General features: G+C 43.4%; 1 protein-coding gene across 1 annotated transcript; it reads left to right on the top strand.

Annotated features, from left to right (window-relative positions):
- The first annotated feature begins 30,555 nt into the window (after positions 1-30,555).
- On the top strand, positions 30,556-68,522 carry VIT (vitrin). Its single transcript, XM_009953158.2, has 18 exons — positions 30,556-30,586; positions 32,480-32,545; positions 33,567-33,723; positions 36,725-36,858; positions 41,189-41,266; positions 43,515-43,595; positions 45,398-45,598; positions 46,249-46,299; positions 50,465-50,503; positions 50,596-50,652; positions 51,288-51,350; positions 55,763-55,810; positions 61,265-61,327; positions 64,027-64,174; positions 64,369-64,472; positions 64,967-65,193; positions 67,237-67,750; positions 68,344-68,522. Exons 1-18 carry the CDS (start codon positions 30,556-30,558, stop codon positions 68,520-68,522), a joined length of 2,241 nt encoding a protein of 746 aa, XP_009951460.1.
- Positions 68,523-72,089: the final 3,567 nt, after the last annotated feature.

Raw genomic sequence — 72,089 nt, 5'->3', positions numbered from 1 at the left:
AGAAATTAATTTAACAGTGTTACTATAATTGCCACAATCTATACCTGGGATGATACTTCCAGCCTCATAAAATGATATTCTCCAAATAAGACCCACTCAGTGAATCTGCTCAATAACCTAAAGACTTTTCCCTAATGCCTCCATCTGCAAAAATCTGGAATTGTGCTTTACCCAGCAAGTAACTATCCTAACCTACAGCTGATAATAGGAAGTCCCCATATTGGACTGACCATTTTCATTCCTTGGGATAAAGGCAACACAGTAAAGCAAGCTTCCCCAGACTTCTCACAAGAAAAACAGTTCATCCCCATTGGTCTGTAAATCCCAGTACTAGCCCACTAAACAAACAGAGGATGAAAGACCATTGGGCAGCAAGGGGGAACACTCCTAGCCTCTGACTGCCATTCAAGCCCTTCCTTGACACCTGGATAAACCCAGCAGGGATTAAGTATGCTCAGCAGGGCCAGGAAACTAGCCTTTTCTGTGTGTCTGGTCTACCCTTTCAGCACTGCTTTGACTTAGTCACAATTATTTCAGGGTTTGTTAACCAGGCATGGGTCGATTTGACTCTCAGCAACAAGCTTAAAAAAAAAAAAATCAAATTAATGAAAGAAGCAGAGTGTAAAAGTGTTTGGAAAGGGTTGGGAGAGCCAGGAGTAGCAGCGGGCACATCCCTAGTGGGACGTGTCCCTCCAAAAAAGGGCTCAGAGAGGCCCCTTGTTTACTCGGTAGGGACAGCAACGTGGCTGCTCTTTGAACCCTGCAGTCCTCGGCACCATGGCATTTCACTGAGACTCAGGAAACCAAGGCTGGGGGGACAAATCCCCGTACACCACACAGACATTCAGGCTTACAGATGAATAAACTCCAGAAACAAATCCTAACATTTGCAACTGCTGCCCACTTTTGCTACTACAATAACATCTCAGCAAGGACTTATATAAAGCTTCCCTCTATGCCATCAACCCAGCCTTCATTAGGCAACAACAAAGAAATGTCAGAAGTGATTTAAGAGTGTATCTTTAGCCCCGAAATGAGTGTTTGTGCTTAGGCTGAGGGGGAAAGAGGGGAGCGGGAAGAAGAAGATTGAGGAACATTTACAATTATTCATATTGCAGCCATGGAATATATGTGTAGGGCTATTCATTCAAAATGTTGTAATTGCTAATGGCATTCAGCTGCAGAAATCCCTAAATATCATTGAAAGAGAGAGGCAACTCCTCTGCCTTCCTGGAGCAAAGAAAATTCAGGGCTTTGGCTTAAATTCCTCATACCACTGCTCTAGTCCTGACCCTCTCTGTGTAAAATCTTGTGATTAAGAAGCTGTGTGACTGCAACAAACCCCATCATTGATGCTTTCCTTCAGAAAGGATCATTACAAACATTGTCCCTTGCAAATCCAGGGTGAAATGCCCCCAGCCTTGAGTAATGGCTCCACTTTGGTGTTTATGGCCACAGCAGTTTTGAGACATAAACAGGTCTGTAAGATCAGCTGTTGAGGCGCTGAGGAAAACCCAAGGTCTTCCCAACAGCTACATTTGTTCCCGAGAGACCCAAGCAGCCAGAATCATGCCTACATGCTCCCTACACCTTCTCCCCACAGTGCTGAGGGAAGAAGAAACGGAGGGCCTCAGAGGGGAAATATCCCCTCCCCCTTCTCCATCGTGCTCTTTCTTAAGTGTGTATGTCTGCCCCTTGGAGCAGAGGCAGAAAGGTCATCCCTTTTTATCCTAGGGGTATAGGACAGAAATCCTACTTCCTTACAAGCAACAGCAAACTGATTAATTGTAACTTGCAAAGATTTCATCTGCAGCATCTCAAGGTGAGTCCAAGTCACAGAACAAGCGAAATGTATAGAGACAGGACAACACCATGGCTAAGTGCTTGGGCATTATGGGATAAGGTTAGTCCATCTTATCAAAGTTCTTGTGCATAAAACTATTCTCAGACTTTCTGAAGTTTTGTAAATTAGAAACAATAGCCACCCTGAGAGCAGTAAATTAAATACTCTCCAACAACCATTTATGGGATAGAAATTCTACATTTAGCCTGTACCTAGAGCTAAACTATAACAGTTGCTCTATCTAGTAGTTGCTCTATCACCTGACAACCCCTCACCAGCCAGGAAGGGAAATCAGGAAAAAGTAGAGCAGACCCCTGGGCAGAAGTAAAACAGACTTAATGAAATACCAGCAATACCAACAGGGATATACTTAGCCAAATGAATATCCAGTTGTCATAATTAACCAGAAAGCAGATCTCAGGAGGAACCCTACAGGAACTCTCCTTCCTCAGCAAAGCTTACACCTTTTTAATGACCATGACACTATGGTGTGGGCTACACCTGTAGCTAACTCAGGTCAGTTGCCCTGGCTGGCTTGAAACTGCCAGCAGCCTGCCTAGTGTGGCTGGGCTGTGATTCTGTCCTGGCCAAACCAGGACAGAAACTCATGAAATATACATATGCCCCCTCTGCTATGCCACCAATGTCGTCCCTGGGACTCCTCTTGGTCTAACCTATCGATTTCCACTCCATACAACAGTTGATGGCAGAAGTGACAATGCTGCAAATCCCTTCTGAAATACCAGTCCAAGCACTAACATCTAGCTCCTAGGAACCATCTTTTTCATAGCAACTGACTCCATGGAGATTTGCTTGCGCTATCACAGTTTCCTACAGATGAAACACGAAAGGCATCATGGAATGTCTTCAAAATCTCTTAAAAAAAAAAAAAAAAGAAAAAGAGGTAAATGAAATGTAACATTTATACCACTTTCCTCAGTTACAGGTGCTGCTAAGTTCTTGATCATTTTCCGAACACTGCTTGTTTGCACATCATCGTGCGTGTGCACCACTCTTGTAGAAAAGCAGACATGATGATGGAAAAAGCTGGTGTGCAGAGGGCCATACTCAGTTTTCTTTTGAAGTCCATTTATCTGTTGTCTTTCATTTCTTGGATGTCTTAGCAGGCATCAGCCTGATTTTATGACCCTGACTCTGTGACCTTTGGAAAGTGTAGTCTTGGAAATGTGAAATTAAACAGAGAGTTTACTCAAAACTTCCCATAAGTAGGCAGAGTTGTTTGGCAAACTGCATCACTCACAGTAACACCAATTCCTTTCCATTCCATTCTGCATGTGAAAAGAAACAGAGAGCAACAGACTAAAAGTAAACAATTACTTACCACAAATTAGCCCAATTTATTGCATGCAAATCAGTACTTGTTTCAAATTTCTTACTTATTCTTACAAATTGACTTTTTACTAGATGTTGAAAGGTATTCACTTACCAAAAGAAAATAAAAAAAAAAGGAAAGTTGTAAAGCATTAATTTTGTGTTGACCAAAGAAATTAATTTTAGAGCAGCAGAAGATTTAAAATGTAATTTCCCCACAAATCACTGTCTGCTTAGCTGGGCAAGAAACAATTATGGATAACACTTGCAGGTTTTGTTACCAGCTGTCCCATGCAATGCCACAAAGGGGAAAAAGTGAGCTTCTGACGGCATCCCATCAGGAGGTATCTCAGCCCCTTTAAGCATTGATGCAGAGTATATATACAAGCTATCCCAATTCATGGCAAAGACAGTTTGATGGTGGAAAGCCTGTGAAGAGGACTCGGTGAGAGGGGTGCTCAGCAAACGCAACAGGGGCTGAATGCAAAACCACTGTGCAATGCACCAGGGGCCTCAACAGCTACTATTTACAGCTCGTCTGGGCTGTCAGCAGCAGCTCCACCACTCCTCACACCACAGCAAACAGCCAAGGCAATCAGTGAGCTGTAACACAGGGTAGCATGTAATATTCAACATCACAGCTAACACAGCTTGGTTATGTACTCTATTACCTCACTCAGGAGGGAAAGATGTCATTTTATGCAGCTCTGCAGGCCTGACATCTTCTCTTACACTGGCGTGAATCAGGATCACCTCCTCTCTTCTCCCTGCAAGCACCTTGTGCAAGCTGGACACACTTCTCAGTGATCATAGATGTCTTTCACTGATGGTGAAAGACACTTTATGTCTACCACTTTATGGTAAGAGACCCACAGAAACTCCCATCAGCACTGCACAGCCTAAGATAAACTCACCTTGGAGAGTTTAAAGCAGCTTTGGGCTGTGCTGCCTCAGTGAGCTGTCAGTGGAGAGGCAGAAACTGAACCAGGATCCAGACATACCAAGGTGTGGCAGTAGCTGTAACTCACCAAAATTAACACAGCAGATGCCTTGCTTAGCCTTCCTCTGGCCTTAGCTATTACCTGGCCTTCTCCCAGGGACTCCCAAACCCCTACCGGCATGCCACAGAAACCATTAGGATTTTGCAAACCAAAGTCCAAGCACTGACTACAGCATATGACGCAGTATTGCAGTGCTGTGGGTGCAGCAGCAGGAAACGTTTCCCTTTTGCCTGGTCCTGAGCAACTTGTTTCTCAGCACACGCAACTTCACAGCATGTATTTGCAGAGCCCTGGATGTCTCTGGGAAACATGAGGACCGTGGGCATGGGGTTCACAGGGCTGGGAAACCTGGAACCTGTCTGCAACATCTTATTTTTAGTTGCTGGATTAAAAAAGGGCAATTGCCTCATACATCCCTGCCTCTTTTCATAAACGCTACCAGTTTTCAAAGCTGCTTGTTGAGCTATTTGCAGAAGACCTCCCTACTACCATCACTCCAAATGAAGCAGGCCAGGTTAGAGGACATGTTCGGGAAGGCAAGGGCTGGCGAGGCCAGCTGCGGGGTGGTAATTGGCAGCCGGAGACGGCAGCAAGCAGCTTCGGGGGGCAACAACATCTTAGATGACTTTTGTGGAGCCAGCCCTGGGAGACAGTCTCCTTGTCTTTCTACAGGTGTCCTCCTCTGTATCTTCAGTAACCCAAGCACCTTTTCAAACTTGGTTCTGTAAGCTCTGTGCTTCTCAGCTTTCTTTTCTGCAAAAGCTGCTTGGCTTTCTTTTCTTCTAACACTTTATAAGAATATGCATGTAATTTAATTTTCTCTCTCCCAAAAACTATTTTTCACTTTCTTTCATTTTTTGACCTTCTTTGAAAAGGACTTTGAGAACCTAAGGTGGAAAATGTCAATTATTAAAGTAGTTTCAAAACATTTACAGTATTTTCCATTGCATAAAACACTCTGAGGAGTTAGCAAGCATAAAATGTAGAGGTTTTCATCTTACTGTTCTTATGGAGACTTAATGCCAGTAATTATAGGAATGCAAATAGTATGTCCAGCTTAACTGTGCTTGTGACTAAGCAATTTATTAGAAGTCATTTACTTAATTTGGGCATCAAAATGCAGAGCTCACCTTATAATATATGGTTGTGGCACCGGAGGCAAGGAACAGAGGATAGAGCCTATTCAGAGAGATTTATTTTTCTAATTAGATTTGAAGACTTCTTTTTTTTCTTTTAAATGTAATAAAAAAAAAAATCAGCCTTTCTTCTCAAGGCTTGATTTCAGAGAAGGATTTAAAATTGCTTTGGGTCTTTCTGTGGCCCTTAAAGGCATTGTAGAAGAAAGATGTCTCTCCTTTGCTACTCTATTTCTACATTACTGAGCTTATAGTTAATTGAAGTGCTACAGTGTGGAGTGATGTTTATGCATGCTGTCTGTTTTCTGCCTTTTTAAGTGGAAAAGAATCGTGAGAAATTACAAAAAGTATAGATACAGGCTACTACATTGCAGAAAATTGTGTCTACATCTTTTGTCCCTTAGGGTACATCTCATTGCTCTGTATGTCTGGAAATGCCCCAAACAACTTGATGCTTGGATAAAATGGTGGAAATCGGCAGCAAAAAGGGTCATAGCAGTTCTTCACGGCCTGCACTCCCCAACCCTGACCCATTTGCACATATATTACAATAAAAGCTTGGTCGCAAATATCCAGAGCAGGAGGAAGAGGTGTGAGTTTCCTGCTTGCAGCCCTGCCCCACAGCCCCCTGTCATGGCAGAGCTGCTGCCAGCTCCACTGCCCTGGGAAGACAACAGTGTTTCCAATGTCAGGCTGGTTCACACACAGCAGGGTAATTTTTTGAATGTGTTTGAGTGACTGCCAATAGTCTAGAGCTTCAATACCTTCCCACGGCACTGAACACCTTGGTGGTGACCAGTTAAAGAAACACCAGAAGCACCATCTCTCCCATCCTGCTGAAAGTGAAAGGAGCAGAGGCACTGTTTCCCTATTACTTTCCCCCACTCCGCCAGCCCCCAGAGCCAGGACCCTGCAATCTCTCTCCTTTCCTTCCCAACGAAATTCAACCTTGCTGAAACACGGGCCAGTCTGTCTCCACAGTTCCCCAACGAAGGCGTTGCTAGCACCTGGATCCACACAAAGAGGAGTTTATTTGGGTGCAGCATCACACAGGAGTTGAGGGGACCCTATGTGTTCTCACCCTGTGCTGAGATCTCCCATTCCTACACAGGCACATGGGAATGCAACCCCATTCCCCTCCTCCACTAGCTGGATCCCCCCGGATGTTTTGCCTCCCTGGTGGCAAATGGGTCTCTACAAAACAGTGGGCAAGGAGACCCTAGAGGTGGGCCAAGCCACCGCCACTCGACTGGGAAAGAGCAATGTAAGCCCTTACACCGTGAGCCTGTTCACAGGGGCACACGCAGAGGGGCTTTTATGAACTCTGGGAAATACTTGTCTTGAAAGATACATACCAGTAAAGAAAATACATCAATCCACCCATTAAACACACTGGCAGTTCTGGCCCCGCTGCATGTTTGGACACTTCTTCTTGCCAGAGCAGCACTCTGATTTCTGCCTGTTGCCTCCAGAAACAACCTGCATTTTGAATAGTCTTCAGTGCCAAGAGCCAAAGCTGGAGAAGACAAGGATAAGGGCACCACAGAGGGGATGCATTCACTTGCTGGGCGTCAGCCACGATGTCTTTACTGTGAAGTGGCTTTTACTGGCATCACCTACTTGCTCTGACACCTGATGCCCTACAGAGCATAAACAGAAAACACATCAGGAAAATAGTCAGGAAGAACAGACAGAAGTCTGTTACTGGGTTTACATTTTCCAGGCCTGATTTGCAGTGAAGAGTCAAGCTTACCTGCCAAGGTAAGGGGCACTGGGATCCAGAGTAAGACCTGGTATTCTTGGCAAACTGAATTAACATTGACAGTGATAGCACATGGCTTGCACTGGAAGTATGCAGATAGGGAAAGCACGCTGAAAAAGCCATTTGTATTTTCTGAGAGCTGTGGTCCTCAACTGCGTGTTTTAGCACCGAAACCAGCACTGCTGAAACTTGATTAACAAAGAGCACTCTCCTAAACAGATGAATTTATTCATACAAGGAGTTTTATGCTGATGAATCAGGTTTTATATGTGATAGTAGAGCAATGAAATACATCCCACTTACCCTGGGAAGACTCAATCCTCACCTACATTGGATTCAACATGAACAAAATCCGTATGTTGCACTTCCTACAGAGCCAGTTCTGTTTAGTCACCATACATTTTTTGTTCGCACTAACTGCAAGTTCTGGTAAAAATGGTTCTTAAAATTGATTTCCATTGTGGCAGCCTCTTGGTTTCTGAGAGCAGACTGGCAAGATACAAACACACAGTCCACCTCCATAACATCATAGCTTTTAAAGCTGGTTACACCCCTGCAGATCCAAAGGCCTGTAGCCACAACCAGGGCAAACTCCTCCCAAGCAGCCACCCTTGGCATTTCCTGATCCCAAGTGTGATGGGGGCTGTTCCAGCCCTGGCATTTACTGTTCCCTTTATTTTTGCTTCAACACAGCAGTTGTGATAGCCTCTGTTCTAAATCTGGCATTGAGAATATGGGGCAGAGGAAGTATGGCTAGATTCAGCTGCATGGCAAAAATAATGAAGATTTCTGGATGTCCATTACAGCTCCCTGTTGTATTACCAGTGCAAGTGCATGCTCCATCTGTTTTCTCATTTCCTGCAGAGATATATCTTGAAATAATTAAAGGAGAGAAATATCTGAACATTGTTTCTTTCTGCTACAGTCCAAAATCCATAAGCAAACCCAGCTGACTTGTTGGTCCTAACTAGTATTGTCTGCATGCCCACGACACATTAATCTCTTTTAGAGTATACAAACACTCTTTACAAAGAGTGGTAACTTCTGAGTTTGCTCCTTCGAAGCCCAAGTTCACTTCTCTTTATGTCTCTTGATTATTATATAGGCAGATGAGGTCAAAATTTCCAAAAGTGACTGCTGAGAACTTAAAAAAACAATTCAAATCCACGACAGTTAAAATGGTCATTGCTCAACTAGAAAGGCTCAAGTGCTCCATGTATCAGTCACAGAAAAGGGTCTCTTTCCCATTTCCCACTATGAACCCTCATTTTTTGAGCCTGCCAGTTGGGACGGCAGGCTCCAGGCAGGCCCAGTTCCCAAGCCATACACTGGAGGAGATCAACGGCATGGAGCTTATCAGCTCTTGTGTGAACATTGCCTCCTGGCAAACATGAAAAGGCTGATTTTGTCACTTTTTGTCCCTCCCTTCCCTGTGGGGTGAACAAATGAACTTAGGACTTGGGTCTTACTGACAGAGCCCAGCTTCTTTACAGTTTGAGGAAATACGGCCGCTACCATCTTCACTGAGAAACACTCAGTGGGTCAAATTTACGTAGTATAAGTTTGGTATCCATCCATTTAAGCCAAGCATGCCAACATTATGCATTCATTTGGTCCATGAGGTCTCCTCATTCATAAAAAGAAAAAACAGATGCCTGGCTACCCAATTGCTCTAATTATTTAAAGAAGTTTCTGGTGCTGGCAACGGCTACAGCATACGTAATTCAGCCTCCGTACCTCTCTCAAACACAAGACAAACACATCAGTGTATTTCATATAAGCCTTCTAGGACATTGATTATTTTATTTACCTGAGGTCGATTTAGATGTGAGTGCTTTAAGCAGCTAAAGTCAAACAATGTTAACCCCTTAGTTACCTTGCCAACCCCTTAGTTACCTTGCCATCCCAATTATACTTTTAAATTTCTACTTTGTTCTCCCCATGCTTTGTTCATGTATAAATGGTTTTCAAGCACAGATTACCTTAAGCGTAATAATGCATATGTTAATATTTTATTTCAGAGTTTGAGAAATGTAGAAAAACTGAAGAATTTGAACTCCGTTGCCACTTGTTAGGACTTAACACTAATATGTGCAACCACACTGACTTGGAAAAGAACCAGCACTGCCAGGCTGTGCATGACATCTTGGGGTGTTATAACTTGAAGAAGATTCTGCTTTCTGATTCCTGTGGTAATATTTGGTGGAAAAGGCTTGAAGGTAATAGTTTGACCGCAGAAAACTTGTTTCTTTTTCTTGGATGGGATTAGATGTGACATAGCTATGCATGATCTTGCAGAAATCATTTAATTTGTCTGTGCTTTCTGTCCTTATATGCAAAGTCAGGACTTTATAGTACTGGCTTACTAAGCCTGCAGTGGTCAGCTGAGAAGACAACATTCAACAGTTGCTGTGTAATGATCACAGGCCAGTTAGCTCAGCCCTGGGTCACTTGGATTCCTTATACACCTCCTACTTGCAACATGGAGAGAAAATGATCTCATGGTTTTAAAAGTGTGGCCCATAGCCCCGCATCAGAATAGCAGCGTGCACCTTGGGTCCTACAAATGGAACAAAGACCTGGTGTGTGTATGAGACTTTGCAGTTTTCCCCTAAAAAATTCCCAGCCAAAGTTCAGATTTTTCTAAAACTTTTGCAGACATATCTTGTTCTGTAACATAGATGAAGACGATTCTCTTTACCAATGCCTACACTGGTGGAGCCAGGAGTCCCTCCCGAGTGTTGAGGAGATGAGCAGGATGGGTTGTGCTGCAGCACACACATGCTCCACGGGATGCGTATACCCATCATGAGCTTGCACAGACCTCTTGAAAGCAATTTATGGTCCTTGAAGCCACCATCCGATGCTCTGGCTTAGATGTTGACCTGCTATGTGAACCTACTATACAGTAAAAGCTTTCTCTCTTTATCTTTCTACAAAAGTTTGACCTGTTCATGTAAATTACTACAGAAAGGCCAGCTATGATCAAAAGACTATGGGCCAAGTCAGTAATGAACTCAGGCTGAATTTAGACACCTGAGTGCTAAACTACACCTGTTTCTGATGGTGCTTTAACAGCTGAGCTGTATATGGTTGCATCGTTGCTAGCCCTCAGCTCAGGGGCCATACCAGTTGGTGAGCGTCAAACCCAGAACATGTGAATTTATTTGCCATTTCCAAATAGGTGAGGTTTCCCCTATTTGATTTACCTGTGCATCACTGCATGAAGAGGGAGGAAAACATGAGAGATCTCACATTTTTGTGTTGGCTGAAATATGTGAGCCCAGTAGTTACATTATAAACAAATCTTTGTTAAAAAAATGTTCAAGTCAGATTTGTAATGAGGCTTAGATTATGTGTAGTGAGCTTCCCTTCAGTGAAGTCAGATTTTCAGCTGTTACCCAGCATGGTCTTTACCCAGCTGTTACCCAAAGCAATGTTTTTTATACAAAAACTGTGTGCCTTGAAAATTCTGCATGACGTATGAGCTCAAAATTAAGATTTATTTAAGGGTCTGTGACTTGGATCCATCAGCTGGTGTCTGGTCTTCCAGGTCTGCTGTTAACTCTGTTTTAAAACACCAAAGCCCCTTACTGGGTCTTGGCCAGATTACCTCCTCTGTCTGCATTGACATTGCTTACACATATCACATCGCTCCCTTTCTGCTGTTTTGTCTTCCAGAGTGCAGGTGATATCTGAGTAGATCATAACTCACTGCGGGCACTAAATTTTCTTCAAAAATTAAGAACCTTCTCAAACTCTGTTTGAAACCAAAGTATTTCGACTCTCTGGTCTTGTTCCTCAGCTGCTCGTTAAGCCTTCCAGGGGACAGGTTAGAGGTCTGTGTTCCTTTGCTTAGGAACAGCGGAAGCAAAGCTACTCTACGTGTCGGTGCTGCCCACTTGGAAATGACTAGAGCAGTGATTTTGCTAAAATATTTTACTAAATGGTGTTCCTGAGCTGCTGCTGCTGTGGTGGTGTGAGGCTGTACTATGCATCAGCCTTACTAACTAGGTACATAGGTATATGTGCATATCTATGTTACGCAGTAGTGAAGGCTACATTCCCTGAAATTTGTCACCTGGCCTAAGTGTGCATTCATTCATTTAATAACATTTTCAATGGATCCTGCTAAATCCTACTTTAACTAACAAGCAAATGAAAATACAGTATAGTAAAACTTAAGAACTACCACCACAAAAAGTACTACCAGTTAGCAGAAAACTCAAGTGGAGGCCCCTGACTAGAAGCAATGGTGGGAGAAATGAACACATACAGATATGGTGCATTGGTCTATCCCCTAGATTATCGTGTTCAATACCTACTGTCTTCAAACTAGTGGCTTCCTGACTGCACAGTCACCTCTTTTGCAAACAGATCTTTCCCTGTGGCAAATCCCAGAACCGAAGTGGAGCCATACAATGGGGTTCACCTCTTGCTCCTGCACTTTGTGTTCCCAGCTCTTGGGTGGCTGCAAATTGCTTCTGTCAGGAAAGAGCACAGGCGGTGGCACTCGGAAATGTTGTGATAAAAAGAGACAGCCAGTGCCTTCCTCAGTGTTTTGTTTTGATATTCTTCAGCTCTCCATTACCTACGATAATGAGAGGCTGAATACCCTAGATAATGGCAACCCTAGATAGTTGTTCTTTTTCTGCCCACTCAGTGTTTCCGCTCTGTGGTTCCCGTGATGCTCATTTCCAGGATGCTGAGTTAACTCATAGGCAGTGATGCAGAAATGTGCCAGCTCACTGACAGCATCCTTGACCCCAAGCCCTGAGCAGAGCCGGCCAGGCTGGGAGAGCTCAGGTGGGTGCAGTGTGGACAGGGCTGCACCACTGCTGGGTTTCTGGAGGAAATAGAGCTGTGTTCATACACGACTGCATTTGAGCTAAGTCTTGCCAGGTCCATGCTGGCTCTTTGCCCTTGATACAGTTCACCCACAAATTAGATAATGAGCCCATGGAAAATGAGAAATGGATCTATCAGCTGTTTCTTTTGTAAAACTACCACCCTGCAGCAGCAATAATGAAGCATGACCTTGGTGTAGGCACTGTCACTGTTGCTTTGACACCGTGTGGACCACGTTCTGCATTTTGCCTGTGCCGGTTATCCCAATAATCCACTGCTGCTGACATCTCTGCTCCAGCATTCAGCGCTAGTCCAGCTATTTCTATACAGTCCTGGCGTGTGCTCTGCAGGCACAGCCTGGGCCTTTGCTGTCCAACCATGTCTTAGCTTGTCAGAAGCTCACTCTTCAGTACTCGCACTGGTTTGAGATCAAGAGGCTTGTTTGATAAGCCACTGACCTGAGACTTTAAAGCCATACAGGTAACTCAACATGCACATAGATGCCTGTGGATTTCTGAAAATAATCTACCTGAGTGGCTAAATACCAGTGAAAGTCTATGCCCAAAAATTTCTGTCACCATCTGCAGGTAAGGAATTGTTGTGGGGACTTCAGCCTTCCACTAGCACTGGGAAATGCCACATAGCCACTTAGCTGCAAAACCCCTATATTTAGATATTTGCACCCTGACACCTATGTACCTCTAAACTTCCAGTCCTAAGTTCTCAGTGCTTTTGCCCATGATTACCTGAATAAATAAACTTCACAAACCCTTATGAAAACGGTGATGATATTCTGAAAGTGTTAACTTGAATTAGTAAGATTTTTCAGGGGTTTTTTTCGTAGATCTTCTAGGTAGATCCGCTAACAGGTTTGCTGTCTGAAGAGGCTTTCTGCCAGGCCACTGAATTCTGCCTCACAAGGTATTACCATGGCAAGCCTGAACTTCTGTATCGAGAGAATCAAATGAATTATGGATCATTATATCTTAGTAACACAGTTGTGACTTCCTGATAAACTTTTGATATTGTACTGTTTATAGATATGTTGAGCTGTTGCAGAGTTTCCATAAGTACTGGAGTAGAGATTCAAAAGCAACAGGTAATCACTTCACTTTCGCTTAAACCCAGGTAATCACCTTCCCTTAAACGAAACACATTTATGGGATTATTAGATCAGAAGTAGCCAGGAACTACATGTCTTTCCAATGTGTCTTTTGAGCTTGATCTCCTCTTTTTATTCTAGATTTTTTTTTTTTTTCACCCATAATGATCTTAGATAAAACATAGTGCACATTCACGCATATATGTTATCTATACCCTTCTGAATAGCTAGATGGAATTATAGATTATAGTTTGCATTCCAGCATCCTGGAATATGATACCAGCCCTTTCTGTCATAATCTTATAAATGCTGTGATCTTGATTGTCTCAATAAAATTTTCTCCTTGAAGTTACCCAAAAGTTTTAGGAGATCAGTGTATAGATACTTTAAAAAAATCAGTTATTTTGTGTAACATCTCATTTGGTCAGGTCACACTTAATGAGTGCTGGTTTAGAAGTCTTTGAGTGAACTTTATTAAACTCCCACACCCAACTTCATCGGAAAGAAGCCCATGCTAACCGTCACATCATACTTCTCTCTGTGCCCAGACTCACAGACTTGCCTGTCACTGATCCTCTGACTTCAGGGAAACTGTTGAGGGAATATGATGCTATTCACATGAGTAAAGACATCACAGCCTGTCTCTTCAAAAGCTATTTTTCCTCTTTAAATCTGGCTTGTGCCTAACTAATCTGGTATTTGTAATATTTAGAGCTGTGTTATTTACTCCCAGCTACTAGTTGCAGTCCTTTTACTACAATGCTGATCTGCACGGGGAGACTGAAAGAAATTCAGCCAAAACACCAGTCAAGTAAAGCTTCCCTTCCCAAAAAAGAAAAACTTGACAAATCTGACAGGCTAGTGGAAAAGGAGCACAGAAATCCCTACCAAAAATATGTGGGAGGGAACATATATTTAAAATAGGACTGCCTAATTCAGCTGCTAAATCAGTGTAAGGAGCTCTGTGTGTCTGTGTGTGCGGGAGGGAGAGGGAGAGACAGAGGGAGGGAGAGACAGAGAGGGATAGGGGAGCAGAGGGAGGGAGGAAGGGAGGGAGTGCAATGTGCCTTTCACAGAGCTTGGAGCTTGATGGGAATGTTTGATTAGCTCCTCTCTGAAAGAGTAAAGGTGTCCAGGCCACCCTCCGCTACCTGCCTCTTCTTCCGTAGAATAATGCTCGCTGGAGTTCAGGGTATAGAAAAGCTTGGAAAACGTAGCACTTTCATACTGTGTGGAGAAAAGGAATAAAAAGTTGCACACCTCAAGCAAGGTAATTCTGACATCATTTCTCTGCTATATTTATTTGTGGGGAGAGGGGGGAGTTGCTTTTTTGCCTGTTGATAATAATTAAATATTTTCACTTTTAAGAAACTCTAGGGATGTAATTTTTTTTTTAGCATTCCAGCTGTGTGCACAAGATCAAAGACCTAAGAAGATGAAGACATAGATGTGGAATGAAACTGTACTTTAAATTATATATGTACTTCATTAAGTATTTATAAAAGCGTTAAATGCCTACTGCTAAAGTGGACACATATACTCACTGCCTGAACAGAAAGGGCTTAACCATTTGATAAAAAAATGCTGTATATGTCACACACCAACAGACATACATATGCCTACTGTTCAAATAGTGTGTAACAGGTAATGCAACTTGTTCCCTAAGTTTACAACGGTTTTGCTTTCAAGACTTTTTCTTTGTCTCGTTGATCAATAGGAAGGTGTGTATTGTACCATTAATTAGCACTACCTGACACGAGAGAACACTAATCTCCAAGATATAGAATGAAAACTGGTATTGTTCCAGTGATATGTATTTATATGGTGTGAAATCCCTTGCTAGATGGATAGATACAGATGTATGAACAGTACAGTAGCCTAGATGCTATATATCCTTTTGTGCTGACTGCTTGTTTTGCCGGTGAGGCTCCAAAAATGAATAGCATTATCAAGCCTGCCACAGCCATTCAGCTCTCTGCACAGAGATTAGAGTCTCAATAAGCCTCTTCAAAATGCAGTTTCTCTCAGACCAGTAGGAACACGAACCAAATGCCCCAAGCAAACTTTCAACTCTAGTTAATATTTTGTTCCTAGAGTTTGTGGGAACTACGCCACATCCAGATCAAAACAAGTATTGCAGATTACAGAGGCAGACCCTCCTTGGAGCACACTCCTTTTCCTCTAACCTCTCCAAAATTCAAATAAAACACAAAAAACAAGCAAGTACACACAGAGAAAAAATAGTTTAGATGGCTTTTAAAATACATTTGACTGAGAACAGCAATGGAATCATACGTGTTTATAGCTTGTATTTTACCATATACTTCCTAAAGTTAAAAACACCTTGCATTTGACTACGCTCAAAGAATATCTATGGTTTTCTGTATCTGTAGTACCATGTTCTTCAGGCTTTATGCAGTTCATCACTTGAATGGCAGTCACGGCTATAAGACGTCCCTTTCAGAGATGCAAGGAGATCTCAAGCAAAAATAACTGCATTACACATGCGTATTACTTTTGGAATATTAAATTAGTATCTCATTTTAAGCAGAATTATTTTGCTTGCATATTTTATCTAATCCTTTGAGTTGCTGGGTTGTTCTCACTGGGATGACAGATAAGACTTCCTGTGTTTATGTTATTCAAGACATAAGAAATTTTTTTTAAAAAAAGAAATCTTGACTGTCCTGCCAATATAACTGAATAGTGCTTTGTGTTTCCATCTGTAGTAGGAATGTTATGTTCTTAACTTGCTCACTACTTTAAGTAAGACACTTCTTTCCCTAGTATGACTTACCACTGGCTGGTTGAATCAAGTAGTTTTACTAGCTAAACCAAGTTTCCTCAAGCTTGGGGTGCGAGAAATATACCCCATGTGGATTCTCTTGTGCCTAATAAGAATGAGATCCTATCAAAGTCTTTCATTTAATGGAGACATAACAAGGTGTTCTGTCTTTTTCACCCAGCTACTTACTTACTTTCACAGAAGTAGTAGGAAATCTATATTTACACTCCCTTTTGTCAAACTTGATTAATTAGAATATTTCTAAAAGTGAACTGCCACAGAAGCTGAACACAGAAGCTGGGAAAACAGGCTAATTACTCTATGTGAAACAACAGAATTATTTATTATTTCTGGCCATTAGTTTTTAGAAAACATTCCTAAAAATAAACCTGAAGTTTACATAACAGTGACATCAAAGACTTGACTGTACCTGGTCTGCCTGGATAATTTTTAACTTTTTCCTTTTCACCTCTGAGTCACAAATAAAGCTCTAGACAGAAAATAGTGCCCAGTAGCTTTCCATGCTAACCCCAAGGCTCAGGACATGCATGTTCTAGTCTCCATTTTACCTAAAGTCTCCTAAATGATGATAGGTAAGTCGTTTTAGGCACCTGACTGAAATGAGCAATAAAAGTGATAGCTCACTTTACTGTCTGCAGCCATGACTGTATCCATCCTCCAATGTCTTGAGGCTAAACACATAGAAAAAAAATGCTGTGGCACTCATAGATATGAACTCCCTGTGTAGAGGGACTGGCATGGGCAGGTGCCAGAGCAGTGAGGTGCCTGTTGACACATTGCAATGGGGTGGGAAGGTACTGTCTTTTCTGGATGAATGGTGAAAAGCAATAGTCCAGGATTTCCTGATGGATGTTCTGGCCCCCTGAAACTCAGAGTCCACAAGGACTCCTCCAGTGCGCTGCAGCATCAGCAGCTGAGGTTTAGACCTCCCATTCCAGGCTCAGAAAGTGAACACTGAATGATGGCATGTCCTTCCTTCTGAAAGCCCATCCACCATACGAGTCTTATTGGTCTCTACTGGAAAACAGAAACACAAAATAAAACAGAAGCAAAATTGAAGTTTTGGTTTTTTTTTTTAAGGAGAGAAAAATAATAGTCATAGTACGTGTTGTACGTAAAACCAGGGAGCATGCAGCTACAGCAGTCACAGATCTGCCCTCCTCACCTTTCTCCTGTGGAGTAGATTTTTAAGGCCAGAGTCAGAGAGAGAAATAGGTGCTTAATACCTACTTAAAGCACTTGAATTCCTCTTTTGAACTTGCTAGGGCACAAGGAGTCCCCTTGTCCCAGCCCTGGCCTGGGGTGCCTGTTGTAGAGCTCAGCTGGGACCTGGGACAATGCGGCCCCTGTTCTGGGCCCGACTGTCGCACAGAGACTATAATTATCTTTCTTCTAATGATCAGCCAGGCAAGATAACAGTTTTTATGCTATGTTTAGAAAACAATGTCTTACTACAAATTGATGGTTCATTTGCCTGTAAAAGAGCTTCTCTAACAGTCCCGGAGCAGCTGCCATTCTTTTGCAACCCGGTTCCTTTATTTGTTGCACATTTCACACTTGGAAAACTTGTGTGAATGCTCTGCACAGGCAGCGCAGCCTCCTCCTGTCACAGAAAAGGCTCGGAGAGGTGCAGAAGTGCCCAGAAAATCTGTATCCCTGTAGATTGTATCTCTATTAGTAAATTAAACTCTGACCGTCTGGCTCACAACAGCCTGCATTGCCCTTGTGAACTCTTTTAGCCTCCAACCCAGAGGAGCTGCAGGCACTGCAGCAAGTGCTGCGGAGGGGAGCGGTAAGATTGCCTTTTACTGACCCCTGATAATGCCTTGCAGAAAGCAAGCTGCTGCAAAAAGTAAGCTGCTGCAAAAAGTGGGATGTGAAAGGATTTGCTGCAGATAAAACAGGAGCATGTATTACTGACGAGCTTTACTTCCAGTGCTGTGGCCCACAAACAAGTCAGGGATCTATTTAAATCATGCAGGCTCCTAAGGCATGTATGGGGTAGCTATACTAGCCAGCTGAGATTGCAGCCTGTGTCGATGTATCTGACCCTCGTGTGCGGAAAATCCTGGCACCAGTGGTCAGTGTTCACAAAGGAGACAGAGAAGTCCTGTAAAATAAACTTTATTCGAATAAAGGGAGAGTCCACTGGGCATATCCCATGGGGTCTCTCAAAGTTGCTGGGGTCGCAGCCCCCTTTTTATCCTAATTTCCCAGCTGCATAGGACCCTCTCTCATTCCCCACTGGCTAAGGTACTAGGAAGGCACAGGCTTCCCGATCCGCCTACTACATATACTACATTTTTACCCCTTAACGTGTACCCCCCCTTTGCATCATGCATCGTATGTTTCATTATCATGTCATTATGCATCTCCTGGGTGGAGAAGTTAATATTAATAAGTTTATTAAGCCTGTGCACTGTTTTCTAAAGTCGAAAATTTCAAACTTCCCTTGAATATTTTCGAGGAAAATACTTTTTTTAAAATGTTTTTTCTCTTGCAAGTCATCTTATCTAACAGAGCATTGTAGTCTGGTCCTTGGTTTCTGTTGAGATTCACTAACTGCTGAGATATATGGCACCTTTTGTTTTACGAGGCCTGCTGATTACTTAATAAACACATGACTCCTCTGGATAAACAGTGCCATGTACTTGCAAAAACACTCTCCTCCTTATCTATTCATTGTTTAGGTCTGTGGTATCTTGCACCAGCCTGGGTAAATGGTACTATATTTTTGTAAAGACACTCTCATAATCCTATCACTTGCAAATACTGAGAGGTATCAGAAGTGGGCAGTCCTGACAGCATGGCACTCATGGGTTAGCTACTTGAGTATTTGCTCTGGGCTCTGCAAACATTTTGCATCAAATTCTGTGCTGGGGCAGCTGGACGTTTAGGGGTGTCTTGAGGGCTGCTCCCATATCATATGCCGGTGCCCTGCCAGCAGAGGAGCAGAGCCCATTCCCTCTTTCTGCAGCAGCTCACCCTCACCTCTCCTGCCACTTTCTCTGAGCTGGCATCTCTGCTATAGTTTGCAGCAGGACATGGCTGGGTCACCTTGGGCTGCCTTTCCTATTCAGACATGTTTTCTAGCAAATGAGCACTGGGAAAAAAAAAAAAAAAAAAAAACAAAAAAAAACCACAAAAAACCCCAGAAAGTGTTGATAAGAAAGTGTATTTCCCAATAACTTGGAACCAGCAATAGTTCTCATGAACATGTATTTTAATTAAAAAAAAAAAACAAACCAAAAAAAAAACCAACCCACCGCCTGCTCATTTTGCTTTCCTTTCTGAAACAGAGCTCCCAAATCTACAGCTCATATCCCAAACTGGAAACACATTTGCATTCAGAAGAGTATTTATAACCACCTCTACTTCATTTAAATCATCTAGGTTTAAGCAGTTCTTAACCTGACAAGTCTTACTGTCATGACTGACCTGGCTTTCTAGCACTCGTTAAGTACATCCTACATTTGCTTTATCTCCAGAGCTTCAGAGTGCATTAAGAGGTCAATGGTAACTTAAGCACACAATCTGTGTCAGTTATCCTTAATGTGTCTCATTCTACAGGACATCCCAAAGACACAGATATGAAAAATACTTTCAAGATCAACTTGCATTTGCAAACTGTTTTTCAGCTTGTCACCTTATAAAATAGCTTTGTAAATGTAACACATGTAACACAGCAGCCAACAATTTCTCAGCTAGCAGCTGGTCTCACATGAAAAAAACACATAATTGCCAAGTGCCAGTTTTACATGTGCTGAAACTTCTGGGAAAATTCTGAATGGTTTTGTGTAGCTTCATGCAGTCCTTTAATGTCCCCACCAGGATGAGTTGGGGATTTTCAGCACCTCCAGGCTTGTCCATAAAACCGTGGAAATTTTTACTTATTTTACAGGGAAATTTGGATGTGGCCACCTCTGTGCCTCTTGATTTCCCTGCCAGGTTCCTGTAGGGATTCAGAAGGCTCCATTCTTTTTATTTCACCCAAACACATAGTTTACCCGTGAGTCTGTAGAACAAGGGTAAGACATAGAGGAAAGCTGGCAGCAGCACTGTATATCCTGGCCCTGGTCACCTTCAGTGAGTCAGAGTTACAAAAGGCTCAAAAAGTTACAAAAGACAGAGTTACAGCTCTGTCACTAGAGGGGCTATTTTTGCAGCTGCCAGCCAGTGGAGAATGATGGGAGGCCATCCTTCTCACCTTGATGGGAGTCCATCTTTCTCGCCTCTCTGCAAAGCAGTTGCAGCATTCCAACATTTTGCTCTCCTGGACTTGGTGGAAGAAGGTTTTGGACATGATGCATATGAAGAAAGACAGGCTGTTTGGAAATGAGGCTAAATGGGAAGGAGTGTCCAGACAAGGGAGGGGAAAGGTTAGAGAGTAGTTGCAATGACTTGGTACAAGTGGGATTGTTTGCAAGGTCAAATACAGACATCACACAAGTCTTCTTTCACCTTTCTTTCGGGACTGTCTTTCTACCAAACTGCATCTCAAAATATGTGGTAATTTGAGACTTAAAGTCTCAGGCTTCCATGGTCTACATCTATTCTCAATGGTGAAATCTGTGATTAGAAAGAAATACATAATTTAGGCAGTAATTAGATTTGAAGGTCATGTGATAAAATGTCCTAAAGCCAAAGTTCAGAAGAAACTTCCTGAGCATGGAAGTGGATTATGCAATATTGAGGTCTGCAGGCTCACTTTTGTTTTAGAAACAAAAGACCATAAATCACAAGTTCCTGCCCCTAGTCCATGCGATAAGCACAGTTCTCCTTTTTGATCTCGGGCTTTCAGAAACAGAATCCCGTGATTCATCTCTATGTCAAAACAGCAGATTTTTAAAACTTCTAATATGCAAAATTAATCAATCAGTGTCGGCCTAGTCCTGAGACACATTTCTCAACAATTTCTGTCTGCGCCTATACTGTCAGAGTATCCAAGCTGGGTTCTGGAGGCCAGTTTCTGCACCACCATATTTTCTATCTCTTCAAGTCCCCTCCAGGGTGCTCAGATATTGAGGGATGTAGTTTTGGAAGCATGGCTGTCCCTCATGTTGTCTGCACAACACTTAAGCTAGAGAGCCCACTCTTGCCAGTTGCCAAGGGCTGCCAACACACATGTCATAAGGCTGAACAGCTTGGCCCACACTATGTCAGGTCTCCCACCAACACCTCCACCAACAGGATGTCTTCAGAAACCCAGCACTACCCATAATAGCCTCATTTATAATGCTGGCACCCATGCAAACCCATAGCTCACTTCCACCACAAAAGCAGCAGGGAGTTCCAAGTTGTCTTCTGTAGTCATTAAAACATGGAAACAGTATTCACAAGTCCACAGTTTTCAAATGGGTCTCTACAACGGCCATGTCTGGTGAGAGATCTCGGCTTGAATGTGCCTGTTGTGTTACAGGTGGGCTGTAGACAACAACCAGGTGGGAGAGATACAAGTGAAACAGACGTTTAGCAAAGCCAAAGCAGCAATGACCACTAGCTGGGGAGGTCAGCCTGCCGCAGTAACAAAGCATAAGGCTCCATCCTCACTACAGCCTTTCACCATGAGAGCTTGAGGAGCAGGACTTACCTCTGAACCAGGAGGAGGAGACAGGACAGACTTCCTAATCCAACTCTCTAGAGGTGACAGCAGAGAAACATCCAGCTTATCCACAGAAGTATTGGTAGACTCTGCCTAAAGACTAGACTAGACTAACATTTGATGTTCTCCAAGAGAAGTATGAGAAAGCACAGATCTAGTATGTTGCCTTAGGAGTCCCTGATGACTCAGACCAGCAAGACATGAATGCCACCTCCAGAAGGAGATCCAGATGACCCTTTTGCACCTGGTTACCACAACAGCTCATGCATAGACTCTGAGCATCCAGGTGGCACCTCTATATGCAATGCCTAAGAAAGGGGGGAGCCTGGGTTCCACCTGGAGGGCATGGGGTAGGGTGGCCATGTACAATGCCCTGGGATGTGGGGTCAGGCATCCTGACCCTGCAAGGAGGCAAAGGATTTGGAGGTCCCAGCAAGGCAACACTAGAAGATGACTGAGGGCCATAAGGCGTTTTGGAGTTGTTTTCTGATTTGCCTTTCGTAGCAACCTCCTTTGTAGCACAGGTTGATGTTTTCTAAACTAAAGGTATCAGAGAGATATCTGAGAGAGAGTGAGGAAAATGTTCCCAAGCAGGAATAATACAGTTAGTCAGGAAGAAACAATTTTTTTAAAAAATACAAAATATATAAGTGGAAAATGTTAAGCAGTGCAAGGAGCATGAGATTGTCGTTCTTACAGGGAGCTATAACACAAAATCGAAACTACTTTCTTAAATTTGTTTGCTAGTTTCCGCCACAGAAGCAGATTTCAGCTTAGCTTTTCAAAATGCTTTCTACAGCTTCCCCAGTGCTTCCTGATTTGCTGAAGATACTTTGTGTAAGGTGCTTCTTTGATCAAGTCATCATTACTAAACATCGATAAATTTCACCACTTACTGCCTCATTTCAAACCAGTGCCACATGCCAAGGTACTTCTAGATATTTTTTAAATGACATATAGTTTCTGAATCCTTATCCAACCAGTTCATGGCTTTGGCATGAGGCATCAGCAGTCACACTGATTGCAGGAGATGCTGAATTGATAAAGGTTTTCTGCGAGATGTTGTATAAATTTATTAGCATGCTTAAGGATCAGTTTTGGTTTTGACCTAGATATATAACTCACTTTTGTAGTAAAGGGATACTTTTAGCTTTAACAAGCAGAGCATAAACATCCTAAAGTGTCTCTAAATCTGTGCTTCTAAGTTTCTACCAAAAAAAAAAAAAAAGTCAAGTTTTGTTTGAACATGTTACAGAAATTCCAAAAGCCATCCCCACGGTGATGTGCAGTTTCTTCAGTGCCTTTAACACAAATTCTTCACTTTTAGATCAAATATATACCTTCAGGGGAATTCCAACGCACTACAATAATTCTTAGTTCACAAGCAGCACAATAGTATGACTAGTCAGCGCTCTTTTCATTGTGCGTCCAACCTGAGAAACCACGTATCGCACTTTAAAAAGTCACTTTGACTTGTTAAAACCATTTGTTGGAAATAGAAAATGGTGCATTTTCTAAAAAGTGAAAGAAATGTGGCCACGAATCTCATGCCACAAAGCTAGCCCAGGCCTTGGGCAGTGCTGAATTGCAGGTACTTCCCTTTACCCTCAGTATCTTGGGGAAATGCTAGTGCCAGGGATTGATGGTACCTTGCTGGAGTCCGGCTGCAGAAGCAGTTAAAAGAGAAAAGGGACAGAAATTCTCTGCAGCAGGCAACAAGCTCCAGTGGACAGGGTGAGCATGAGTTCAAGCCTGGGAGCGAGGCGGGGCAGATGCATGAGCAGACAAGAGCCGTGGTGGGGAGGAGGACAGAGGGAGAGAGCTGTCTGGACAGGGATTCACAGGTTTGAGCTAACAGCAATTCCCTATGTGCCACAAAAGCTGTGCATCAAAATGAAAAAAAAAAAATGCATAATACATTAACAGAAACCATTGTAATGTACAGTGTAATGACCCTCATAGAAATCATCATCTGGATAGGCCAAATTGTATTTTCTCTGTGAGTGGGTGACATATTCTAAATGTTTCTCTTCCTTTGCTGGAAGGGGCAGGTCAGACCAACATAATTGATGGTTATCTTGCTGGCACAGATGAAAAAGTATAATCATTGTAGTTTTATTTAGGCTCTGAGAAAGATCTGGCAAGTTAAACCACATTGTAGTTTTAAATAAATTACCTTCTTTTGAAAGCACTCGATGGAAAGAAGAGAAATCATTCATCACTGTTACTTCTCCCTTATGTTGGTTTAATTTCAGGGCATTGCATGAACACAAAATGAGTAGTCCAGGGCTGCTTCGGTGTTTTTATTTGGCTCTGAATTGCTGGGTATAGCATCTCTTCATTATACCTACCTGAATGTTGCTTTTTTGGACTAAATTCTTGCAAATCTGCATATAAACATTTCTTAAAACAGCTCTGAAAAAGGGACTCCTGTGCCCAAAGTGCAACTTATGTAGAATTTAGACCTCTGAATCCACCCATATCTCACTTCAATGACTTGAGAGTGACTTGACAGGCACCCTGCAAGAGTTACTGGATAGCAATAGTCCCCCTAGCCCTCCTGGAGTGGAGCAGGCACCATTTAAAACATGATACGGCAGCCACAACAATCAAAGCTTTTGTAATAAGAAGCAAATGGTGAGAATCCTTAATCAGGAATAACTGCATCAGGGCTCTCCGTGGCCTCAGAGAGTTTGAATCTTCATCACCAAAGATGATTATCACACTCATTCTCTGCAATGAAGCAGGATCCCTGTGCAACCAGGAATGCCAAACATGGGGTCAGAAAGAAAGCAAGTGAGAAGGGGTCTGACTCGCTGCTTGCCTGGGAGCAGGGCAGAGCCAGAATCTCTGACTTTGCTCCTGGAAGGAGCATGCATTTCACAGTAGCTCACTGCTGCATAAAAAGTAGAGTGAGTACAGTGAGAGGGAAGGTGCTAGGACCCTACATCCTCTTCCCATCTGAATGTCCAAACCACAGGGCTGCAGCAAGGTTCCGTGGGCTTCTTCACAGCTCTTAGGATCCCAGACAAACAGTGTCTAGTTTCAGTAGACAGGGGAGAACATGCCCAGGCATCGTCGGTACCCTTGGGGATAGCACCCTTGCTCTCAAAAAATCTCTTCAATTGCTTTGTAGAGGGCCTGCAAGAGGGGAGGCCTCTGCTCTCTCTAGGGTCATATTGAACACCTGGGTCTTCTCCAAGCAGAGGCTATAACCTCTGACCACCGTGAGCTAACACTGCTGTCCATGGGTAGCCACGGTCTTTCAGACCACATGGGGAAACTTTCCATGTTTTGTTTGTCAGGGGCAATAGGCCTACACTCGTTTTAGGCAGCTCACAGACCACCCTGTAGGCTAAACAGCCCAACCTGCCTGTAGTTACCGCACGCTGGAACCAGTAAGCCAAGCCAATCAGCTATATTCTTTGAGAAACAGAGCTGAGAGCTACCTCTGTACAGCAGTAGAGTGTAAACCAGCATGTGTTCAAGAAACAGAGCAGCATCCGAGGCCTCAGCACCCATCTCCAAAGAAAAAGACCTAAAACACAACGAAAACCTGCAGCAGCCATCCCCCTGCTGTCGAAGGGGTCACTACTGTGCAGGTGGAGGACCATAGCTGACCGAGTGTGGGATTTGTGTGGTCACAGAAAGCAGCTGGCAAATAGTCGGTAGCTACTGCTTAGGTGGTAAAGTAAACTATTCAAAATAAATAGCCTTGATTGTAATCCTAATGCTAGCTATGTATGTTAATTCAAAGACTCTTTATGACAAAAGCACCAGCTGTCCCCAGGCTCAGAAACTCATTTAGCAGTGGTTTGGTTGTTCTTTTTAGTAAACACCTAATGTGCAGCATCTGATTCTTCTTACAACTCCTTCACCACAAGGGAAAGACCTGCAGCCATAAAAGCCTGAGTTTCCTTGTCAGCTCTTTCTGAGGTGCTGGATAATGAAGCAGAGTGCACCATGGCACTCTAAAGCCCAGCACCACCTCCAGGAAGAATTTTTGGGTTCTCGGTCCTAGTTCCACCTGCCTCTGGCTGTTTGGCCAAGGTGTGGGGTTTGCAATCACAGCAGAGGCTCCTCTGAAAGATGAAGAATACACACGGTACAGGAAACCTTGAGTTTCTTATTGACGCTTCCCACAAATGGTATGGATAATTAATTTCTTCCCTTTGGTACGATAAAGTATACCATGTCCTGTCTTCATAGATGGTGCCAGTACAGATACTTGCTTTCCGTTGCTTCAATTACAGCAAGCCCTTTGCAATTTCCTTCATATACGAAAGAAAACAGGTGAACATTCATTCACCTGTTTTATAGTATAAGGTGATGGGGTCTGTGATATTTTTTAATTCCTGGATGCATATATTCTATTTCAGAACTACTCAAAGTGTAAAGTCCAGCATCCCATGAAACAAGCTGACCCTTGCAAAATAGCACCTTGGATCTTACCTTTTGTGACCTGGCCTGGGACACCTACAGGGCAATCTAAGCCTCTGAAATGAAATAGTTATCAACTCTGCTTGTCTGGCTCAGCAGAACTCATTACCTGCCTTCTTAAAATAAACAACCACTTGGATATTTTGGATATATTTTTTCTATGTGCAGACTTTCCGAGCAACACAGTGCACTGAGGGTACATCATTCCTTCCCTCTGACAAGAAAGGGGGTGAAACTAAATTGCGTGTGACAACTGTTAGCCACATTACCTAGTGTGCACCAAAATGAACAGCAATTGTACTGCCAAGCAAGGTACAGTACCATGGTGACAGAGTATGAGCACGAAATGAAGAAAGGGTTAAACAATTTTTTAAAAAGACACAAAAGAAAACAAATCTAAAATGTTTTATTCTAGAAGATGACAATCAGCTCTTGTTTATCCAAACCAGTTTACTTACACCTACACCAAGCCCACTTGATTTTCCTGTAAAGGGCACATATTTAACTCAACCCACAGTGCCTAGAGATCATGTTGTTAATTCCATGCTACTTGCTCAAATAGCTTTCAAACAAAGTCCACTTCTGTTTTTTTATGGTGCCAGTGCTGCTGCAATATTACAACCCCTTGAGAAAGGGAACAATAATGCACACTATTGTGGTACAAAGACAGTACACAAATTAATTTCTCCAGCACAGAAGATTACAGGAAATAAACTGCTTACTCCTGCAGAGACAAAGCACATGACATCAGCAAAGAATTTCAGTTTGCACATGGAACAGACAGTGGTGCCTGACACCAAAAATCAAGGACTGAAAACATACACTTTCATCAGAAATTGTTATAGTTCGCCATACAGTGACAATATATATGGATTTAAACTATCTGTTTGTAGCATGTAGCAGCTCTCTCAGCTCTTTATAAAAGTCAGGCTGTTAATAAAAGGTCAGTATAAACATCTTTATACGCAGAAAGAATAGTTTGCTAACTCTACCTCTTCCCTAATATTCAAGCTTTTTCAAGTCTTTGTGGTAGGGAAAAAGTAATCAATGTTCTTTCAAACAGAAATTTGATTTTAAAAGGTAAACACTGAAGGAGGTGCTTCTAACTACATTTGCACCTGACTTAGCTGGGATTTAAGCACATGTTGATGTAATGCATATACTTAACCTCTTTCCTGGCATAATGGTAACTTCTATTATGGCAGTCTGAAGGATACAGATGGGAAAATGTACTCTGATGAACAAAGATCCAGCATACAGTTCAGGAGATTTAATACTGACTTGTCACTAGTCATCAGTACTGACTGGGACTGCAAATACTCTATTAACGGAAATCTGATAAGGAGAAATCTCAGCAAAACTAGCCCATACTAACCCAAAGTAGAAACTTTTGGTTTTGTTTTAATGGGATCTATTAATTTGGTAAAAGAACAAAGGAACCATAACTTTGTGTTTACTAGCAAAGCGTCATTCTCAACCTACAGATAAAACATCCCCAACCTCCCAGTGGATCTACACAGACTAAAAAGCCTGTCATATGCATGGTTTGAAGCTCTGCTTTCCCTTTCCTTCCCAGAGAAACAAAAAACACCACTGTTTTATTCCAGGCTGTTGCTCCCTTTACCAGTTTGAAGCAGTGAATGCCATGCTAGTGCACAGTATAGGAGATCTTGTATGGCTTAAATCAAGTGACTCCCTAGGCCCCAAATACACTGAATGCACACAGACTTCCCACAATGGAAAGCTTGGAGCCTCTAAGCCGGACACTTAATTGTCGTTAGTGTAAATCCTCGTATGCTTTCCCTCATGTGACAGTCCAAGGTCTGAAGGCCAGGACCCCCCTTGAGAGTGTTGCCACCACAGCTGTGTCACAGAATGCCTATGCATTTTTCCAGGCATGCCAGTTCCTAATGTGTAAATTAATATACTGGCAAAAATAAGTTTCTTTACTATTATAGTTCATTTCCATCGGGATACTAGCACAAGTACCAGCAAAAGTACAGAGTCCACAATAAGATGCTTTTGTGTGTAGCTATGACAACAAATCTGTCAAGTAAATCTAACAGCCTAGTCTGAATACTTCTGTTAACTCTTTTATTCATAAAATATCTGTTATTTTAGGCTAAGGGGTCTGCTGAATTCATGTGACCCCAACAGGCTTTACATATGAAGCCCTTTTAGATTTCTTGGCCTCTTTCTACAGGGAATTCATAATATTTTAGGTAAAAAAGCCCACTTTCTGTTGCCTTGAAAAGCAATGCCACCAGCAGACTAGGTAGAGATTGCAATTGTAGCCAAGCCTGGGGCAGTGCCACCCAAGAGAACTGCGATAGCTCCTGGGACAGCTGGCCCTAGCCTCAGGACAGCAGGGCTTGGGGACAGCAGGGCTTGGGGACAGCAGGGCTTTCAGAAACGTGGTGATACATGAGAAGTCTTGCACAGCACTGGTTGTACAGGTGATTATATAGTTTCTGAGACAGGAATAGTTAAATAGCATTGGACTCTCTCCACAAAGCACAGAGCAACACACCCATGAAGCTAACTTTTATATGGATCCCTTATCATCTCAGACCTTCTCTAGTCTAATTAAACTGAGACAAAAATACCTCAGCACCAAGCCAAATGCCATCAGGACAAATTCTCACAGCTCTCTTTGACTTCAAATAAAGATGCCCCTGCTGAATTAGTTCCTTACAGATTTTGGGAATGCTCATATTAAGATGCCTTTTCCAAAGACTAAATCAGTGCCGGCATAGTCTTTAATGGTGCATGGTAGTTATGCAAATGACTTGCAACTCTTATTCTGCCTCTTCTTTTTCTGGGACTAACCTGAGGTGAGAACTTATTGCAAAGGGGCAATTTTTGATACCTCTGACATGGCAATGCTTGAGACATATAAGTGAAAAGCATCTAAGTTCCTCTGAACTCTCTTCTACAGCTTGTTACTATTTCCTTTAGCAGCTTCACAGTGGAAATACACCGCAATAAATGCTTAGAATGGATTTTTCTTCCAGGAGATGGGCAAGGTTTTTTCAAAGAAACTAACAGTGGCAGCAGAGTGTTACCACATAACTGCTCTCACTGCTGTGGCTTGTATAGTCTGGGGTCACCCCAACTGCACTGTCCACCATTTTGCAGTAAGACACAGTCGCCGTGTTGAGCCACTTCCCACACCCCCAGGATGCAGTTTGGTGTCTTCTGAGCAACCTCTGTTGCTTTCAGCTTTAGCAGCCTAGCAGGACTGTTTTAGGGAGATTGTTAAGAAAAGATATAGTACTATTAGGAAGTGATACTTTTAGCATGTCCTGGCACTTGATGTTCTCTGACTGTAGCACAGGAGCAGAAATCAGAGATGCATCTGGTCAATGTAGAAAGGGTTATAAATTATACAGGCCTAGAAGTGGCTGAACTCAGTTTAGTCTAGCATACCATTGTAGTCATCCTCACTCAAGAAACATGTGGCTTTCTTGAAAAGATCAATTAAAATAAAAAATGTGGAAACACTGTATGTGATAACAGATTGCAGATTTTTTTCTCTCTCTCCTGTATCTGCCTTGTCAGTCTAAATTTCTTTCTGGGGCAGCTGAAGCCCTGGTTCTGAGTACACAAATTGCTATGTGAAATTTGCCACTGCTATTTTTCCAGGAGGCAGATATCTTGCTTTTCCTGATCATCTGCAGCTTTAACATTCCATGTATTTTCTTTCTTTATAGCAAGCTGATTTTTGTTTTAGTATGAATCTTTCCATTTTAAGCATGTAATCAGTTTCTTTGAAGACCAAATTCATTTTGATCCTTGAGTTTTTCCTGTACAACACACAAATATTTTCTCCCTATCAGACTTTTTGCTCTGGTATTTGTCAAGTATATTGTAATATTTTAATGACTGAGATTAATTATGAGCGCCTAACCCAGGATTCCCTCAACAACCACCAAATAACCACAAAAGCAGCATGGGAGGTGATGTTCAGAAGGAGCTGAGAGGGGTTATCTCTGATAAGCTTGTGTTCTTGTAGCCTAGCCAAGAGCTTTAGGGATGGCAGGGGTCAGAAGCCACATATGCAGATCCGGAAAAAAAATCCAGATGTTCTGACAGAGTCCTCTTTATCAACAGTGCTCACATTCACGTGCACACACACATCCTCAGAAAAAGAAAGAAACCAGTAATTTGGCTCACGAGCGATGGTAGAATTGCAAGATACTTTATGCAACATCCTTCAGGAGTTATGTTCCCTGTACCTTTATGAGATTACATGGTGTGGTTTGATGTGCAGACAATATGTTTCTGTGATCATGCCTTCGAAGAACAGTGAATGAACTTGAATAGCTGTCAGAGCATGTCCATACCTGTCATGCCTTCTCCTGCCACTGGCTTCATATGTATGTATATGGAATGAAATCTTGGTTTCCTGAGGCAAAAGGCAAATCTTGCACGGAAGTAAAAAATTAGTCTATGGGAGTGCCACAGCCCAAAGACTACCTCCTCTGGGGACATCAGCTGCTCTACAAACCATCAGAAGAGGATGCAGCATGTGAGGACAGTGAAAGGTTGAAGAAGTATGCACAGTCCCTCTTCCCCCATCATTCCAGTGTCATCTGTGATACCTCCCAATGCAGTCTGATGTACCCTTCTTTTCCTTTTCAGTTCTACTTACTGACATATCCAGATTTTGCTTTACTCATCATGAAGGCCACAGTCATCGCAACTTTCTTTGGTAAGTACAGTTGATGTGCTGCAATTAGTAGTTTGTGGGTTTGTACTCTCCTGTCCTGGCTGACCAGTGGCTGCTAGCTTCTTTTCTTCCCTTTGGACTCCACGGCTGATGAAGCTCTCAGTGGCAGATGGAGAAAGTCTTGGCACAGCTTTTCAGAAACAGGCCACTCAAACTTCTTGACTTTGGCATAGAAACAATATTAATTACTTGCAGACATCTCTAAGTACGTGGCCAGCTGCATGCAGTTCATAGCAGATGACACAACTGGGCCTGAAAAATGCCTGTAATATAAAGATTCCCTCCAAATAAAAATCAGCTGTTTCATATGTGGGAGCATTCCTTCCTAATTTTTCTCTTACTCCTTCCATGAACAAGAAGGTACCAAAGGAAAAAGGCTATAATTGTGTCTTACTTTCTTTTCCCTGTCCATCAGACAGGATCTTGCTTTTTGGAAACATATAGAGACTCCAGAATCTGCAATTCATCTTACATGAAAACTCTGGTTGATCAAGAATGATTTCTTAGTGTACTTTACTTACATGTCTCCCTTTGATGAGATGCAGCCACCACATAGCCTAATGCTGCTGTATGACTTTAATTGTGATATTCCCAGGTAATCTTCCCTCTAGTTGGGATCCTCAGGTCTGGCAGGATAGATATTCTTAGTTCAAATTCATAGCTATCTATGCAGTTCTTCTGTCTTTACTAAGAGACCAAATTAATTTATCCACATTAAATTACGCTCTAACATTACATGTAGTTGGGACTTTGCACTTTATTTTCCACTGGTTCACTCCATTTTTTTCTAACTATAGCTTTGCCTTAGTTACACAACTGCACCAGTGACAAAAGGCCCAAATACTACATCTACACACTGTCACTTCAGACACCGTGAGATTGATTTTTCTTTTGAGCAAGTTCTAGGATTAAGTCTGCAAACTCTCTGCAACCAGTCTAGGAGGAGAACAGTATAAAAGAAAGAAATAAGACTGCTGTTGCATATTGTAGAAAGATTAACTTAACAAATGATGGGAGGATTAGCCAAGACATATCATAGAGTTTCAATTCCCTCTGAAATCTCAGAGAAGGGAAAGGTGGATAGGAAAGTCAAGATATTTTTAATGAAGTGATTAAATACTCACAATACAGTGCTTATAAAACAAGCACAGAGAATGAAGAGTTATTGTATGTCATGCACCGAGCAAGCAAACCTAATGAGATAAGCTACATGCATATATTGTTTTAATGCATGTTTTAACACAACAGTGTATGTCTCTTTTACTATTGCACTTTTGAAATCATAATTCTACCTACTTAAGAAAATTGGAAAACTGGTGCCCTTGCTGGGGTAGGAAACTGGGACACACCACATTAGAACCTCATACAGTCCATAATGCTGCCCAGTATCCCATACCCACTACCACCAGTGCGTGAAATGCCACAATGCACAATTACAGGATAACTTACCTGCCGGGCTATTAAGAGGAATCTTTCTCTCCCTAACTTCCTAGCTGCTCTAGGCACAGAGCATGTTGTTTCACTGACATCTGTATCACGCCGATAACAAAGAATTGCCCCTGCTTGTGGAAATACTGAGGCCTTTCATGATTTTCTAGACCACATGGACTCAATGGCATCTTTTGACTGTGAGTTCCACAGATGAATGTGTGAGCTGCACTGATCTTTAATCCCCTTCAAAAAACTGCTCCACAGTAGATGTCACCTTGACTGCAAAGTTAACCAACAAGTAGAAACCTAGCTGTGGCTGAGAATATTCTCATTTCATTTTTTCAACTTGTTGATTCAAATTTGGGAAATCTCAAGCACAGGAGCTTGTGGTGACTGATGTTGATAGTCCTCCTTTTTCCTGATACTGTGTTTTCTTCATTTTAGGTGTATTTCTTATATGTGCATATGCAGCTAAGGAAGCCACAAAGAAGATGAAAAAGGCTAAGCTATGTAAGTGGTCCCAGTAGTATCTTGGCTGCTTTACAGCAGGCATGTCTGATGCATTAAAAAAGTGCAAAGTGAGGTTATATTCTGATAATTCTTAACAACCATCTGCAAGTCAAGGTGAGCATATGTTAACTAACAGATTCTTTCGTTGAAATCAAATCACTAAGTAAAGTGTGTGCTACTGAACATGTGTAAAGGGGAAATTGTGTACTTCACTACTAAAATGTGTCTTCATAGGTCATTAGGTAGCACACAAGTATTTAAGCAAGCACTAAGGTTTTCACAGACAGAGACACATAAATACGTGAAATGGACCTGCTGTAACACAAACCATATGTAGCTGATTAGCATGAGACAAGTGATGCATGTCCTTTGCACTAGGGTGTATGACTTTCAGCTATACTGCTGTAAGAGCATTTCTATCCATATTATTTTGCTTATTTAGTTGACAAACAAGCCTGCTGCGAGGTTGTAAACTCTCACTTAAATTCCTTGTTCAAAGTAAATTGTACCCAGCAAACAGTTTTTAAAATAAAGAACAAGATAATGTGCTGTGGCTGCAGCCTCATGTTATAGATGGCACGGAGCTACATAAGCACAGCAGGAGGCTTGAGAAACATCCTGCCTCGTGTGTGCACAGTCCTTCCTCGTCCTGACTCACAGCCACCTCTTCCCTACCCCCTTCTTCCCACATGTTAACCACAGCCTGGGTGACTTCATTTCTTTCTCTCTCCAGCAAAGTGTCATAACAGATATTTCCTTCAGAGAAGCACACATCGAAGGTCAGAAATATCCTCAGGCTTCTTTGTTCTATCCTTAGTCAAAGCCAAATCCCTCGGTATAGGGGTTATTATCTATTGTATTGTAGATGCAGAACACATAGACATGTCTTGTATCCCAAAACCATTGATACGAAGGCATAAGAGAAGGGCATCCCTGTCATTCATTTACTCACTGTTTCATGACAAGATCACTCAGCTATGAAAACATTCAATCTGACTTTACCAAGATTTTGCACTCACAGATGTACCCCAGATCGATTGTGATGTCAAGGCGGGGAAGATAATCAATCCAGAATTCATTGCAAAATGCCCCCCTGGATGTCAAGATGTAAAATACCGCGTTTATGGCACAGATATTTATGCTTCCTTTTCCAGTGTGTGCAATGCTGCAATTCACAGGTGAGTGAGTTTAAATGAGCAAGGCACTCAGACAAAACCATCATTTCAGTGCAGTGAGCTCTTGGCTTTTCAAACCCTTTAAAGTTCCTACGGCCTTGTAGGTTTGATCTCAGGCTGCTGTTTTAGTAGAAAATCTGTGAGAAAGACCATGTGTGTTGAAATGGATTCAATATTATAAAGTGCTATTAATCCTGTATTCCTATTGAAATCAGTCGTGTTTCTCAGCCTTTGGAGAAGTACCTTGAGATTTGCAGATCTCACATTCAGGCATAGCAAATTACTATTGTACTATTATGATTGAAGTGGAAGTTAGGGATGGAGCTGCTGCTACTAATAAATCTTCAGAAAAAAAATGGCACATCACCAGTGTATCACTATGAATACATAGAAGTCTCATACTTCTGGGATTGGTTTTGGTTCTCCACATTTGAATTTAACTGTCCTTGACATCAAAGGCTGAGTAATGTGTTTTCCTGCCACAGAAAAGGACACTGGATGAGAAAACATACAATATAAATTTTATAGCACAAATTTGGCCAAGTTTTATTAGCCATTCAAAAATATGCATAAAATTTTAATAGAGAATAACTTCACAACCAAAACACATCATAACTGTAGGCAGGATGCAGAGGCAGGATGCATTCAGCTGAAAATGCTGTAAGAACTTATAAAGCCTGATCAACAACTTAACTTCATTCAGTTATTTGAGCTATTGCAGTGCTCCCAATTCTGTGAAACAGCTGGCATCTTGAGTAAAGTTGAATAGCTAAGGCTTTGGAACTTTATACCTTGCTTCCGCACTAAGCAGAGCACAGGCTGACGTGCCTGTGTACATAGGATTGCCACCTCCTGGCTGCAGCTCTGCCTGTTCAGCCCCTTGCTGGGGAGCTGACTGCCTTCAAACAAGTCCTTCCTTCAGCAATACTGCAGAACAGAAATTGTTTGTCACTGCACATAGAGCTTGTCCCAAAGTGACTTTACAAAATGCTGATAGCGACTGCAATGTCTCCCACAGTCCAAATGCTGGCTGCCTGTATTGTTGCAGTGAGGGTTTCAGTGTTCCTCGTTTGCCAGCTGTGTTTGGCTTTGTTAGCTTCTATGTTGCATTTCCACAGACAGTGAATTTCCTTTCCTTACAGTTATTTTACCAGCAGCTTCTTGCAATCATCACAGAAAGCTACAGCTCTAACATGTTCTTCACCTTTGTTTGCTGCCTGCTACTTATTTTCCTGCACAGTATCATTCCTGCCAGTCCTACCACCCCTCTAGAGTCAGTCACTCCCTGGTTTGCCGGCTTTCCTAATGATGCCACAGCAGGCTGCATACACTGAATGTCTTCTATTTGTCTTGAATCATAGAATCATAGAACAGTTTCAGTTGGAAGAGACCTTCAAGATCATTGAGTCCAACCTTTGTCCTAGCTCTACCAACACCACTAAACCATGTCCCTAAGTCCAGCATCTACCCATCTCTTAAACAACTCCAGGGATGGTGACTCCACCACCTCCCTGGGCAGGCTGTTCCAATGCCTGACTACCCTTTCAGTAAAGAGATTCTTCCCAATACCCAGCCTCAACCTCCCCTGGTGCAGCTTAAGGCCATTTCCCCTTGTTCTATCGCTTGTTACTAGGGAGAAGAGACCAACCCCACCTTGCTACAACCTCCTTTCAGGTAGTTGTAGAGAGTGATAAGGTCTCCCCTCAGCCTTCTCTTCTCCAGGCTAAACAGCCCCAGAACCCTCAGCCATTCCTCATATGAGACATGCTCCAAATCCTTTACTAGCTTGGTAGCCCACCTCTGTACACTCTCCAGCACCTCAATGTCCTTCTTGTAGAGAGGGGCCCAAAACTGCACACAGTGCTCGAGGCATGGCCTCATCAAAGCAAGTACAGGGGCACGATCACCTCCCTACTACTGCTGACAACACTACTTCTGATACAGGCCAGGATGCTGTTGGCCTTCTTGGCCACCTGGGCACACTGCTGGCTCATGTTCAGCTGGCTGTTGACCAGCACCCCCAGGCCTTTTTCCACCAAGCAGCTCCCCAGCCACTCCTCCCCAAGCCTGTAGCGCTGCTGGGAGTTGTTGTGGCCGAAGTGCAAGACCCAGCACTTGGCCTTGTTGAAACTCATACAATTGGCCTTGGCCCAATGATCCAGCCTATCTAGATCCCTCGGTAGAGCTTCCCTACCCTCAAGCAGATCAACAATTCCACCCAGCTTGGTGTCATGTGCAAAGTTACTAAGGGTGCACTCCATCCCTTCGTCCAATGATAAAGATACTAAATGGGAGTGGCCCCAGTACTGAGCCCTGAGGGACACCACTTATGACCGGCTGCCAATTGGATTTAACTCCTTTGACCACAACTCTCTGGACTTGGCCATCCAACCAGTTTTTCACCCAGCAAAGTGTATGTCCATCCAAGCCAAGAGCAGTCAATATCTCTAGGAGAACGCTGTGGGAAACAGTATCAAATGCCTTAAGTCATAGGTCAAACATTATTTAATATGCATGGAGCCTGCAAGGTTTTCTACAGCTTCCAGCAATATTGTGTTCAGTTTATGCCAGTCTGAGCTCAGAAGCAGGCTTAGTTTTGCAGATAACACATAGGGGAACACAAAGAAAATACTGATTTTTTACAAAAGAAAAAGTAAAGAGAGTGGGAAGTTTGCCTCAAATTTGTATTTCTGTCATATGATTGGCCCCAAAACTCCTCTAAGTACCTCTCCTCGTATCTTTAGTCATTCAGTCAAGCTTGCAGGAATTTTAACACAGGATCAGTGGAAAGAGAAAACAGATCCTGACAGCACTTTGTGCAAACTGCTCTTCTCTATGTGGAAGAAGCACAAATATTTCTTAGCAGCAGACTTAGTGGTCACAGCTCCACTACAGCCCCTGGTATAAAGGTAAAAGTGAATGCTTCATACCTCTTGCATTGTTGAACAGTTTCTAAGTTTTGGGGGTAATTTCTGCCTTCATACACCATGTTTTCCCCTTGTAGTGGTATAATCGACAATGCAGGTGGGAAGATCCTCGTCCAGAAGGTCGCTGGCCACTCTGGTTACCGCGGGAGCTTCTCCAATGGAGTCCGATCCTTGTCGCTGCCGCGCTGGAGGGAGTCCTTCCTCGTGTCAGGTACTGCGGTGGAGCTCTGGAGCCACCTGCCCTCCCCAGCTGCTCCCCACTGTCCGACAAGCCACGAAGCAATGGGAGGAAAGGGAAGCAACCTTCTCATTTTAAAGACCTGTTTATCACCCAGGCCCACCCCACCTAGCTTTAGCATGAATAATGCACTTGAGACAGTTTTTATTCTGGGCTTCCTGTATAGCCCACAAAGAGACATCTCAGTTCAGACCAGTGTGGGTCTGAGCCCACACTGTGGGAGGTGACTGGCAGTCTGGGCTGACTCTCTGAGGGCACCTTAACTCCTGCTATTGATGTGTAAAACCCGAGCCTTGGTAGTGACAGGGAAAACTTCTTATTGCACTTGCTCCTCACCCTAGTAAGCAGTGCTGCTAAGGACACTAAAGGGCCTTTGAGCCTTTTAAAGCATCCTCAGCCTCAGCGTTTTCTGAGGCAACTTCTGACTTCTGTCAACCCATCTCAAGCCACATATAGCCACACTGTATTAATGCCAGCCCTATATTAAGCAATTCTATCAGTGCATCCCAAGTATGTCATGAATTCTTCCCACCTCTGTTAGCCAAACGGTTTTGATATCTACACAGTGCAGGGAAATCCATCTTAATTTAACGCTCATTCCTTTTTTCTCCCCATAGCAGGTAATTTGCATTCAAATTCAAAATTTTTTTTTTATAAATTAGATCTCCTTTACACCAGCTCCAGATTATGTTAAACCTACTTGTATTCACTCTATCTGTGTGAAAGAAGGGTCTAATTTACATTGTTTTACATACAATTTCTAAATCTAACTTCTTGCTGCATCCATACAGTGGATCAGTGCTCGCTGGTCCTCACTTTTGGAGGTTTAGGATAGGTACAACAAATCGATATTAGTTAACTACATCATTCCTGGAAAAATCAACAGCTCAAGCAACTGAACAGCCACTAAAACTAAAGAAATGTTCTTTTCATGTGAAAATTTGTGGACAGCAAAGGAGGTCTCAGAAACTGACTAGAATGAACTGTCGTCTGGAGTTTGCATTAATATATTTGGATGCACTTTTTACAGCATTCTGCCATGGGCACACCACATTATGAGAAGGATTTATTCTGGATGAGTAAGAATTTCCTGGAATAGCTGAACTGCTACTTGTACTTGTTGCTTCTTTTTCCCCAACAAACAGCACATGGTAATTCTGGTACATAAATGGGAAATAACATTTTTTAACCTCAGCCGCTGCTCAGTGGTTATCCCATAAAACTGTAGGAATTTTTGATTTATAGTAATAAATCTTTATTCTTAATTAATGAGACACTATAAAAGAAGATATAAGAGAAAGTTACAAGCACATGTAAGAGGAAATGAGGAGAAATCTGGGTATGTGTAGGCACGATGAGATTTGTCCCTCATGCACTTAATTTTATGCACGCTGAGTTCTCTCACTGAAGTTAGTGGATCTACTTTGTTTATAAACTAGCTCAAGCATAAAGCTAACACAATATATCAAATAACATATATCATATTGAGCTTTGTATAGAAATAGGAAGAAAACTCTCACTATACCGACTGAAAAAGTGCGAATTTTAGAGAGAAATTTGGAAAACTAAAACCCCAGGAAGGCTGTGCTATTCATCTCAGAAGCCTGAGGCTGAATGCAGACAGATCTCACTCTCAAAAAGAGATAAGTTGGGGGTTTTTTTACAATTATGAGTCATAAAAAGGCAGAGTTGCATAAAGCATTCCCAAATAAAAATGCAGTGTCATCTACGGCATTAATTTCAGGACAGCTTTAGAGCTTGAAGTGAGTCCCCTGTTCTCCAGCCAAATTCCCTTCCAGCAGGCCAGATCCGTATGCAATACTGTACCCTGGAAATGTGCCAACAGTTTACTCCCAGTTAAGATATTGTCACCAAGAGTTTGTGATGTTTAAATTGTGAATGAGCATCCATACAAAAGAGCACAGAAGAGGAATCCTCGGAGGACACAGGCGATGAAGTGGCATGATTTAAGGGCAGTGGGAAATGAGTCTGTCCTCTGGGATTAAAGCAGTCAGCACACCAGGAGATATGCAAATGCGATGGTATTTGCTTTCAAGCACTGAAATGCTTTGGCACTCAGCTGAGATTCCATTCAGTTGAGTGGGAGTCTTGCAGCTAGTGGGTTAAGAAAAGAGAGTCCTAAACCTCTGGGTTTGCTAGTCATAAATAAGCATGAGAGGGTGAGCAGCCACCACCTCATAGCTTGTACTTCAATGGCCAGAAGTTGAGGTTTTCAGTCCATATGCAAACGCATTTTCAAGTACATTAAGCAAACTCCAACCTAGATGTAACTTTTTTCAGACAGTGAAAAAGACATATGACCATTGCTCCTGAGAGTAGGGCCACATTCAGGCCAGGCCTTAGACGTACCTCTTGGTTACATATGGGATGCAAGTTTCTGATGATCAAAAACCTCAGAGTCCAGGAGCAGTAAGCCTCCCCACACTAGTAAGTTTATTTGCATAGCAGTGGGCTTCAGGTTTGCATTAGGAAACAGATTAGCACAGAAATATTCTAAATTAAGATCAGATTATTACGCCATTGCTGCATCCATGTACCAGCCACTCATACCTGACATCCCTGCCTCTGTTGGGGATAAAGAAATGCATTTAGAAATCATCTGCAATCCTATAACGTTTCCATTCTTCTACCAAATTGGCAGAAGAGCTCCCTAGTCCTGCTTGGCTCCTGATCTCAGTTTTAGCTGGGGGGAAGTGATTTCTGATTTCCCTCAGAATCCATCGAGGGAATAAAGGAAAGCAAACCTAGCATCACCATCATGACTCAGGTTTTGCAGGAGGTGGAGGTAGCTCTCACCTAAGGTGGTCCAGATGCATGACACAGCACAGCACCTTGTAGAGACAGTCACCAGGGTCCAGGATGTGAAGACCTGCTGCTCTTCACTTAGGCCAGCTTCTGCGAGAGACCCAAGGGCAAGAAGGAAACTCTTTCCAGCTTGTCCTTGCATGCTAACTTGCCAGCTCTGGTCTTTGGTAGATCTGTATTGACTTCAGTGGAGCTGCTCTTAGTTTATACCACTGTAAACGAGAAATGGAATAGCTCCTTACATCCTTGCCTCATTAGTAACTCAAGCTAACTTCTTCATCTAGGGTTTTCTAATGACATCTGAAATCTTAGAGATGAGTAAAACAAAGGAGATAGAGACATGAAAAAGGAAAAAGGAGAGTGCCTCTCCAGCTCCGTGGCCATACCTGCACATAGGGGACCAGTTCCTCTAGAGTATACTCTTCATTGTGTGCCATCAGAGGGGAAACAGGCCCAGTCCACAAGAGTGGCTCAGTCTGTAGCAGATAATTTTATTCAGTGCTGTTGGTCTCTGGATTAACCACCCAGAATGACAACTGACATGCTGGCAGTGCCATATACACCTTCTTAAAGAATCCACAGAGGGAATAAAGGAAAGCAAACCTAGCATCACCATCATGACTCAGGTTTTGCAGGAAGTGGAGGTAGCTCTCACCTAAGGTGGTCCAGCACCTTGTAGAGACAGTCACCAGGGTCCAGAAGTCCTACGTCCACCAACTCCTAGAGGCCAGAACAGTCTTCCCTACACTGGGCTTCTCTGCAACACTTTTTATTCAGTGGTATAAGGGAAAATAAAAACCATCCCAAGAGATGGAGTTATATGGCCACATGTACTGATAGAGACAGCGTCTGCTGTGGCACTAAAAAGATTTGTGGTTTAAAGCTTAACTGGGAAATGTACCTCATTGTTTTAAGACAGGACCCTCATTTTAGATCTAAATTCAGGTACCATATGTTTCTTCACACAAGCTCAGCCTTCTTTCACTGCTATTACTGCAAAAGACTGTTGCCAGAAATAGTACCTTGCAAAGGTGAGGTCAGAGAAAAATGCTGTATGCATGATGAAATGAATACCACATCAAACATGCTTTCTAAATCAACTGCATAGTCAGGCAGTGGAAAAGGCTGCCTAGGGAAGCTGTGGGTTTAAGTACAGGTTATACAAATGTCCTTCAGGAACGGATCCCTTATGCTTAACACCATTTGAGAGCAAAGGAATGAATTAACTGACCTCTTCAAATCCTTCCCAGGACTGTGTTTTCATGCTTGCTAACTTTTTTTTATGATGCTGGATTTAGGCATTGGTATTTTTAGTGGCATGGCTTTGAGAGTCTGCCATCAGATGAAAGAATCTTCAAGAAAATTAGTCGGGCAGTAAAGAAGCAGGGTCCAATTCTGAATGCATATGTCAGATGAGAATTTTATTGCAAGAAAACATAGAACATTTTGTGATGCTTTCTAATGATTTTTCTTGTAGAGGGTAAGCCAAGAAAAGGTGTGACATATCCATCAACTCTTGAATATTCTTCTTCAAAAAGCACAGCTGTTAAATCAGGCAAGTAATTGTGACTGGCTTTCCCTTACGTAGTTTCACAACTATCTGTTGTAGCGTCTCAGTTGTGTAATACAAATATATGATAATTATTCACAGTCAGAAGTTCATACATCCCTTAGCATCTCATCCATATCCCTCATGGTGGTTTTTTAATGTTAAGCATTTGGAAATTATCCCAAATGATTTCTATTTTTTGGTCATACTATGTTTCACAGACTTCTGTTTCCAAGTGCTTTTCTTCTTGCTTTAAATCTGTTAGTGAGTATGATGTTGTACTGATTATATGAAAGCATTCGAGGTTATACACGTTGACTTTCTCTATCGTTATTCATCTGAAAGCTGCAGATGTTCAACCTGAATATGCATCACTAAAAACCATGCCTTTAGTTTGCAATACCTTTGCATTTAAAATCAAATAGGTACAGATTTGTACGTATCTTGACCAGGTAAACAGAAATTACTGAGCTAAATATTATGCACTGCTAGAAGCGAGGCAACTTCTTAGAAGTCTTGGCTTTTCCTAAGAAGCACTTACTGAAACTGTATTTCATCATTTCCAAATGTACTTACACTTGAACTATCAGCCCAAGCCTTTCACAACAGACCAGGAACAATCGCAGCCAGGGTAGAGCTCCGCAGGCTGCAAGCAACAATTTCTTCCGCCAGTGCTAAAACATGTATTAGGTGAGAGTCAGTGTAGAAATTGGGAGCATCATCAAGTTGCATCTCTAGTCACACGAACAAAATACCAGGAGCCTAACAGCCTGCAGCAAACTGAAGATGCAAGCAGCTTCCTTCACTTTTTTCTTGAATGAGTGTGAATGAAAATGTTAGGGTCCTAGGATCAAAGACTGTGCATTCACTTAGAGAAAACCCAGGATGATCAAAGGAGCAAATAACTGTTATATCAAACCCAGTGTTTGAGGATGCCACTGTCTTGCTTTGCCCAGCCCTGTCCCACAGGCAGCAAGGAGATTTGATGGTCACAATCCATCTTCCCCAAGCCTCACTTGGCCCCATCAGCCCTCCTTAGCCTGCCACCTCGACCCAGCCATCTCAGCTGTTAGAAACAGATTGCTCTCAAGGTAAAAAAAATCTCTGTAATATGGTGTTGGGGCCATCTTGTGATAGAGGATTTCCTACTTATTTTTTATTTTAAAAAAGCTATGTTTTTCTTCTGATTTAAATTATAGAGACCACATTGTTCACCTGGATACTTAAATCCATTATCTGTGGGAGGTAAAGGCAGTCCTTTGAGGATCTCACTCACTTACTGCCAGATTAGTGAAAAATCCTGCTTCACACTTGATCAGCAGTCAGAGACGCAATTTTGGTCCTCATCCCAGGGACACTGGAGATTCAGAGTGCCTGACATTTCTTTAATTGCTGCTGGCGGTTACAGTGCTTCACGAATTCTGGGCACAGCAAGAAACACCTTTTCAAAAATCTAACTATTCACAGCTGGTAAATATAATCAAAAGATGTTGTTTTAAAAAACAATACATTTGAGGGGGGAACCATTAACCCTGGAGTAATTTCTCCAATAGGTCAATGCTGCCAAAATAGCTAGAGAAGGGAAAAAATGGAAGATCAAAATCCTCCAGTACTGAGTCAGACATAAAAGCAGAGGCAAATTCTTTTGCAGGGTAGCAGTAAACAAACTGTGTAAGTGTTCCAAGTACTTTTGATGATTTTGGGTCTTCGAAAAAAAAAAGGACAAAAAAAATCTCCCTTCTCTCTCTAAGCCAGTCTGTGGCATTCAGGATTTGGCCCTATGATGATCTGACAATGTCAGGCAAGAAAAAACTACATCTGAACATGAACTAGTGACTGAAATATTGCATGTTAATTGGTATTCCCCAAACATCCTACACACACCACCCTGATTCTCAGGACACGCTGATACTCAGAGCAAAAATCAACAACACGATGCATTAATCTCATGAGTATTAGTTTATCAGTGGTAAAATCCCATATTTATTGCTACTTTAGAAATTCTATTGACATTGGCAGGAGCTTTTGGGCAGTATAAATGCCTAAATTTGGCACCAGAAATATGGGGTGACTACTCTCCAGAGGCACCCAGCCATCACTTTTTCTCTTTGGTGAGAAACCACCAGTCAGACTGACTGACCTACCTAATGCCAGGTTATGGGATGCGTTCATTTGGGGACTGGTAGTGTCTAAATAAGAGACTTAAAATCTTCTTCCAGAGCTGCTTGTCTTAATGTGCTTAATTTTGCTTCAGAGCCTAAAAAGCCAGAGCAAGATCTAAAAGCTACAAAGAGTGCAGACACCGCTAATGCATCAGAAAAAGCATTGGAACAAGGTATGGGTTGGGGATCTTGGTGCTCTTTTACAGTATACGTCCCAATCTAAACTGCCTGTGGACACTTATAGGCAGCAGTTTGACACTAGTAACCCATACAGCCTTACCTCCCCCGTCCAACCTCCTCTCTACAGCCTCTTTCCCACTGAACCAGCCCCATTACATGAGCAGCTACAATGGTGCTTGAGGGACATGTGCCAATTCAGAGAAGAGAGGGCAAGAGAGTGCACCCTCTCAGTTTAATTTCTCTCTGTGTTTTGGGTGAGTTCAGGTGTTGTGAACTTCAAAAGCTTGTATTACAGCTCTTGGCAATTTCGTATGCAGGGCACGTGCCCTGGAAACCCTTTGAAGGTATCGTGAGGGAGATGGGCACCCTGCCCGCAGGAGCACTGGGAACCGCTAGCCCTCGAGAGCCCTCCTTGTGTATTAAAGGCTCCACCAAAAACCCAGCCAACATGCACCAAGGCAACGTCTTTTCTCTGCGCTTACTATGCTGCTTCCTTAGTTTTTCTGCTAATACTGTTAGCTCCCAGCTTTCTTGCTCCTTGCAGCCTCGGGCATAAAGCTGGCCGATGTGCCTGCTCCCCACTCCAGCAGCACCAGATCACAGGAGAAGACTTACTTTACCCCCTCTCTTCTTTCTTTTAGTGCAGCAGAGTGGAGCAGGGCACCATTCAGCCCAAAGAGAGCCATTCATACTGTTTTTTTCAGCTGGGTTGTTTTGTTTTTCTTCTGAGTTGTCTTTCAGCATTATCCTATTAAAACTGTCTGAGCCCTGAGTTTTTCACTGGCTAGCATTAGATGGTAATTAATCCACCAGACAGTCTCATGATGAAATTTTCCAAAAGGAGAACATCCAGCAATAAAATACAAGCTTGTGCTGTGCAGCAATTAATAGACTGCGCACCATTCCCTTTTCACTGTACACAGTGTGTCAGGCCATCCCCAGGGCTATGTGCAGGGAGGAGAGGAACAAGACTGAGGTGAATTTTAGGGCAGTTTTTTGTAGATAGACAGAGAAGATAACGACGAAGTGTCTTTTTTGGGATGATGACTTGCAAGAACTGTAAGCATGTTAACAATTTCATATAAGGATATTTAGGATGCAAATTTTGCAACTAGAATTGTCTCTTTTCTCACAACAGATGACACATTTTAAAAGTGTAGCAAATGTGAGATGAGTCGCAGTGAGATGAAATTGGCACATCCCAGGTGATACATCCCCCCACTCCCCTCAGCCAAAGCCCTGATGCTCCCTGCTCCGGCTCTGACCCACTCCCTGAATCACTGTTACCTAAAAGTTGTCTTTCTGCAAAATTAATTCAGTGCTGTGGTAGGCAATGCGTATCTTATTCTGGTCTATGACTCAGAATGGCCATCTTTTATTACCTGATGCCAGTTGTTTTCCATTTATATGGACTTATTAACTGCTTAATTACACTGAGGAAGATGATGGCAAAACAGGAGCTTCAACTGGCTGGTTGAACAATTTCATAGGTCTGAGACATCTGTCAGGTTGACAGGTGTTTCTGGCCAAAGCAGAAAAGTGGAGGTGAAACACTAGGGCTGCAACTGACTGTTATCAGCACCTTCCAGAGAGCAGTGTAATACTGTGTCACACAGGCACATATGCTACACATCCACACAGTGACGAAGGCACTAATGGCTCCACAGATGAGGATGCTTGTAGACATCCTGAGGAGAACCCAGTGTCTGGGTTGCCTTAAACAGCGAGTGCTGTTAATGGTGCTTCCATGCACATCACACGTCCAGCTGCAGTGATCCTGTCAATGTTCCTGCAGGGGACACAGTCCGCAAAGAGTATCAGACATCTCCGGTGCTGACACCAGCTACAGAAATGGCCACCACAACCCCAACACCACCAACAACGCATCCTTCCACCACAACGCTAAAGCCAACCACAACACCTGCAACAACCAGAACCACAACACTTGCAGCTGCAGCCAAGACTAGATCTGGACTGCATAGGGTCAGGGATACAGGTCAGTAGCATGGATGTTTGCATTGCTTTCCTCCTTATCTACAGCTTTCCTAAAATTTAAGAGTAAGACATGCAGCTGACTATACAATGATTTAGTGGATCATAAATTCAGTAATTCAATGTAGAAATATTAGGAGCAGTTAAAAAAAAAATAATTCCAGGAGATGGGCTGGAATTAGAGTTGAGTCTTTGAGATACATACAAAATTAGTGTGTCTCACATAAACACAAACATGTCTAGGTTCTCTGAGATGAGAGTTCATTTGCAGTAAAATTATGGCTAGTCTTTATCTTTACATATCATATACTGGCATATAAACTGATTCATGCAGGAGAAAGCTCTACACCCCCAACTGCTATCATGATTTTCAGGTATAGGAGTCAACAAACAGTTCTTTAATTCATGTGTCTGGACTGAAAGTTCAACAAATAGGTCAAGACTTATTTTAGAATTAATTTTGTGACAATTTTCTATAAATGAAACTTGTAACATTTTTTGTAACAGCTTTTGGATATTAAAGATTAAAACACTGTGAAGGAACTCTCATATGATATTGCATGCCTGATTTTCCTTTCCTTCTCTGTTTATTCTTATTCATTAACATTGGGGTTTTTGGTTCAATAGCTGAAAATTAAAATCTTTTATTTTTAGGTTCCAGAAGCGTCCACCCAGCATACTCACCTGTGGCAGCTGCAGCATCAAGTAAGTATGGTTAAGTATGCCACAAGGCACACAGTACAGCGTATTTTAAGGCAGCAATGATTCAATAACCTTTCAAGCCTCAGCAAACTCAACGACTGGATCCAAATCTGGATTTAAATTGATAAACAGACACTCGGCCTGAATGTCAGAGACGCTGCCCACCTACAGCTCTTGGGAAGCCTTTCTGGTGAATATCTGTGCATTTCAGCCATGAGAAATGCTGGGTTTTGCAAGACTTGAGACAAAGCTCATGCCATTTGAATCTTGTTTTCCCATTGTTTCCTTCTGTCTTACTTTCTCAAAGGGAGACTTGATTTAGTCATAAGACACATGATGCAGAGGGCTGCACAGCCATTTAAACTTAGGGCTGAGAGCTCCGAAATGCCAACTTAGGTTAAACCAATGTTCTTTCGAAAACCTCAGGCTGTAGTTCTGAGCCTGGCATAAATGTTATGTTATTCCTGGCATCCCAATCACATCATTGACAGGAGAGTGGCTGCTGCTCAGAGTTCTGCATCTCGATCCAGAAGCCTGCTCCTTTTCCAGCCCACAGCCTGCAATGGAAGTATTTAGAGGTGTTTTCCCATACAATTTATAATTGCTCAGCTGTGCAGTCAAGTAAAGGAAAATATTTTCAACTGTTCACAAGCTTCTGAGCCTGGGGATAAGACTGCTTTTGAGTGAAAAGGGAGCTGGGCCATCATCAAGTTTTGTGCTCTGTTGCCATTTCTGCGTGCTTTGAGCTCACCTTTGCTCTCACATACATCACTGCGGGCATCCCTTCTACCAATTCAAAGCATAACTAATAATAATAAAGAGCCACATCCATGGCAGGGTAGGTATCTTTTGTTAAGTCAAATTTCGCTGCAAGCCTAGAATAAAGGCAGGGGCTGGAGGGGTTAATCTTAGCAAGTCAAATGTGCAGGTATGTGCATGGCAGGATTTACAAAAGTGTCAACACAATTCAAAGGGGTTTAAATTCCGTGGGAATCTGCATCATTTGGTATCTAACATGCCTGTAAACCTGGTCCTGCTTGTTGCTTTCTTTTCTATGTCCTATTCACACAGGCTGAGCACAGAAGAGGCCATTTATGTCTTTACTAGCAATTAGGAAACCCTGTTTGAGCTTCCTCAGTCAGCGAGAGATGCGTGTTGAGGGTAAAATTCTGGCAACACTGAAATCAGTGGGAAGGTTGTATTTGTCTTGAATAGGACCAAACCCTTAGTCAAAAAATGAAAAAGCAATAATGAAAAAGCAAAAATAAAAAAGCACCACTTTTTCAAGTCTTTCACTGGTCACTGCAATTTGGATCCATCTTTCTTCACAATTGTCTTTACTGAAGTTCTAAACATAAAATAACTCCCAAAAGATTAATGTGATCAGACTTCAGGACACATTATTGTGAGCTGGAGAAGTGGTGGAGACTTACTTCTGATTTCACAGACTTCATTTCTAGGACCATGTCCAGCCTGTCTGTACTCAGTATCTGGCTTCCTGAATTCTCCTTTTCTCTTCTTGATTCTAAAAGAGAAGAACTGGCTAAAAAAATCCCACAGAAAGTACAAATACAGTTTTGAAGCTGTGACTGTACACAAAGTAGTTTATTAGTTTTCTCTGTCTGAGGAGCCTTTAGGACTCACTCCTATTATTCAGGCTAGAGCTTCTGATGATGCTGTTGACCTTAACCAGAGTTTGGCTTGACCAGACAGAATCAATAGTCTCCTGTCCATCTTGGCTCACAGGGACTCACAGATCTACATTGGTAGTTTGGCTGCAAAAGACGACTCTAAAGTAAATAGCCTTGAAATAGGGCACAGTCAGAATGAGCACGGCTGTGGCTGCTGTTAGCTCTGGCATTTCCATTTCCAGCCACCGGTACTGGCAAAAGTTGCCAGGGGCAAATGAAAAGCAGGACTTGCAGATTAGAGCATCAGAGCAGGGGCAAAATTCCTCCATCCTAGCTCTTCCTGTTCTTTCCCTTTTATCTTCCGTTTGTCAAAGATACAGAAACAGGAGAAATATCTGAGACACTGCTCCACTGCAGGACCCCTGCTTTAAAGACTTGATGTGGCAAAACTGCTACATGAAAAACCACTGATGTGACTAGCATGACATTTGACAGCTTACTCTTATCTGCCTCACTAGCAAGTGCAGCACCTGACCAGTGCAATATGCAGTAAAGGACCATCCTGAGGGGGAAGCGGCAGTGGGCTTTGAAAGTGGATGCAAACTGTCTCCTGCTCTGGCCACAACTCTAAGTTCAGCCACACTCTGGTACAATGATGGATTCTGCCTCTTTCCAACAGCAGTTAACCAAACACACTCCCAAGGGCCACAAACTCACTTGCCTTCCCAACCCAGCTCTTCAAGCAACACTTTCTTGCACAGCTGCTTGGATCCTAAATGACGATTTGGGAATAATAATAAATAAGATGAATGGGAATAAATCCAATTTTTCTGTGAACACTGCAGTCATAAGCCATGTCACAATCTTCAGTGCCACAGTGAGACAGTGAGCTGGTAACCAAGCATCTGGCAGTCAGTGCCTCAGCATCCTCAGGCAGACCGTGGAAGTGTGATTCCAACCTTTCCCCTTCTACCACCACCATGTTTGCTTCAGCTAGCAAAACTGTGGTAGAAACAAGCTCACTGCAGGGATGGTGGTAACACACCTTTGGGAAGCACAGCAAGAGGGAGCAGCCCCAAGGCCCAGCACAGTCAAAAGCAGCATGGAGAGAAATCCATGTTGCTAACATGGGCGTGGAGGGTAGAGTTAATCCAATAAAAGTGGCATAAAGTACTTCTGATACTGAGCTAATCTCTCTCTTAGTCTCTTGTACCCTGTTTCTACTGACCTTGTAAAGAGTGTTATATACACATTCTGGCTCAGTTGTGGCAAACCTGAAACAAGGAGAGCTGTCAGGCTCAGAGTCAATTTTCTTCCGGCTCTTTGGCATATACCGATCTCCTGCATGGAAAGCATGCCCTTCACAATCTCACACAACACTGCTGCACAGACAGACTTTTCCCTCCACAGCCTGAAAATTCAGCCTGGGCTAGCTGTGGTCCATCTGGAGCCAGAGCTACAAGCTTACAGGGTTTAAAAGCCTTGTCAGTTTTGGCAGATGAGCCTGTTATTCCCTTTAAACAGGATCTCGTTGGCATCTGGAGTTTACAAGGTCTCTCAGGACAGCTCCTAGAAATCCTATCAAAGGGCTTCCAGTGGCCTGTGAAGGTTCAAGTTTGGGTCAAACACAAGCTATTTGCTGTCACCTAATTTTGCAATATCGAGTTCCCAAGGAGCTACAGTTCCTGTTTTGAGACAAGCATTCAAAATGGTCTCATTTATGATATCTTATTGATAAAAATACCTCACAGACCCCTGTCCAGTGTTCACAGGAGTCAGCTAGAACATTCCCACTGATTTCACTAGACTTTGGACCTAATCTTTCTGGGAAAACTACTGAATAAAGGCTTATTAAAGGATAAGTTTGTTAACAAGCTTCTCAAGAATAATCAATGAAATGAAAGGCACGATTAGCCGTGGTTTTCAGCTGCAAATGCTTTGAGCCTTTAGTATTTTTGAACAATGGGAATATAACCACCCAAACACCTTAAAAAAAGCCTTTTGTGTAGACAGTGGTGAAGACATTTCAGACACATGAAGCCTCCCACATTATTTTTGTCATTGTCTCATTATTTACAGTCTGCCTGCTTGCTTGTAACCAGTCGCTCTCTGCAGAAAGGGTAGTATCTGATCTGGGGAGTTGCCTTGAGTTTGGGATTTTTTTTTAAGCTTCCCCACACAATCAGCACAATTGGACAGTACTGAAATAGAAATAAACACAGACAACCAATGTGAGTGAAAGAAGGAAAGTTATAAGGGAAAGCAAATCACACCAGTAACTACAAACCAGAGACCTGTACAAGTAACACTCATAACTGAAAGGAATGTAAACTAGGCTAATCTATATGACAGATAGAACAAGGCAATCCTTTTTCAAGCAGCCTCAAATATATAGTTAACATCTGAGAAAGTATATTAATGAAAACTCTGTATACATGAACACTATAAAATGAGACTCACTGAAAAAGCCAGGTAGCAGTAGGCCTGAACTGAAAACATAGTATAAATCACACTTTTCTATTTTGATGTCTACTTAGGACAGGTTCAGGCTGCACAAGGAAGAGGACAGAATACAGGTATGTCTTAAATTAATAGTAACTAGTGGATTTGTATTGCTAGAAAACCTTGTATTTAATTCCACGTACTAATCAATACAATTTTTTCAAAGCATTCAGGGGCACTTCCACCTCTGCAAGTAATAGGAATATTTTACGACCCAATACAGGTAAAGGTGTTACAATTTCTTCTCTAATTCCTCCCCATAGCTAGTTCTACCACTCACATCTACTGAGTCATGCAGTAATGCACTGTTTTTCACGCCTAACCATGTTTGCAGCAGGATGCAGTGAGAGCAGATATCACACTGGTTATTGCGTGACAACAGTGTAAATTTTAAGAAAAAAATGAAACACGAATAATTAAACTCAGAGTTCTTCTCAAATTAGTATTCTAAAACCATTTATAAAGGTCCTTTACAACATTTGCTGTTGCAAAATCAGAGGGGAACTTTGTGCCTCTGTAACTTTGGGGGATGAAGGTCAGACCTTGAGAGGAGATATATGTTTTCAATTTCCAGGCCCTGAGCATGATCAGCATCTCAAGACTCACTACTAGTTGTTCCAGTGCACCACTGACTAGCTGCACCGCGCAGCACCTACTAAAATTCAAATTCTTCTGCCAACCTGTCTCAGCTTTTAATTTTTTTTTTTTTTTTTAATCCATAGCTTCCATCTTCCTTTTCCATTCAGGTTGAAAACATGTGCAGAAAGACAGTTTGGGGCCATCACATCCCTTGTGATCATGCCTCTCTCTCCTCGCCTGTTGGCATCTAACCTCTCGCCTCTTTGTTGGATCACACAGGTATTCAGCACCAAGAACCTGTTGTTGCCTTCCGAAGCGCTGCCAGCTCTCCATCCCACCTGGGTGAGCAATATTTCTAGCAGTAGATTTTTCTGCTCTCTTTCATAGTTTTAGCAACCCCAAGTTAGCCCTCAAGCAGCACTGCACGTAGTTTTCATGTGTTCTGGAGAAGGACCAGGGCAAGCCTCATGCACTGAATGCCAACTAGCAGCTTCTTGAATGTGAAAGGCAAAGGACAGCTTGGTCACTGGCGAGCTGTTGTTTCAGGCCGTGGGAATCAACATCTACCACAGTGTTTGCAATTTTCCTCATTTTTTAGTCAAAATGAGAAACAAAAAACAGCTCTGTGCAGCCTATCAAGTCTGCAATCGACCTAAAACTTCTTTTCCTGTTGTTCCCAGGAGCCTCCAGGCTGATTGTGACCATGGAGGTTGCCTTCAATACTGAGGGTAGAAACATTACCCATATTTTCCTTCCTCCCTGGCTGTGCAAGTCACCATCCTTCACCAGCAATTATCCCCATCAGCAGGCGCGCTGCAAGGCCACTGACAACTTCCCAAGCCTCCAGAGTGCTCAGTGCACATACAAACAAACACCAACCCTCCCTTGATAGGACAGCAAAGTTTCTCAGAGATGGAATTTGTCTGAGAGCAACCAGAGCAGGGGTGAGGGATGGTAGCCAGGGTGGCAGCAAGGCAGGCAGGGCTGCCCCTCATCAATGAGGGCTGCAGACCCACAGAGCCCCAAGAAGAGCAGAGTGGGTCCAGTGGTGATGCCTAGGGCCAGCCAACAGCCCAGGCTGTCAGTCAAGTCCCCAGTGATTAGGCAGGTCTGACCAGCTGAGGCAGGACACTCAACCAGCAAGGCAAGGTCAGGATCAGGATAGCAAGGTACAAGACTAGGCACAAGGTACAAGAAGCAAAGGGGAGGCTGTGCACTTATGTGTCGTCCCCAAGCAGTGTGGGTCAAGCCCCCCATGGATGCCTCCCACAGCCCTGTCTCACACACAGCCCTTGCTCACAGCTCCACCGTTGTACCCAAGCCTGGGCCAAGGTGACAGAGCTGTGCTGCAGCAGAGCTGACCTCTAGCATGGACAATAAAGTCTCCCAGGAAGGGAGAGGCTGCGGCACATGACGGTGCTCCCGGGGCCCTGAGGGCTTTGGTGAGAGCTGGGAAGCACAGCAGTATTGCAACAGGAGAGAGTAAAGTGGTTGCTGACACTGTCAGAGGTTGTTGTTATGTAGTAGGACTTTCTGGATAATACCAGTCAAGTAACTTTACCCAGCAATCCCCATCAAAATGAAAAATTGTAGTTGACCTAATCGTAGCATATTTAAAACAGATACACTTGTCCTAAGATTTACTCCGTTCCCTCACTTTTCTGCCTCCCCTCTGTGTTTCTGTCTCCTTCTCTTCCCTCTGGTTTCTATCCGTGTTTATCTTCCTCATATTTTTTGGCTACATTGATGTCACAGCCATTTCTTTTTTTCTAATCTCACATTTCTTGTGCTCCCTCAATTCTCTTTGCCCTTGTCAAAATCTGGTGCCCACCTTCAGAGGAAAGACAGGGGGACAATATTTTCCTGGACTGAACAGTAGTGCAAATATGTTGCCTGTAAACATGCTGGTCATAGCTATGCACTAATTATGTGGCACCATATACAGGGCGGGGATAGCCTAGGGTGGCAGACCTGCCTTCCTGACAGGGCTGAAATATGAAGATCCCTAACATCTGGACCAAATGATGTGCTGGCTAATCCTCAGGCTCGCTGAATCTTTGCCAGAGAAGTAGGGGAAGATGGTGCTGAGTCTTGTCAAATCAAAGTCAGATTTTAACCCCACCTAATTGCTTAAGGCACCTTAAGGTCCCTCTCAAGGTGATTACAAAGCACAAATTTCCCATCATGAATGATTCCGGTTTCTTCATCACAGAACAAGAACAAAAAAACCCCCACAAACACATACTTGCCATATTCCCAATAAGTCCTGATCTTTATTTCGGCCCAGCTTTTGGAAGCTCAGACTTGCTTCCAAGCAGCCAATTTTTTCTAACCATCAAAGGGAAATTCTTGGAGAGTTGTTTTTCTTGATCCTACCAAACGCATTCATGCTGCTCTGCAAACAACAGTGATCCATTCTGCAGGTTTGGCTGGGCTGTCGAGGAATTTTCTCTCATCGGCTCAGGTTAGCAAAAGGGTGTGCTGGGAGAACACCCTCCCCAACACACCGGTTGCCTGCGCAGCTTCTCCCTGCAGATTCTTCAGAAGATCCAACTCTTCCAAGCTTTTGACAATGCACATTAACTCTCTTGAAATCACATAATCACTTTGTCCAGTATTTTTTCAAGACAATTACACTGAAGTTGTGGTGGTGGTGTCGTCTTTTTTTTAAAAAGACCAGACTTGGAGTATTTTAAAAATTAACCCTTGATTTTTATGGGCATCATCAAGTGGGAAAAAAAAAAAAAAGACCTAGTTACTTATAAGTATACTCATTTCCCTTTTAGATACACGTTTCATTGAGAGCTTTCTTCATTATGTGTTTAACACTACATGCAACAAAGGAAGCTTTTGCCTGGATTTATGGCTCACTCAGAAAGCTGTATATTCTGCACATTTGCAGCCAGCTACCCAAAAATACTTGGTACTTATCTAGTTCTTTTCTTCATTAAGAAGGAAAACAGGGGCTTTCTCACCACAGAAAGTTTTAAAAGGCTGTGATCCATGAGAAGCAGTAGTCAGCTCTCACCCATAGGAATTTGGACAGATTAGAGCACTTGCAGTCATCTGAGTGGAAGTAGTTATTGAGAAGAGTGAATCTAGAAAAACTTCAGCACTGCTCCCACTCACAAAAAGCAGTCTTCTCCTTTTTCAGCATCTGTCTTTTTTGAGCTTAAACGGTCAGAGAAGTTAGAGGAGTGTGTGCTCTGAGGATAGTCCCTGGCTATGAGCTGGCAGTAGAAGCGAACCTGTCATATGTGGAATAGGCACGTTCCACTGCTCTGCATCCTTCAATTCACGTCCCTGCTTATGAAGAGAAGAAAAGATGGGCAGATCTTTTCACAGCTCCTCAGCTGGTGCCATGGGCCACATAGTTCCTACCACTGTAAGGACATTTTCCACTGCAACTCACACAGCAGCATATTTGTACAGAAGGCTCAAGAAGCACAGGATCGTCATGATTTGCTCTTTGGCTGTTGTTTTCAGCTGGCCAGGCTGAAAATACCCTCATATGAATCTTTTCTTTTTGCAGCCACTGGACATTTCTCTGCCTTAGGAGGGTGGAGCACACCTTTTGAGATTATCTACTCACAAGCTAGTTTCACTGAAATCTGTTGTTGTTCTCAGTGACAGCATTCAGGAGACACATTGGCCACTGACAACAAATGAGCACCAGTTCTTCCCTATGGAGAGCATCATCCTGCTCTGCAACCAGCACCGCTACCTCCAGTCACTACTATTTCCTCATGACTCTGCTGAGGGATGTACAAAACTCTGGCAAATGACGCCGCCTAGGGGGATGATAAATTAGGAATATTCCGCCTCTCTTTCCTCCTCTTCCCTTCCCCATTACCAAGGCCTGCCCTTCCTTCACTCTACTTTTCCTCCTAAGCAAAATCATAGCAAAACTTCTGTGTTCATCATGACTGACTTCTCAGCCTTTTGCTTTCCTGAATTTTTAGATTCTTCATAAGGTGTCTAAGCATTGCTCAGCATAAGGAGGGAAAGAGGTCTGGAAAAACGACCTTATCAGTGAAGCATGACAGAGTTCCTACAACCCTAAGGGAGACCACACATCTTATTCAGCCATCTGTCTCATGCAAGAAGTTTCCCTCCCAAAGAGAGGCTGATAGCTCCTTGCTGGGATGGCAACCTAAGGACAAGGTCAGAGCTGTCTCTAGGCTGGAAAACACTGGCAAGCCCATGACTTTCTCCAAACCTACATTGTGTTTCACCCACTGGCTCTAGTCAAGAGCACACCAGTTGCTAGTCTGAGTAGGGAAACAAGCATGGGAGGCAGTATGGATTCAACAGGCCTGAGATATATGTCTTTGTAAACAACCCTGAACAAACCCGGAGAGGGACTGTGAGGGGTCAAGGATCTCACCAGTGTTCCTTGGTACTGTTCTTGTCCTGGTCAGCTGCAAGGGCTTTTGTCTGGCTGTAATCCAGTGCAAAATGTACTGAAGTCGGTATACTTGCCTCAATATCAATGCAACTTAGAGGAACGAAACTAAAACAGATCTAGAGAGACGTATATGAAATCACAAAAAATATTAACGCTCTGGAGACAGAGATATGAGGCTCCCAAATGTAGCTTGAAATGTGTGCATAAAGGTTTCCAGTTTACTGATTTCTTTAGATCCTAGTTGTTAATGATCATTTGCTATATGAATGGATCTTTCTAAACTTTGTAATCTCTAGTAATTTCTTTATTTTCAGTAATAATTTTTCTTTTCTTTCCTGTGTGAAAGCAATGGAAACAGACTCATGGAAACCTGGATTGAGCCTTTTTGACACAGGTAAATATTTAAAGCATCCAGTAACTAGTCTGGGAATAATTGGTTTCCATCACACATGGGAAAAGCCAAATCAGGCCCATGACACTCCTGATAACAATCTCATTTTAAGGAGTCATTACTGTATTCAAATTATAAGTAAGGTATGTCATTTACATCTTAGTAGTTAAAATCATTTCTATGCTTGCATCAGTCTCAAGTTCCTGCCTAAAGCAGGAGCAGCACAGATGAGCTCTGGAAAGAGTTGGTAGCTACACTGCAGAAAAGGGATTCTAGCTACTGAAATCCACTTGTAAATAAGAAGATATTTTGGGAATGCCACAGCTGTCTAAAATTGCAGTCAGTGAAGACAAAACCAGATTATTCTGATGTCAACGTACTTAGGAAAGACACTCAGATAAGAAAAGGAGGGTTTAAGCCCAGCATAAAGAATAATGAGCATCACGAAATTTTCTGAAATTTTAGCCTTAAAAACTCACAATATGGAGATGCCAACATTTTTATAATTATTGGTGAGAGGAAAACACCTACATTTGTAGCAGGCTCAAGTATTTAAGGGATCTCTTTCTTTCCTCCGGAACTTTTAAAGCAGACGACACAAACTACAGGCCAATTCATGACAGAGTACTAGCTCTCTTACAAGAAGCTGGACCATCCAATGTAAGATGTCTTTTCCATCACCAGTTTTGTTGCTGGAGAAGGCTGTGCTGATAGCACTTGTGAAGACCAATCCCTTGAACACTCCGCTTACTTCAAAGCTGAGGCATGACTAATCCTTGCACTAGCTGTGACGAGCAGCATAGCCCATATGCATTAGCTTGCAAATCCAGTGTCAGCAGAGGTGTACGTTGAGTCAAAATTTGCATCATCCCAAACATGAACAGATCTCCCTTCTCCAGCAGCAGCAATCTGAGACAGAGAGGAAGTGTTTCTATCCTCTGTAGCTCAAGCCGTAAGTGTGCTTATTTAGAAAAAGCTACAGCACTAGGGTCAGGGGTGCAGAGGGGTAATTTGAGGCAGAAAATGACATATTGCATTAAATGCAATGAGAGGTTGGGCATGGGGAAAGGGATGTTGTATTAATGTTTCTCAGCAACTGAAGTGCCTGCATAGAGTAGTGCGATAAAGTCTGATGAATTCAGATTATCATTTCAAAGGGATGGTTTCTGGTGTGGATGTAGTCACTGCTGTCTTACTTAAATGAATGGGAAGTTTAATCAGCATGGACAGCTGTGACAATCAGTGAAGGGAACTTTAATTAGCATGGAGTAGAGTGCCCATGCAGTGAGCTGAAATTCCCATGGCAGTAACAGCATTAAATTGGACTAGCAGAACAGGAAGGCCCATAGAGACTGACCACCTCCCCAATTAGTTGGGGAAGATTATTGGGTGGTGACCTTATTGTTACACTGAGCACAAACCAGCCAGCTGACCCACAACCTTCAAGAACTGGTAGTTGCACTGGCAAAGAAAAAGGAAAAGTGCTGCATTGCTTAACTTGGAGTTTCCATATCGACAAAGCTTATGTCAGCTGTGTGCCCGGGTAAACAATATGGATTTTATTGAATGCAGATAAACGCATGAGGCAGGCAACTATGAATTAACTTCCCTACACAATCTAGTTGCTAAAATGAATGGCACATGTTGATACCTAATTTCACTAGTATTAAATCCACCTACTTTCTGTTCTGCAAATAAGGGAAGTGGGGAGAACTGCACATACATATGAGATACCAAGCTGGCACATGTGAGGTATGCAGTGCGCAGGCTGCAGGATGAAGCGTGGCTTTGGTCTATTACCAAGGAACTGTTACGTGCCCATGTAATTAAAGCCTGTACTGGCATATATACAGTCAGGAGAACAAGCTGCCAATTATTTCAGGTTTTAAAGAAAAAAAACACCACAGTCATTCTCATCCATGCGGTTGACAAAGAGAGGCTACGTACAGGTCCAAGTCACTGCTTCCTTTGCCTCTCTCATGTTGCCCATAACTTCTGCATCAGATAAACACATCATAAACCAGCACTGCCAGCAAAACCAGCCTTCCTCCCAGCCACCCTTTGCCCAGGCACCTGTGTGGTCAGAGGGTGAGCTGTATCAGGGAGCTGGTCCAGCCCATCACTAACCTTTTTCTTTCTTCCCAGTTTAACTCTGCTTTCTCCCCCTTCTCCTTGTCTCACACTGACACCAGGCAGGCACAGGGGCTGGTGGCAGGGCAGGAGCAGGCAGGAGGGTGCCTGGCAAGGGGAGGGCTCTGTCTTTGGTTGGTGGGGCTGGTTTGCACCAACTGAAAGTGTCCGTGGGACTGTGCCTGTAGACATTTACACACAGGCAAAGCAAGGGCAAAGAAGAGGTATTGCCAAATCATAGTGGTGAGCTTTTCCTCTCCCACGTTTGGAAGGCTGTGGCTGCTGGTGGAGCGGCAGGGTCACCAGACACGAGTTCACAGCTCAGCCTCAAGAAGCACTTGGCCCCATGGCCACTTCCATCAAAGTGCTCTCCTGCAGCTCCTGGTCCTTTGCTTTACTTTGCCTTGCTGCTGAACCACTCTCCTTTGCATTTATCCAAGGAGCAGCCATTGTCACACACTAGCCTGAACCCAAAATTCACTCTTCTAACCCTGTCCTGTTTCCCCTCCCTGCACCACTGCTGCTTGCACCTCGTGCCACTGGTGCCTGCCCAGATCAAACTCACGCCCCTCCATGCCTGCAGCTGGCAGGTTTGCTCCCATCAAGTATTTACAGTCAAAATACTCCTCAGTCACCCACGCCCTCGCAGTGCCTCACATGGCAGAGGGTTTATCTTTCAGGAGCAGCAGCTGCACCTGCAGAGGATTTGCTTCATGCCCTTCCTCAGACCAAAGGCAGATTTGGTCCCTGCCAGCAAGACTTTCAGGCCTGAGACACATCAGAAATGTTTGCTGCAGTGGATGACACTGGACAGAGCTGTTTTTCATCACCCCTGTTCTAAAAACGTCACATTCCTCAGTCAGGAGCCAGAGCCCAGCCTCAGGCAGTGCTGCCCCAGCACCACCACTCTGCCTCCCCCTGCTGATGTTTCCCCCATTCAAATGAGCCTCCTGTGGGCAAGCGCACATCACCAGCAGACCTCTCCCCTGTTCCTTGCCTGGGAGTTCGGCCCAGGTGTGCAAAGGAGGCGTTAAGACAAGAGGCACAAGCCAGCAACATGCTGGACAACAGCTCCAGCTGGAAGGGACTGGAGCTGGGGCCTGGCTCACCAACGTGCTTTCAAATGGGGCCAGCCTGCTCTGTCAGGAGAGGGCTGGCTCCACTAACTGTGGGGGTGAGGCATTTCTGGCACAAAAGCCAGTGTCAGGATGGGTGAAGAGCCCCTGTGCCCTGTCCAGAAAGTGTCTGCTTCAAAGCTTGGGTAGGAGCACAGGGAGGCTGCATGCAGGGGCTGCAGGCACCGCTGGGCACCACATGTGCAGCAACAAAAAGTGACACCAGCCCTGGGGCTGCCGTAACCCAGCCGGTCATAGCTGGGAAATTTTCAGACAAAACACACAAAGAAATCACTCACTCTTGCCATAAACAAGGTAGGGCTAATCTGTCTGCCCTTTACCTATTTCATTCATTCGTGACCACGTGGGCTCCTGTATAAGGCCAAGCCCAGTGCTCCAGCTTGCTTAGTGTCCTCTCTCTAGTGACAGGCAACAGGAGATGCCTGGGAACAAGCAAAGCAGAGAACAAGCAAAGCAATCACACAGTGCTGCTGTTAGCAGGTCTGTTTAGTTCATGCAGTAGAAACTTTATACACTGGCAGCTGAATTTAAAAAACAGAAGCCAAAGCAACCTTTCTCTCCCATAAGGATGCTGCAGCATGCTATAGCCTCCCAGCAAGGGATCAGGCATCAGGTCAGCTTTACATTAGGCACGGCATACTCAGGCTTAATACAAATTTGGCCCCTGACCCAAAACTATCTGCAGCTTTCAGGATGGAGGTGGAAGGACTCAGAGTAGTTTTATTTGCCCCTTATGGGGTTGGATCATTAGATGTAACCAGAATGGAAACAGGAGTGGTGATAAAGGGAGCTGGAGTCGGTATTTCCCCCCATTTTCTTGACTGTTTTCTGCATTATTCTGGCTTTGTCATTAATACCTTCAGCAACCAGCTTAGGTGCTGTGTGCTGTTACACCTCCTGTTATACTTAGGGGGTGACCTTTGCTGATGTCTCTTCGACACCTGCTCTCTTTACATACACCAATGCTCTCAGGCTTGGCTTGCTCATGGGTGGCTGCTGTGGAAAGACAAACTATGGCACCTACTAATTTCTCTTTTTTCTATATTAAGCTCACACTTTCTAAAGTTACCTTTTTACTGTCTCTCTGAAGTCTGCAGTCTTTCCTTGACTTATTTGGTGATAAAGATTTAAGGAAGTCTTCCTCCTCCTTTTTTATAAAAATACGCCGTTTACTAAAATAATAAGCCATTCTGCTATTCTTTTGACCAACTCCTTCCCTGGTGACCATTTGGTTTGGGGCTTGACTGATCATTGCTGTCTCTTCTGAAGATTATCCCAGCTAAATCCTCTTAATCTTGTCATGCTGCAGTGAAAAGAAACAGCTCTTTGCCCTTGCTCAGGAGGAAGATGCTGTACTTGTAGAAGACTCTCACCAGACATTTAAGTCATGAGTGAAATTCAGCACTTGCAAACCTTCTGACACCAGCCTGACAATGCCCTGTGAGTCAGTGTATCTCATAAGGACATAAACTCATGTTCCTAAGGCTGCTACCATCCAAATATCTCACTTGGGGTCTCAGCTAAAATCCACTAGTGACCTGTGAGACTGTTTCAAGTCACTTCACTGTAGCTCTCTGCCACCATTTACCCTGTTTCTTTTCTGCTTTCCAAAATAACCCAGTCCTCCGGGAGCACCTGAGGAGCTGTGGCTTGCATTGCTTCCCCAACTGCAAGACGGTGGGGTGAGTTGCTGACCATGCCTTCCTCTCCAGACAGAAAAGCAACATACTAAACCTGTTGCTCACCTGCTTCAGTTGTTGTGCAGCTCATTATAAAGCACAGGTGAAGCGTGGCAAGCCAGAAGGGTGGCAGCACTGGTTCTCTCAGGAGCAAAGTGCTGGAAGGTGACCACCTTGCACCATGGTCACCAGCCTCTGCACCTGAGGAACCCTCTACTTTTGCATGCTGCTCACAAGCCTTTGCAGCGAGGGGACTGACTTGTAAAGGGGAGTCAAAGTTGCTGCTTGGAAGGATTTTGGGGGCACTTCTAGAAATGCCTCCACTCATTTTATCCTAGAAGCAACATAGGTGGAAAAAGGTAAGCTCCAAGGATGTGCTCCTCACCCTTGTTTCCCTCCTATGTCAATCCTCAGGCCAGGGGGACTCTGCAGCCACCCCATTGCCTGCTTCTTTCCAGAGCAAGGGCAGGCACCAAGCACACACTGATGGAGCCTTTCCTTCTTCTCTCTAGGCTTCAGTTCAAAGGAAGAATTGAATCCAAAGCCACTTGAGTCCATCTCCCACGGGAACCCAAGTACGTACTTCAGAATTAATTTCATAATTAAGCGATACCATTTTATTAATTACGTTGCCAGAATGCATTCAAATTAAATAGCAAAAGGTAAGTTTTCAAGAAAGCCTAATAAACTTGAGAAATGCATTTTTTTCTTGCAAAGGAACAGTGAGCACTCTCCACCAACCCCTCTCTTACACGTAACCACTTTTTGCTTCTACAGGGAAGGAAGTAACAGCCAAGATTTAGCTTACCTGGGCAGGGAGATGGTGGCTGCTCACTGCTACCTCTTCCTATCAGCTCCGCAGTATCAGCTCCGCATTCCTGGGGCGCAGAGCTTCACTCAGGGACTTTGATGGCGGAGGGCAGCAAACCACTGTGTTGCGGCCAGGGTTAGAAGAGTGAGCCCTGCTGACCAGAGCAGGATCCCGTGGCTATGCTGAGTGCAGGAACCCTTCCCACAGCAGTGGGTGGGAGAGAAGGAAATCACCTGAGAAAAGTACCCGGTGCCTGCCGCAACAAGGGAGCATTGAGGATCCCTCAAGTCCAGGGATGGACATGTAGGGTCCCCTGCTCTGAAAAGGAAATCTTCCACAGCCCTCTAAATGAAAGGCAGACTTGCCCATTAACTCATCTTTAGATGGGGCCCAGAGTAGAAGGAGTCAGAGAAAGCAAGCTCTGAGTGGAGAGACAGGGTCATCTGCCACCTCCTCATGGGAAGCCACCCTGGAGAGGGGGCTTCACCCTCCCGTCAGCACCCAGGTCTTCTCTTGCCCATCCTCCAGCAGCAGAACACCATCTCTTGAAGAACTAGCATTTCAAGGACTCTTTACATTAACTACCAAACCAAATGTCTGTATATACCCAGGCATTCCTCCTAATACTTAAAAGCATTTTTTCCCCTATCAAAGATATCAAAACCACCTAAAACTGATACAGAAATAAGGGAAAGAACAAGAAAAGGAGAAGGATCTGCCCTACAGACCAAATTGCCCTGCAGGAAAGCAGAGCTCAGTGTAGCAGAGACACAGGCAAGCTCAGCTGTGTTTCCAGCAGTTGAACTGAGGTAAGGCACGCCAGAATCAAAACTCTCATTCTGCTGATACCTCTAGGACCACAAAAGCTATAATTCAGATCTTGTCTCCCTGCAAATCAGAAAGTGCTCAGCTCCCTACAGAGCACCTTTAGCCTGTGCTCTTGCAGACTCCCACTAATGTCCCAGCACTGAAATATGCCTGCTGTCTGAATCCTCCCCAGAAATTAAGGCTGTATATAACCATATGTAAATCTTTGCATGCCCGGACCCTGCTAGCTAACGAACTCCCCACCTTCCACATATAGATCACATGGTGTATCTCCCTTTGAGGGACAGGAAATGCAGGAAAACTTGGCCGTTAATTGAGATATTATTTGTTGTGGGTTCCCGGCCTTGCCTCATGATCTGCTGTGAACAAACGCGGTTCTCAGTCACGGTTCTATAATCCAGCATTATTAAAATTAGAAAAACAAGACAGCTACGGGAGAAAAAAATTGAAGGTAATGAGATGGGAGGCAGTTGCATAAGCCAGCAAGAACAATTGGCGCTTTGTAGCCTTCGGGCTACCTAATGATTAAAGCACACTATTTTGGACAGTCTGATTGGTAGGAGGCATCATCGGAGGGAAATCAAGAGATGAGGATGACCCCAACACTGGAGGGGGAAAATGTTAATTAGCGCTCTAGTTAAGCCAAATTTTGATCCCACGCCTTGTTGCAGTCCAGTCGATGAATATTTTACCTCTAACTTGCAGAGACGTAAAAGCAGGCTGGCAGTGATGAAGACAGCATTTGCAGAAGGACAAAAATGAAGTTCATCTGTATAATTAGAGCGAAGAGTGTTTGGGTGCAGGCATAGATTTTCTAGAATATTGCTTTCAGCCCAGAGAGGCAACACACAACAGCACACTGCTGCTGCTGCACACACAGGTACATGCCTACAGTTACATGCCAAAAGAGCCCCCACTCAGTCTGAACACACCAAGCGAAATCGTCATCCCTGCTGTTAGCTCCAGCCCAGAATGAAGCTGCTGAACAATTCTCATTCAGAAAGCGCAGAACTACCAGGATTGCTGTCAGCAGCTCCTTGGCTCATCCCGGGCATTGCAAATTTAGGGAACTGAGTGAGTCTTTCCTCCCTCCTGAGCAGCATTAACACAATACATGAAGAGCTGTTCCTGTTACATCTATTATACCAATTAAGCCACAAAAGCATAACCAAGGAAATCCCTGTAGTCGGTGCTCTGCAGGTGGCCAGACTGCAAAAATCCAAGGGTCAAAGCCCTCACCACCTCTGGGCTGTGAATAAAGCAGGCCAAGCCCAAGCTGTGACTCTGAAGGCATAGGACACAAGCCAGCTTGTTCCTGCGTGACTGACCTCTCCTTTCTTGCCCCCAAACACAGTGCTGCCAGACTGACCCCTGGGGACAGCTTCTTACCCTTTTGTCAGCCAGCTAGGCTTGGATATTGTATGGGAGAAAATCAAGCCAAGGACCATATTTGCCTATGAGCAGGACAAACCTGAGCCCCCAGCTGTGACTTGTCCTTGTCAAAGGCTTTTTAGCAGAGATTGTGCAGCAGGACAAGTTACTGGATGCAGACTTTTTTAGGCTTTTGCTCCTCACAAGAAGCACAGCTATCAGAAAGGACCAAAAATATTTTCCATGTTCTGCATCTCTTCTCAGATTGCAAGGTTGATTTGTCCTTCTTGATGGACGGGAGTTGGAGCATTGGTAAACGCCGTTTTCATCTCCAGAAGCGGTTTCTTGGTAACGTGGCTCAAGCCCTTGGCATCGGCAATGCTGGTCCTCTGATGGGCATCATTCAGTATGGGTAAGAGCTTCTCGTGCAGCTGCTCCCATTGCCTTGGGGCACAACTGCACACTCTGGCAGCTGTAGCTTTGCAGCTGACACATGCTTAAGGTCTCAGTCCAGCTTGAACTCAAGAGCTGGGTAACACAAGCAGGTCCTGCAGCTTTTATATTGTTGCATGTGAACCAAAACCCTGACAATTGCTCTTCTTTTAGCGATGACCCTTCAACAGAATTCAACTTAAAAACTTATGCCAACTCCAAGGACCTAAGCAACGCCATTGAGAAAATCCCACAGAAAGGTGGACTTTCCAACGTTGGTAGGTACTGCGGCTGCTTGCGTGTCCTCAGCTTCAGGAGGTCTCCAGAGCCTGGGCTGTGGCAAGCCTACACCTCCTCACTGGGTACAGAGGCTGTGACAAAATGGTGCTCAGCGCTACGGCAGGGCTGGCAAAGGGGTACATCTCCCACCATGACTGCCTACGTCAGTCCAGGGCAGCACCAGTCTGTTGCAAGTGGACAGGATTTACCATTCTCCTCATGGGTGGGTCCCACCAACGCACTGGGGAACCTTGCTAGCCCAGCTTGTCACCCCCAGCCCCTGTGAGGCACAGGGAGGGGGTGGACAGGGTTCAGCTCAGGAGGCACGGGCACCAACAGCAGCAACCTCCCCTCCTGCTCACACAGACACCATTTTCCCCAGCTCTCGGCAGGGCTCCAACACTTCAGTCAGCCCTCTGCCTACCATTTCATGAGATTGTATCAGGCAGAGTTCTTCCAGACCTGTAACTGATCCCCACCTCTTTTATTTCAGGGAAGGCACTTTCATTTGTTAACAAAAACTTCTTTTTGGATGCTAATGGAAACCGAGGTGGAGCACCCAATGTGGTTGTAGTGATGGTGGACGGGTGGCCAACTGACCGTGTGGAGGAGGCCTCCAGGCTGGCCAGAGAATCAGGGATCAACATTTTCTTTGTCACTGTTGAAGCAGCTGCTCAAAGTGAGAAGCAGAACATTATCGAACCAAACTTTGTGGACAAGGTACTTATTGCGCTGGGCTCTAGCTAGGACCTTGGCTCTGACTACATTTTCCAAGCTGTGTTGTTCAGGGCATTTCCTTTTCCTTCTTACCACTTGCAGTTATTTCTTGTCCTGCTTATGCTGCCTTGAGGTCTCCTGTACGAAGAGCCAGGCAGCAATGCTGAAGTCAGAAAGGGGATGAAGTCAGTAAAGTTCTGGTTTAAGGTGCATCAGGGATCAAATGGTTTTCACTGACTGAACACTGGCACAAACCTGCGGTCGTACTGAGACAAGAGGTTTTCCAAATACACGGTAGCATGACAAAGCACAATTGCAGCCTGAGCTTTGCACAACCTTCCTGCTGTGCATTGCCCACCCAGCAAAGGCTGAGGAGACCCGTCAATCTAATGTCAGTTCTGCATTTACAAACAGGTCCCACACACGCAAATGTTGGAACTCTTCCAACACAGGCACTTCCCAGTTGTTCAGCTGTACTGGATAACTCAAACATTTTTGCTTCCACTGTTGATCCGATGTGGGTTATTTTTCTGTTATTTGTTCATGCTGCTATGGACTTCATGGTAGCTCTTGGAAAAAGAGTCAATCCCTGCTATGTGCAGAAAAAAAAAAAAAAGAATGCAAGCCTTGGATGATTTGTATTTGGCACTAACATAGCTGTCTGCTCAACAATGCTTCAGGGCAAGCTGGCACCCAGTTACAGCAGGAGATATCTACCAAGTGTCAGACCAAGCTGGGCCCAGGAAGCAGGGCCGAGTTACCTGGTATTTTCAGATTTCCATCTGAGCCATGTCTCTCTGCCATTAATAATTTCCCATGAGTTTCAGAGCTGCTCCAGAGAGCTGCACTGTCTCCGGTCAGTGTTAAATTGGATTGTAGTCTCATTTGCATTTAATGTTTTTAAAAGGGCAAAGCTACAGTGAGTCTCTGCAAAACTGCCAGGAAAACAGCAGAAGTGGGAGTAGAGTGGGCTTAGAATAGGAAGGTAAAGAGAGAACAGTGACTTGATACTGCTGCATTGTAATGTTAAAATAGCAGCAAGACAGTAAGAGCAAACGAGAGCAGGACATGGTGAGTAGCCCAGACTGGTGGGAACTGTAACTCCCTTGGAGCTGTTAGGCTTTATGCAAGTCAAGACCAGCTACCAAGAAAACAGTGCCTTGGTCTTTTAAAACACTCAAATGCACATACATGAAGCTGACAGATAAAGCCTAGCTTAACAAAATATTCTTACCCAGTGACCCGAGGCATTAGCATTTAAAAGGTGCTAAAGCCAAGGACAATTTTATCCAGCCTGTCCCCACAACTCCCCTTGACTTCTCCCACTCCCTCTTCTCTGCCACCTCTACTTCCTACCCACACTCACCTGACTCCCACTAACCTACAGAAGCTTCCTGCAGATCTGCTCCCCACAAGCATTCAGTTATAAAAATTAATGGGATTTTTTTATTATTATTATTTGGCAGAGCAAGCACAATGGGGAATCTTTATGGGCTTTTTGCATTTTCACTAAAATTGCCTGGGTGTTTTTCTGCTTAGAAACATATGAACCAAGGATAACCCAACTTCAGTTCCAGCTTTCAGCTCAAGGTAGTAGGGTTTGTCAGCAGGCAAAACTTTCCTTGTTGCCCTGAACGATGGGAGCTGAAATTGTCACCTGGCAAACACACAGGCTCCCATAATGCCCACTGGAGCAACACTAACAGTAGCTCTGTGATTCAGATGTGTTTTCTGCAAACAATATAACTCATCTAACAAAGCCCGACAGGTGGCAAACTCACTTATTGCATTTCTTTCACTGCTATAATATCAGCTCCATCCCACAGCTTTTTTAAAAAAAAGCAGGAAAACCTGTCTTGTTACACAAGTATCTGTGATGTTACATTGACATCATTTCCCAGGGAAGCAGATGGTAACTGGAGGAGAGGCCACTGCAGACTCCACCACTGCTCTTTCTGGGAGCCTATATTTACAATTTAGCTACATACCCCAGCTGAAACAGGCGGACTGAATTTCCATTTCATTTGTCCTTGTGTTGCCTTGCAGGCAGTGTGCAGGACAAATGGATTCTATTCCATCAATGTGCCCAGCTGGTTCAGCCTGCACAAGGTGGTCCAACCCTTGGTGAAGCGGGTCTGCGACATCGATCGGCTGGTTTGTAGCAAGACGTGCCTCAATTCAGCTGACATTGGTTTCGTAATCGATGGCTCCAGCAGTGTTGGCACCAACAACTTCCGCACAGTCCTCCAGTTTGTAGCCAACATCAGCAAGGAGTTTGAGATTTCGGACAGTGACACCCGCATCGGAGCTGTTCAGTACACCTATGAGCAAAGGCTCGAGTTCAGCTTTGACAAGTACAGCACAAAGCAGGATGTGCTGAGTGCTATTAAAAGGATCAGTTACTGGAGTGGTGGGACCAGCACAGGAGCAGCCATCAGCTATGCCACAGAGCGGCTCTTCAGCAAATCCAAACCCAACAAAAGAAAGATCATGATTCTCATTACAGACGGCAGGTCTTACGACGATGTCAGAGTGCCAGCCATGGCAGCTCACCGAAATGGTAAGCTCTTCTATTGTTACCTGCTCTCCCTACATGCCTCAGCATTTATCCAGGTCAGAGAAATCCAGTTTGCTATGATTTGAAGGCACTGGATGAAACTTTATGAAGGAAAAGTAGCACCTCACCCTGAGGCCTCACTGAGATCTAATGAGACCAGCATGTCTTTAATATCTGAATAAGCAACTTAAAAAAAATTTAAAAATGACATAAATCTAGCAAAATGCAGCTATGTCCAGGAGAACTCAGGGGATTTCTATTGCCTTAGTAATACATGAAGCGTTCTTTGGCTTCCCAGTCAGGATAGCCAAACACCTTCCAACACAATTGTAAGACATTTGCACTGGAACAAGAACCTGTTCTTCAGACACAGAGCAGAAGCTTTACTATTGTTTAAACCTTTTTGCTATTAGCAAAAGGTACTTCCAAAGCACAAACTAGACCTTTCCTCCAATTTGAAAATACCAGGGAGAGTGCACTGCAACTCACTGCCCACATTTGTGGCCTGGCAAGTACGTTTGCCAGTATTGGTCTTAAATCAAATTTAACGCAATGACAACTTTTATGCTCATTCTAAACTTTGAGTTTCTTTCCAGGAGTTATAGCTTACTCTGTTGGAGTTGCTTGGGCAGCCCAAGATGAACTGGAAGCCATTGCAACAGACCCTGATAAGGAGCATTCCTTCTTCGTGGATGAATTTGACAACCTCTACCACTTTGTTAATCAGCTCATCCAAAACATTTGCACAGAATTTAATTCCCAGCCATGGAACTGATGGACTCAAGCAAGGCGGGACCCTCGGACGCCATGCTGAAGGCACAACAAGTGCCACAGGAGTAATACCAGCCCTCAATTCACGGAATACTGGAGGTGTTTTTCTCGGACACTTTCCAGTCAGCAAGGATGATTGCAGCTCTGTCCCTATGCATGATAATGCTCTGTGTAGACTGTTGATTTTTCTATTTTCCTTGCAGGCTTCCAAAACTCAGAAACAGGTTTGGATGGATAGCGAAAGAGACAGTAAATATGGAGGAAATAACTGGAGCTGTTTGAAAAGCTGCTTCCAGTATAGAGCCCTGGCTTGGCTGACTCCCACCTTTGGGCACACACAAGCTCCTTAAAACGTACCACCTGCTTCCTGAAGGGGCCAGGTCCCCTCAGGGAACAGCCATGCTGCTCAGCTGCTGTGGCAGAAACACCTCCGTGTGGCATTGCCCACCAGACGACTACAAGGTCATGGCTGAAACACCAGACATTTTTTTTGAGGGGGGTAGGGGGGGAACACAACTCAAATTTGAGTACCTTCTTAAAAGCAGGCTCTCTCTATACAGGTTGTCTTGCTGCTAATGTTAAGCTTCAGCTAGTGTAAACTCAAGCTTGAGATTTATCCAAACCCAGAGACTGGAAAGCAAGTGAGAGGAAAGAGTTAAGCTGTGGGACCCTACAACCATTTGTCAACCCAAATAAAGCCCCAAATCCACAAAGCAGCCAACACGCAGGAATCTATTCTCCTACAGCACTTCATTAATATTTGATTTTGAGAAATATCTTGTTCCCTTAGCTCTCTTGCTCCACTCTTACATGGCTCAAGGTCTGCAGGACAGCAGGAGAGCTGCCAGGACAGAGAAGACTGAGAAAAATTGTGGGTTTAAGTTGCTCGCAATTGGAAATGCATTTGAGACCCACCACTCTATTGTTAAACTACAGCTCAGAACAGCTTACATAAGTCTCTAGCTGAGGAGAGCTATTCAAGAGCCGTTAACAGACTTTAAGAGGCAATTACCTGAAGTTCTGCATTATAACACTGGGAAAAGCAGCATTTCGAGCATTTACAGACACCCTCTCCCAAATTTGGGACTGAATTGTTTCATGGGTTGATTTCAAAATGAAGCTACTACAGCCCTGGATTATTCAAATCACACGGTCGTTTCTTAAGGAAAGAACCAGCCGTATCACTAGTAGGAGAGTGGTGACACATTAAGAGGGTCAAAAGAATGCACTTTAATTAGGAAGCAGCAGTTGCTGGTTATGTTTCCATCCAGTATAATTTAAAAAAACACGTTTATTATCAAAGGAAAGCGATGGAGTTTCAGAGCCAATAAAAAAGCGCATGTTCATGCACGTTATGGCAATCAAAGCCACATCGTGTCAGGCTTGTGGAACTAACAGGAAATAGGAAGAAATTAAAACTCAAATTTCACATCTTGCTCACAAACCAGACTTTTAATAGCATTTATAGTTTCAATAACCATGACCCAGGATGTTTATTATTCACATAAACATATTAACTGAAGTAAATTGCCATAAGGGAGACTCCTTTCTGTCCACAGAAGCAGCACAATCTTTTAAGTCGTTACGTTTGGAAATATGATGGAAGTAGCTCAAAAATGGCCAATTAAGTAAGCATAATGCAAACTAATGAGAACAGCAGATTCTATATGATCGCCGTGGTGTGGTAATATAAGCTAGGCTGGGGTCCTCTCAAGAGGTTATCAAAAACAGTCCTGGATGAAACAGCAGTTTTACACAGGGAAGGTTCAGATCTTCCTCTTAGAAGAAACAGTCAGTTCCAACTTTAACTGAACATCATCAGTACAATAATGTTACTCAGACAGAAGACACAGGGCACTGACAGCTTCCAAAATAAGCAAAACAAAGACATAAAATATATTTGTATGCAGAGCTTTTAACACTAATCTGTGCTGCTGCACTTCCACAGCAATAGCTTCTGGGCTTGAAAAAAGTAAAGATTACAGACAGAGAGGTAGAAACAGAGCAACCCCTGATACTCCCCATCTCCTGACCCACCTGCCTCACTACCATTCTGCTGAAAGCATCTTTCTCTGTCAACAAGGGACAGTACATGGGCTGGAAAAACTCAAACGAATAAACTGAATTTACCAGTGACTTCAGTTCAGGCACCATATTTATTGTCTGAGAACCTGTTTGCTTGGGGTTTAATTTGGGGCTTGCTGAGAAAAAGGCCTAAGTCTTAACTTTTAGCTACTCTTAATATGTGGTTTAATTTTCAGTGCAACAGCTTACAACGCATATTGTTTTCCATACTGGCTGTACTCTTGCAGCATGGAAGACTGGTACTCTGCAGAGACTCCCCAACGTTTCGTGTGTGCTCTGCCAAAAGCACAGCACAGACAGTCAAGACATTAGGAACAGTTAGAGCCACACACATTCTTTTGGATATGCATTTTAATTTCTTCCAAAAACTTAAACACCAAGCAATGACAGTGAGCTTTCAAGCGCTCTTTCACAGGGAAGTTGCACAGCTATATTCTGTGTCCAGCATTTCTAAAAGGCACTTCAGGGTTTGTTGTTGTTTAAATGGTTTATCTTAAGTTTACAGAACAACTATGGCGCTCGGTTGTCAAGGTGCATTTTTATTATCTTTTTGGGATGACCTTGAATTTGTTGGATCTCAAAGTGTGAAAGTGGTTTAATGTTTAGTTCTGCTCTCATCTAAACTTAGATGTCCTATTCATAAACGCTATAAACTTAACCATAAGCCTCAAAACTTGCAAGAATACATTAACAAAAGCAAGTGGCTCAGCACAGAACACATCCTTCTTAGCCTTTACCTTTCATAGCAATCAAAATGTTTGCCATCTACTGAAGTCTCTAAATATTGTTTTATTAAAAACCAAGATAACGTACATATAAATCTTCACAAATGTTTGAGGGGGTATATTTGTTTGAACAAAGCAGCAGAACTCCTTCTGTAACATACAGAAGCTATTTTGAGCTTAACCACACAAGTTGCTATATCTTTTGCAATAAAATTGTCCCCAAGGCATATGCACTACATGTCGTCTTGTATGTGGTTAAAAAATAAACACCAAATATGGTCCATGCCATTTTAGTTTCCGAAACGCAGCTGAGGTTCTTACTAGACCTGATAGCAAGGTTGGTAAAGCCACAGGTTTTTCAATGTTATCCTTTCACATGCTCAGCTGAAAAAAAAAAAGCCCAAGAATAAGCTAGAAGAGGAAGGACCACCAAATTACCTATCAGAGGAACCAGTCATTGAAACAGAGTCTAATGGCTAAAAGGCATCGAAATCACATGTACTTTCCTGAGTCTGCAAGATCACATCTTATTTGGAACCAGGCTTCTTTTGGAAGCTGAAAAAAATTAATACGCACAGTCTCTACGCACTTTCTAGATGTAGGGCTGAAACGAAAGAGGATCTAGGTGTCCAGACACTTGATGCTGGGCTACTTAGTTTCAGATGCCTGACCAGTGCAGTGGAACCTGCCATCTGTCTGAGGCATCCCAAAAAGAAAGGCAGCAAAGGGTTGGACCTGAAGGCAGGCGGCCAGCCAGGGCT

The sequence above is a fragment of the Leptosomus discolor genome, chromosome 2 (assembly GCF_034619465.1).
Source record: "Leptosomus discolor isolate bLepDis1 chromosome 2, bLepDis1.hap2, whole genome shotgun sequence".
Taxonomy (NCBI): Eukaryota; Metazoa; Chordata; class Aves; order Leptosomiformes; family Leptosomidae; genus Leptosomus; species Leptosomus discolor.
This window is presented reverse-complemented; position numbering and strand designations above follow the sequence as displayed.

Bases quoted from the DNA above. Each gene is read 5' to 3' on its own strand.
- VIT (XM_009953158.2), top strand. From the start codon at position 30,556: ATGAAGGCCACAGTCATCGCAACTTTCTTTG. The intron at 33,724-36,724 runs GTGAGTGAGTTT...TTCCCCTTGTAG, and splicing joins TGCAATGCTGCAATTCACAG to TGGTATAATCGACAATGCAG. The intron at 64,473-64,966 runs GTAGGTACTGCG...CTTTTATTTCAG, and splicing joins AGGTGGACTTTCCAACGTTG to GGAAGGCACTTTCATTTGTT.